The sequence below is a fragment of the Oncorhynchus mykiss genome, chromosome 22, assembly GCF_057628025.1.
Source record: "Oncorhynchus mykiss isolate SJ-2025 chromosome 22, ASM5762802v1, whole genome shotgun sequence".
In the NCBI taxonomy this organism is placed as follows: Eukaryota; Metazoa; Chordata; class Actinopteri; order Salmoniformes; family Salmonidae; genus Oncorhynchus; species Oncorhynchus mykiss.
In genome coordinates, this window is record NC_143043.1 from 45,793,050 (window position 1) to 45,865,138 (window position 72,089).

Here is a 72,089-nt window from a genome sequence, read left to right on the forward strand (position 1 = left end):
AATTAACCCAAAATATTGTATTTTCCACTGTTTGAAGCTGGTGTAAAAATCTAAAGTAAAAGAGCAAAAACAAAACGTAATAATGGGAAACATAGAAGTAGCGCACCTAGAACAGATCTAACAATTCATAGACTTGTTTTCAATGAGAACGACAGATCTATAACTCACAATTCTATATACACTTGGTCGGGTCACCCAAAAAGTTACATATTGCATCTTTAAAAGTGGATAAACTCGGCCCATCCCCCGCCTGCAGCACCTCTCTTCCTCCTCTCGAGCATTACTAGCTCCGGATAATAAAGTCTCTTAAAAAATTACTTTTCTGATGCTTCCCTCACTCGGGAACAGACCGTGTCTGGATCCAAACTGGTCTATACTGAACGGGTCTAGTTGTCTTCAGGTTCGTTCAGAACCGGCCTCTATATTTATTATTTTTTTTTTATACATATCGGTCCAGGTGGGTAAGCCCCAGATCCATTTCGTAACTGGTCCAACTTTTTGGGACCCGTGAAGACCTCTAGAGCAGCGAGGAGGGAGCGAGAGACAAGAGACAACTACCGACCAAGCTGACTCGCGCAATTGTAGAATAATAGCTGCCATAGCTAGGTTATTCATCATAGAATATGACTACGCAGTACCTGTCTTGACTGGATCAAACTTGGAGTAGCTAGCTAACGTTAGTTACAAACAACAACTCCATTCAGAATATTAAGTAGTAGCCTACCTGTTCGCACTTGGTTATTGTGGCCTATCCTTTTCTTTAACTACACAGTATTTCTGATCAATTTGATGTTATTTTAATGGACCAAAAAAATAGCTTTTCTTTCAAAAACAAGGACATTTCTAAGTGATCCCAAAATTTTGAACGGTAGTATATATTTCAGGATGCTGTGTGTCCCTGGAAATTATCAGAATCGTGTTAAGATTACATTTTTGAAAACATAGCTTCTCCAAATAAAGTGGTCTCTTGTCACAACCTACCTGAGTGTGCTACTGAGTGGCGCAGTGGTCTAAGGCATTTCAGTGCAAGAGCTACCACTACAGTCCCTGGTTCAAATCCAGGCTGAATCACATCCGGCTGTGATTGGGAGTCCCATAGGGGGTTGCTCAGTTGGCCAAGCGTTGCTGGGGTAGGCCGTCATTGTAAATACGATTTTTTTCTTAAGTGACTTGCCTAGTTAAACAGATTACCGACCATTTCAAATCCTACATACCTTCTCCGCTATGCAATCTGGTTTCAGAGATGGTCATGGGTGCACCTCAGCCACGCTCAAGGTCCTAAACGATGTCATAACTGCCATCGAAATGAGACATTACTGTGCAGACGTATTCATCGACCTGGCCAAGGCTTTTGACTTTGTCAATCACCACATTCTTATCGGCAGACTCAACCGCCTTGGTTGGAGTTCAGTGTGTCAAATCGGAGGGCCTGTTGTCCGGACCTCTGGCAGTCTCTATGGGGGTGCCACAGGGTTCAATTCTCAGGCCGACTCTCTTCTCTGTATACATCAATGATGTCGCTCTTGCTGCTGGTGATTCTCTGATCCACCTCTACGCAGACGACACCATTCTTCTCCAGTCTCTGATAGGTGAGGCGCCGCCTTATCGCAGCTCACTGGTCACCATAGCAGCACCCACCCGTAGCACGCGCTCCAGCAGGTATATCTCTCTAGTCACCTCCAAAGCCAATTCCTTCTTTGGCCACCTTTCCTTCCAGTTCTCTGCTGCCAATGACTGGAATGAATTGCAGAAATCACTGAAGCTGGAGACTCTTACCTCCCTCACTAGCTTTAAGCACCAGCTGTCTGATAGCTTTAAGCACCACCTGTACATAGCTCATCTGTAAATAGCCCATCCAACTACCTCATCCCCATACTGTATTTATTTATTTATCTTGCTCCTTTGCACCCCTGTATCTCTACTTGCACATTCATCTTCTGCACATCAATCACTCTAGTGTCTATATGGTATATTGTAATTACTTCGCCACCATGGCCTATTTATAGCCTTACCTCCCTTTTCTTACCTCATTTGCACACACTGTATATAGATTTTCTTCAACTGTATGTTTTGTTTATTCCATGTGTAACTCTGTGTTGTATGTGTCGAATTGCTACGCTTTATCTTGGACAAGACGCAGTTGTAAATGAAAACTTCTAACTTGCCTACCTGGCTAAATAAAGGTGAAATAAATACATTTTAAAAAACCTGGAAGGTAGAGCATATGGTATGTATGAGGATCAGCAGGCTTTGGACTAGAGTGACAGTTCATTACCTTGGCTTTCGGTTAGTCGTTACCAGAGTCATATATATATATATATATATATATATATATACAGTTGAAGTCGAAAGTTTACATACACTTTAGCCAAATACATTTAAATTCCGTTTATCACAATTCCTGAAATGTAATCCTGTCTTAGGCCAGTTAGGATCTTCACTTTATTGTAAGAATGTGAAAAGTCAGAATAGTAGAGAGAATTATTTATTTCAGCTTTTATTTCTTTCATCACATTCCTAGGGGGTCAGAAGTTTACATACACTGAATGAGTATTTGGTAGCATTACCTTTAAAATGTTTAACTTGGGTCAAACAAGGGTAGCCTTCCACAAGCTTCCCACAATAAGTTGGGTGAATTTTGGTCCATTCCTCCTGAAAGAACTGGTGTAACTAAGTCAGGTGTGTAGGCCTCCTTGCTCGCAGATGCTTTTTCAGTTCTGGCCACAAACTTTCTATAGGATTGAGGTCATGGCTTTGCGATGGCCACTCCAGTACCTTGACTTTTTTGTTCTTAAGCCATTTTGCCACAACTTTGGAAGTATTCTTGGGATCATTGTCCATTTGGAAGACCCATTTGCGACCAAGCTTTAACTTCCTGACTGATGTCTTGACATGTTGCTTCAATATATCCACATAATTTTCCTACCTCATGATGCCATCTATTTTGTGAAGTGCACCAGTCCCTCCTGCATTAATGCACCCCCACATCATGATGCTGCAACATCATGATGCTGCCACCCCCATGCTTCACGGTTGGGATAGTGTTCTTTGGCTTGCAAGTCTCCCCCCTTTTCCTCCAAACATAACGGTCGTCATTATGGCCAAACAGTTATAATTTTGCCTCATCAGACCAGAGGACATTTCTCTAAAAAGTACGACCTTTGTCCCCATGTGCCGTTGCAAACCGTAGTCTGTTTTTTTTTATGGCGGTTTTGGAGCAGTGGCTTCTTCCTTGCTGAGCAGCCTTTCAGGTTATGTCGATATAGGACTTGTTTTACTGTGGATATTGTCACGTTCTGACCTTTATTTCCTTTGTTTTGTCTTTATTTAGGATGGTCAGTGCGTAAGTTGGGGTGGGCAGTCTTTGTGTGTTTTTCTATGTTTTTCCATTTCTACGTTTGGCCTGATATGGTTCTCAATCAGAGGCAGCTGTTTATCGTTGTCCCTGATTGAGAACCATATTTAGGTAGCCTGGGTTTCAATGTTGGTTTGTGGGTGTTTGTTTCTGTGTCTGTCACCACACGGGACTGTTTCGGTTTGGTTTTCGTTCATGTTCACATTTATTGTTTTGTAGTTCTTAGTGTTCAGTTTATGTTTTATAATAAACGATATGGACATTTACCACGCTGCGTTTTGGTCCGATCCCTGCTACAGTATCTATATCTGTAGCGGCAGATTTCCTCCTCTTCGTCTGAAGATACTTTTGTACCTGTTTCCTCCAGCATCTTCACAGGGTCCTTCTGGGGTTGATTGTTCTGGGATTGATTTGCACTTTTCGCACCACAGTATGTTAATCTCTAGGAGACGGAACGCGTCTCCTTCCTGAGCAGTATGATGGCTGCGTGGTCCCATGGTGTTGATACTTGTGTGCTATTGTTTGTACAGATAAACGTGGTATCTTCAGGGATTTGGAAATTGCTCCCAATGATGAACCAGACTTGTGGAGGTCTACAATTTCTTTCAGAGGTCTTGGCTGATTTATTTTGATTGTCCCATAATGTCAAGCAAAGAGGCACTGGGTTTAAAGGTAGGCCTTGAAATACATCCACAGGTACACCTCCAATAGAACTGTTTGGCCATAATGATCATCGTTATATTTGGAGGAAAAAGGGGGAGGCTTGCAAGCCGAAAAACACCATCCCAACCGTGAAGCACAGGGGTGGCAGCATCATGTTGTGGGTGTGCTTTGCTGCAGGAGGGACTGGTGCACTTCAGATCCTAACTGACCTAAGACCTGGAATTTTTGCTAGGATTAAATGTCAGGAATTGTGAATAACTGAGTTTAAATGTATTTGGCTAAGGTGTATGTAAACTTCCGACTTCAACTATATATATATATATATACACAGTGGGGAGAACAAGTATTTGATACACTGCTGATTTTGCAGGTTTTCCTACTTACAAAGCATGTAGAGGTCTGTAATTGTTTATCATAGGTACACTTCAATTGTGAGAGACGGAATCTAAAACAAAAATCTAGAAAATCACATTGTATGATTTTTAAGTAATTCATTTGCATTTTATTGCATGACATAAGAATTTGATCACCTACCAACAAGTACGAATTCCGGCTCTCACAGACCTGTTAGCTTTTATTTAAGAAGCCCTCCTGTTCTCCACTCATTACCTGTATTATCTGCACCTGTTTGAACTCGTTACCTGTATACAAGACACCTGTCCACACACTCAATCAAACAGACTCCAACCTCTCCACAATGGCCAAGACCAGAGAGCTGTGTAAGGACATCAGGGATAAAAGTGTAGACCTGCACAAGGCTGGGATGGGCTACAGGACAATAGGCAAGCAGCTTGGTGAGAAGGCAACAACTGTTGGCGCAATTATTAGAAAATGGAAAAAGTTCAAGATGACGGTCAATCACCCTCGGTCTGGGGCTCCATGCAAGATCTCACCTCGTGGGGCATCAATGATCATGAGGAAGGTGAGGGATCAGCCCAGAACTACACGGAAGGACTTGGTCAATGACCTGAAGAGAGCTGGGACCACAGTCTCAAAGAAAACCATTAGAAACACCACACCATCATGGATTAAAATCCTGCAGCGCACGCAAGGTCTCCCTGCTCAAGCCAGCGCATGTCCAGGCCCTTCTGAAGTTTGCCAATGACCATCTGGATGATCCAGAGGAGGAATGGGAGAAGGTCATGTGGTCTGATGAGACAAAAATAGAGCTTTTTGGTCTAAACTCCACTCGCAGTGTTTGGAGGAAGAAGAAGGATGAGTACAACCCCAAGAACACCATCCCAACCGTGAAGCATGGAGGTGGAAACATCATTCTTTGGGGATGCTTTTCTGCAAAGGGGACAGGACGACTGCACCGTATTGAGGGGAGGATGGATGGGCCCTTGTATCGCGAGATATTGGCCAACAACCTCCTTCCCTCAGTAAGAGCATTGAAGATGGGTCGTGGCTGGGTCTTCCAGCATGACAACGACCCGAAACACACAGCCAGGGCAACTAAGGAGTGGCTCCGTAAGAAGCATCTCAAGGTCCTGGAGTGGCCTAGCCAGTCTCCAAGACCTGAACCCAATAGAAAATCTTTGGAGGGAGCTGAAAGTTCGTATTGCCCAACAACAGCCCCGAAACCTGAAGGATCTGGAGAAGGTCTGTATGGAAGAGTGGGCCAAAATCCCTGCTGCAGTGTGTGCAAACCTGGTCAAGAACTACAGGAAACGTATGATCTCTGTAATTGCAAACAAAGGTTTCTGTACCAAATATTAAGGTCTGCTTTTCTGATGTATCAAATATTCTGTCATGCAATAAAATGCTAATTAATTACTTAAAAATCATACAATGTGATTTTATGAATTTTTGTTTTAGATTCTGTCTCTCACAGTTGAAGTGTACCTATGATAGAAATTGCAGACCTCTACATGCTTTGTACGTAGGAAAACCTGCAAAATCAGCAGTGTATCAAATACTTGTTCTCCGCACTGTATATATATCACATTGTATATTAGAATTAAAGTGGTCTGTTGTTTGGGCATGTGCATGTCTTGGAGCATGAGTCCTCAAGGTTCTGAGCGCTGACTGTGAGTGGAAGGAATGTCTGACTTGAGTCATCTGTGCTGCTGTGGAAGTGAGGTGTGTACTGTATCCCAGCTGTGGCCTTCAGATTCCTCCACTCTGAGCTGTACTGGTTAGTAAGTATCAGTGCTGGAGTCCGTATATGTCCTTAACATTGGAATGTAGACCATATGGTTATGTTTATACCCCTGCACATCAACTCGGTACTGGTACCCCGTGTATAAAGCCAAGTTATCGTTACTCATTGTGTATTTATTCCTTGTGTCATTATTTTTCTATTTTTCTCTCTGCATTGTTGGGAAAGGCACTTAATAAGTTAAGCATTTCACTATTAGTGTACACATTGTATACGAAGCCTGTGACAAATAACATTTGATTGATTGATTGGTAGGATGAGGATTAGCAGGCTTTGGGCTGGAGGGACAGTTCATTAACTTGGCTTTCAGTTATAAAAATAATAATAATCATTTGGTGGGTGCTTATATTTGTTCTATTTCACAATTGGAATTATTTGTTGTTGTTGCATATCCCAACTCCCCCGAGACACCTTAGTTAGTTGGGGCGGCAGGTAGCCTAGTGGTTTGAGCGTTTGGCCAGTAACAGGAAGGTTGCTGGATCGAATCCCCAAACTGACAAGGTAAAAGTCTGTTGTTCTGCCCCTGAGCAAGGTAGTTAACCCACTGTTCCCTGGGTGCTGTGGATGTCGATTAAGGCAGCGTCCTGCACGTCTCTGATTCAGAGGGGCTGAATGTGGAAGACACATATTAGTTGAATACATTCAGTTGAACAACTGAACAAGAATCCCCCTTAGTTGCTACCTTCACTGTGTTTTGGACACTGATGACCAGCCTGTGATGCGTTTTTACTGATGACCAGCCTTCTGTGTTTTTACTAGTGACCAGCCTTCTGTGATTTTACTGGTGACCAGCCTTCTGTGTTTTTACTAGTGACCAGCCATCTGTGTTTTTACTGGTGACCAGCCTTAAATGTAATTTTACTGGTGACCAGCCTTCTGTGTTTTTACTGGTGACCAGCCTTCTGTGTTTTTACTAGTGACCAGCCATCTGTGTTTTTACTAGTGACCAGCCTTAAATGTGATTTTACTGGTGACCAGCCTTCTGTGTTTTTACTGGTGACCAGCCTTCTGTGTTTTTACTAGTGACCAGCCATCTGTGTTTTTACTAGTGACCAGCCTTCTGTGTTTTTACTAGTGACCAGCCTTCAATGTGATTTTACTGGTGACCAGCCTTCTGTGTTTTTACTGGTGACTAGCCTTCTGTGTTTTTACTGGTGACCAGCCTTCTGTGTTTTTACTAGTGACCAGCCTTCTGTGTTTTTACTAGTGACCAGCCTTCTGTGTTTTTACTGGTGACTAGCCTTCTGTGTTTTTACTGGTGACCAGCCTTCTGTGTTTTTACTAGTGACCAGCCTTCTGTGTTTTTACTAGTGACCAGCCTTCAATGTGATTTTACTGGTGACCAGCCTTCTGTGTTTTTAATATAGGCATAAGCCTATAGAAACCTATCAGGTGTTTTAACGTAGTTCATAAGGCTAGTTAGATGTACACTACCGTTCAAAAGTTTAGGGTCACTTAGAAATGTTCTTGTTTTGGAAAGAAAAGCACAGAAAAGCATCCCAGAGTAGCCTCTTCACTGTTGACGTTGAGACTGGTGTTTTGTGGTTACTATTTAACGAAGCTGCCAGTTGAGGACTTGTGAGGCGTCTATTTCTCAAACTAGACACTCTAATGTACTTCTCCTCTTGCTCAGTTGTGCACCGGGGCCTCCCACTCCTCTTTCTATTCTGGTTAGAGACAGTTTGCCCTCTTCTGTGAAGGGAGTAGTACACAGCGTTATACGAGATCTTCAGTTTCTTGGCAATTTCTCGCATGGAATAGCCTTCATTTCTCAGAACAAGAATAGACTGACAAGTTTCAGAAGAAAGTCTTTGTTTCTGGCCATTTTGAGCCTGTAGTCGAACCCACAAATGTTGATGCTCCAGACACTCAGCTAGTCTAAAGAAGGCCACGCTTCTTTAATCAGGTCAACAGTTTTCAGCTATGCTAACATAATTGCAAAAGGGTTTTCTAATTATCAATTAGCCTTTTAAAATGATAAACTTGGATTAGCTACCACAACGTGCCATTGGAACACAGGAGGGATGGTTGCTGACGACGGGTCTCTGTACGCCTATGTAGATATTTCATAAAAAATCTGCCGTTTCCAGCTACATTAGTAATTTACAACATTAACAATGTCTACACTGTATTTCTGATCAATTTGATGTTATTTTAATGGACAACAAAATGTGCTTTTCTTTCTAAAACAAGGACATTTCTAAGTGACACCAAACTTTTGAATGGTAGTGTAGTTCACAAGGCTAGTTAGACGTATTTCACACTACCCAACAAAATACTCACAAGAGATGTCGTCACACGTCCAACAAAAAGTGAGAGGCCTATCCTAGTTTTTTATTCATTGTTTATTTTGAAGGTATTAAACGTTTCGATGACGCATACACCAGCACCTAGACCTAGTGCTGTTCATGTTTGTGTGTATTTGGTTCGCTAAATGTCAGCAGAAAGAAACCGTCACTTTTGTGCCCCTCCTAACAAGTCCTGGATCAAAGACATTCCCAGAAACCATCACTTTAGTGCCCCTCCTAACAACTCCTGGATCAAAGACGTTCCCAGAGTTATTATAAACCTGGCCCAACAGCGTAAGTGTCGGCATCTGCAACGCAGCTTGCTTTTTATGGAAGTCGTGCAGCGGGCTGGAGAGAGGATGGGTGCAATACTGCATTCCTTACTGTCAACTGAGCCCCCAAAACCAATGTAGCCCTGTAGAATAGCTGTCCCCATGCTGTACAGCTGCTATAAGCCTTGGCTAACATGGTGAGGCATTTCAAAGGATAGGGTTAATAGCAACAAGTTTTGGTAAAATGGCTTTTGTTATATATACAGTATATATATATATTTTTTTTAAATATATTTTTTATATTGTTTTATATATACTGTGTATATATATACTGTATATGTGTGTGTGTGTTTTCTGGTTTTAACTGTACCCGAAATGAAAACAAAACCAGGCCCTATTTCTGTGGTAGAGCTGTGACATGAGTGCTGTGGCATGCTCTGTGCCCTGCATGAATTCCCCCAGATCCATTTTGCTCCGCTCCCTTCCAATAGCAGTTAGCACCAGTCTACACCCTCACTGTTCAGACATACTTATCATCTGTTCCAATGGTTAGAGTAGTGACGATAGTGGGATCCCAACACACAACACTGACAGTCATTCTTTGACAACCATACAACAAACCCTATACAGGTCTACTGATGTGAGCCAGGCAATGCAATCCGTAACTCCCTGTGAGTCTGGAAAACATGTTCTGCATTGGATTTTAAGGCTGAGAAAGCTGTCTCTTTAGCAGGGGAGAGCTGGCTGGTTGAAAACCAGCGATGACTCCTATGACAAGCTCACCACACACACAAGGACCCACCTAGTGTCAGATTCACCCACACGCCAGCCGTCTCCAGACATAGAAAAATGCTCACATCCCTGGAAGAACAACTCATCTGGACCACGTTAGTTACTGTACCTGGAAGAGGTTCAGACTGGCAGCATAGGGAATATCCTAATCCCCACAAATACTTAGAATGTTCCACACTCACGTTCTACCAGTGTATTTACTGAAGAGAAGAACAGCTGCTTCTTTGGAGGGGATAACATGTTTTGATCATTTTCTTCCTAATTCACAAATCTACAATGAGTTGCTACAGTAACATATGGCAGCCTAATCGGTCACAAGGGATTTTCTAATATTTTGTAATCACCGATTTGCCCATACTATGTGTGAGCAACCTGACTCAAGCTTGTAGGAAAGCAACCTGACTTGTTGGAAAGTCCGGGACTAAAAACACACCTTTCCCCAATCTCTTGTAGTAGGGAACTTTCCCTTTGCCAGAAGTCTGAAAAACACACTAGTGATAGGTTGGCCTGTGAGTTACTGACAGAGTTGTAGAGTTTATTCAAGTTTAATTGAGGGACTCTTGCCAAGGTTTTCTGGTAAAGAGATTGAAGCGATTGAGCAATATCCTGTTTTCTGGGCGATGGCTTGATTTCATAACCTCAGGTCAACACACTGAAATATAGCTCTACGTAGGAAAACAGTCCACTCTGTAGAATTTAACCAAGTATCAAGGGGGAATTATTTGTTTTTTCTTCTGTGTATTGAGGTAGATTTGTGCTGAGACATACAGTGTGCGGTCACATGTTTAATGAAATACTGTTCTTATTAAAAATATGAATGGATTCTGGAGTGTGAGGGATCATGTACACATAACAGTCATCTTTACAGATAGCTGGTACTAAATAGCTGGTACTATTTATGACCAGAGGCTGGTACTATACACATAACGTTACACTCATTTACTCAACTTCCAATCCACTGTACAGTCCTGTCGACATGTCTGTATGACGCTTTTATATGACATCACTTCCACCAATCATTAACGTTAGCCAGTTGATGTTTAGTTTGCTGGATATTTAAGATTCACATCACCATACCAACTTATGTAAGAGATTTATCTACATGGACACGAGACTCTTCAACCTCAGGGCGTTTTCCCAGTAAATGCTATTGCCTCGGTCCCCGTGAGTCATTTACATTGAGTTTAATGTGTTAAAAATAGATTTGCAGAGGTTACTACATCCCTCTACGGCGCTCAAGGCCCTATTCTGTGCTACGGTGGGTCTTGTTTGATGATCCAATCCCTTAACAGTGAATTAAGAGCAGAATGTCACTGATGCCTAACATACCTGCTGCATGTTGGAACAGCCTGGTCCCACATATGTTTGTGCTGTCTTTGCCAACTCCTATTGTCAAGCTATGTCACAATGACCATAGGAGTTGGCAAGATGACACAAACAGATCTGGGACAAGGCTGGTGTTGGAATGCCATGATTCCACAATGATTCTGTAATGCCCCTCCCATGGTAATCATGTTGTGGGCTAATGGGTATTAAAGTCCCTCTGTCTCCCTAGAGGGACACAGGCAGTGGCTTTCCAAGCTGTCTGAGTGCCTGGGAGATTCAGGACTCACTTGGAGATTCTTCTCTCATCCCAGCGATGATTTCAACCTATTACAGCCATTCATATTACTCTCTCAGGACCTGCTTTAACCACCATTTGAATAAAGGTGGGCTAGAATTAGGTAAATGGAAGGAGAACGTTTTTAAAATATTATATTAAAATGGAGAAACTATTGAAACTAAGTCAAACGGAACTCTTACAAAAGGAGCAAGATCTGTCTTAACCTCCCCCTTTCCTTCCTTTCCTCTTCATCACAGTGCCTACCATGATATAGACAAGGTCCCGATGGCGATGCACATACTATGATACAGAGAGGAGGGGTCAAAAGCTAAACGTGAGCATTATGGATGCGTTGAGGGGGCATATCAATCACTGAAATACACAGGGCCTGTCGTTGCGCCGTAGCGAGGGCCCAGACTGGCAGAGCTGAGGTCATGTGTTATTTCATGTGTGTGAGGTGGTCCCGTCCCATTGGAGGGCTCATGTTTCAATAGTGAAATGACAGCTTGATTTATGCCTCACTTCCTGTTGCCAGGGGTGATCACGAACCGTTCCATGGGACATGTTAATGTGGCACGCTGAACCTATTGCTCTTGCTGAATTTTGATACTAATCTAAGGCTGGTTGATACCTAGATTATGAGTATCAATTCAATGTCTCCAAGACATAGTTCTGAACTGAATGTGAAATTCCAGCAATTTCTTAAATGCTTAAATCAAAACATTGTAACTAAAACTCTGACAAGAACTGACTCATGTCAACCTCTAATTTTCCTACTGTACTAGAGACACCGCCTCTTTGTCAATACCAGTGAGCCCATGCCAACCTACTGGATAATGAAGTTGAATACCAACCATGGTCAACCATGTTGACACTTATGGATGGTTCACAGTTCCTAATTACCATGGGAACACAACAGATAATTACTGTTAATGATACTCTTAGCTAGCGGGGTTGAGAAAACGAAAGACACAAAACACTGTCATTACCTAGTTTCTTTTGCAGTAGCTGACAGAGGAGATAACTACCCTGTTGTGCAGGAGGCTGTTGATGATGATGATGATGATGCAGGCAGCCATATGAACTGTAGTAACCACTGGTCTGTTAGCACTCCCATTATCCCTGATCTGACGGTTGAAAAGAGATAGAACATGCTGCATTATACTGTATATACATAACAATGGACATATACTGCGTTATACCTACAGTAGAGAATCATAACATGTTTAGTTGAACGATTCGGATGGCGGACTAGATCTTTAAGTGATGACATCTGGTCATGTAAATATTGAATTCTACGCATCTGTTTGAATTGATGAGAGTGGTATGCTCATGAAGCACACAGTTTATATTGATCTGCAGCGCCATGGGTTTGTGTGCTCTGTTCTGCTCTGTTTCTGTGGTAGACTGGTGTAGTTGGGCAGTCAGCAGAGGGCTCAATGCGAGGGTTCAGAAGTCAAAGGTCAGGCTGCCGCAGGAGATGACTTTCTCTGGGCTAGACGATGGGGACTTTGAACTTAATGTACAATCTTGTGATTTTTATATAATTATCATATAAAATCGTATTAAATTGTCAATCGTATTCAAACAAATGAACGCCAACTGAAATGTAAAGCTCATGATGTTCTTCCCAATGATTTTAGTGCTCCTCACACAATCCTCTGAGAAAAGGGAGAGAGTGACTCTTCAGCTAGACCTGAGTCACGATAAAGGAAGATGGTCCTCGAGTCCATTACAACTCTGAAAAGAGCAGCTGCAATCAAAGAAGGCTCAGTGGGTAATGGGATGGCTGTGGGCCTGGGTCTCTCTGGAAAATGTTGTCTCATGACAGACTGGGCAATCTTCCCTGTAGCAGAGATCCAATTAGGACTGAGCCCGACGCACCTGGCCCCTCATCATGAGGGAAGTCATTAGCAAACCAATCCTATTCACTGTATCCCTTTAACATGGTAGATGGCACTACACGACGCTATACTCTCACTAAAAGCATGAACAGATGGAGAGAGAGATTGTATTTTTTTTTTTACAGTGTTATGTAAAGTGGGGAGAAGATGGTAATTGTGGGGCTAGCAGACATAACCCACTGGGCACAGACTTCAGTTCAATGTCTAGTTTTGATTTAAATTTGAAATCAACAAAAAGTGTCACCATGACGTTGGATTTAGGTCAAAAGTTAGTTGAAAAACAGACGAAACGCCCTTATGCTGATGACTTTATGCAAATCCAATCAGTTTTCCACGTTGTTCCAACATCATCACATAGATGTTTTTTGTGGTTGCAATTAAGTGGAAACAATGTTGATTTAACCAGTTTTTGACCCGTGGGAATATGGCTTTTAATATACTTTTCACCGTCTTAAAAGAAAGTTTAATCTGTGGAAGAAACCATTTCTGATATAACTTCGGCTGAAACTTTCCAGCTAATGAAGGTGGTTTTATTAAACGTAGCTCCACTCACTAGCTCTATGTCAGCGGGTGTATAAGAGGTGAAGTCAGATGCAGGAGAGTAGAGTGGGGTAAACACGTGCACTTTTTATTTTAGTTCCAAAACGAGAGCACTACATAAATGAAATGTTCTCAAAACACGGAACATAACAAAAGTAAAGCGCATAATAAAACACCACAATAACATGAAACAATTACACACAAAACATGATGTGAAACAGAAGGTTAAATACAAGTAGATTGATTGGGGAAATGAAAACCAGGTAGTGTATGGAAACAAGACAAAACAAATGGATATACGAAAAATGGAGCGGCGATGGCTAGAAAGCCGGTGACGACGATCGCCGAACGCCGCCCGAACAAGGAGAGGAGCCAACCTCAGCGGAGATCGTGAACCTCTATTACAAAAGCCAATAGACTCACTTCCTAGAGTCTTTATTCTTAAGCCAAATGACTTATCAAAGAAATTGTAGAGTGCCGTCGGAAAGTATTCAGACCCCTTTACTTTTTTAAACATTTTGTTACGTTACAGCTTTATTCTGAAACTGATTAAATAGTTCCCCCCCTTATCAATCTACACACAATACCCCATAATACCCCAAAAACAGGTTTTTGCTCATTTATAATTAAAAATAACTGATATCACATTCACATCAGTATTCAGACTCTTTACTCAGTACTTTGTTGAAGCACATTTGGCAGCAATTACAGCATTGAGTCTTCTTGGGTATGAAGCTACAAGCTTGGCACATCTGTATTTAAAGAGTTTCTCCCATTCCGCTGTGCAGATCCTCTCAAGCTCTGTCAGTTTGGATGAGGAGGGTCGCAGCACAACTATTGTCAGGTCTCTCCAGAGATGTTCGATCGGGTTCAAGTCCGTGCTCTGGCTAGGCCACTCTAGGACATTCAGAGACTTGTCCCAAAGCCACTCTTGCGTTGTCTTGGCTATGTGCTTAGGGTCATTGTCTTGTTGGAAGGTGAACCTTTTCCCCAGTCTGAGGTCCTGAGTGCTCTGGAGATCAAGGATCTCTCTGTACTTTGCTCTGTTCATCTATCCCTCGATCCTGACTAGTCTCCCAGTCCCTGCCGCTGAAAAACACCCCCACAGCATGATGCTGCCACCACCATGCTTCACCGTAGGGATGGTGCCAGGTTTCCTCCAGACGTGATGCCTGGCATTCAGGCCAAAGCCTTCAATCTTGGTTACATCAGACCAGAGAATCTTGTTTCTCATGGTCAGAGATTTTAGGTGCCTTTTGGCAAACTCCAAGCGGGCTGTCGTGCCTTTTACTGAGGAGTGGCTTCCGTCTGGCCACTCTACCATGAAGGTGGTTCTCCTTCTGGAAGGTTCTCCCATCTCCACAGAGGAACTCTGGAGCTCATTCAGAGTGACCATCGGGTTCTTGGTCACCTCTCCGATCAAGGGCCTTCTCCCCTGTTTGCTCAGTTTAAGAAGGATGGAGGCCACTGTGTTCTTGTGGACCTTCAATGCTCCAGACATTTTTTGGAACCCTTCCCCAGATCTGTGCCTCAACACAATCCTGTCTCGGAGCTCTACGGACAATTCCTTTGACCTCATGGCTTGATTTTGCTCGGACATGCACTGTCAACTGTGGGACCTTACAGTATATAGACAGGTGTGTGCCTTTCCAAATCATGTCCAATCAATTGAATTTACCACAGGTGGACTCTAATCAAGTTGTAGAAACATCTCAAGGATGATCAATGGAAACAGGATGCACCTGAGCTCAATTTAGAGTCTCATAGCAAAGGGTCTGAATACTTATGTAAATGAGGTATATTTGTTTTTCTAAAATTTCTAAAAACCTGTTTTCACTTTTTCATTATGGGGTATTGTGATGTCATTATGGGGTATTGTGATGTCATTATGGGGTATTGTGATGTCATTATGGGGTATTGTGATGTCATTATGGGGTATTGTGATGTCATTATGGGGTATTGTGTGTAGATTGATGAGGAACATTTTGTTTTATCCATTTTATAATAAGGCTGTAACGTAACAAAATGTAGAAAAAGTCAAGGGGTCTGAATACTTTCCGAATGCGCTGTACAGTTGTGGTCAAAAGATTTGAAAATTACACAAATATACATTTTCACAAAGTCTGCTGCCTCAGTTTGTATGATGGCAATTTTCCTATACTCCAGAATGTTATGAAGAGTGATCAGATGAATTGCAATTAATTGCAAAGTCCCTCTTTGCCATGCAAATGAACTGAATCCCCAAAAAACATTTACACTGCATTTCAGCCCAGCCACAAAAGGACCAGCTGACATCATGTCAGTGATTCTCTCGTTAACACGTGTGAGTGTTGACGAGGACAAGGCTGGAGATCACTCTGTCATGTTGAATAACAGACTGGAAGCTTCAAAAGGAAGGTGGTGCTTGGAATCATTGTTCTTCCTTTGTAAATCATAGGCACCTGCAAGGAAACATGTGCCGTCATCATTGCTTTGCACAAAAAGAGCTTCACAGGCAAGGATATTGCTGCCAGTAAAACTGCACCTAAATCAACCATTTATCGGATCATCAAGAACTTTAAGGAGAGCGGTTCAATTGTTGTAAAGAAGGCTTCAGGGCGCCAAAGAAAATCCAGCAAGCGCCAGGACTGTCTCCTAAAGTTGATTCAGCTGCTGGACAGAGCAGGAATGGCAGCAGGCAGGTGTGAGTGCATTAGCATGCACAGTGAGGCAAAGACTTTTGGAGGATGGCGTGGTGTCAAGAAGGGCAGCAAAGAAGCCACTTCTCTCCAAGAAAAACATCAGGGCCAGACTGATATTCTGCAAAAGGTACAGGAATTGGACTGCTGAGGACTGGGGTAAAGCCATTTTCTCTGATGAATCCCCTTTCAGATTGTTTGGGGCATCCGGAAAAAGCTTGTCCGGAGAAGACAAGGTGAGTGCTACCATCAGTCCTGTGTCATGCCAACAGTAAAGCATCCTGAGACCATTCATGTGTGGGGTTGCTTCTCAGCCAAGGGAGTGGGCTCACTCACTATTTTGCCTAAGAACACAGCCATGAATAAAGAATGGTACCAACACATCCTCCGAGAGCAACTTCTCCCAACCATCCAGTAACAGTTTAGTGATGAACAATGCCTTTTCCAGCATGATGGAGCACCTTACCATAGGCAAAAGGGATAACTAAGTGGCTCGGGGAACAAAACATCAATATTTTGGGTCCATGGCCAGGAAACTACCTAGACCTTAATCCTATTGAGAACTTGTGGTCAATCCTCAAGAGGCAGGTGGACAAACAAAACCCCACAAATTCTGACAAACTCCAAGCATTGATTATGCAAGAATGGGCTGCCATCAGTCAGGATGTGGCCCAGAAGTTACTTGACAGCATGCCAGGGCGGATTGCAGAGATCTTGAAAAAGAAGGGTCAACACTGTAAGTATTGACTCTTTGCATCAACTTCATGTAATTGTCAATAAAAGCCTTTGACACTTATGAAATGCTTGTAATTATACTTCAGTATTTCATAGTAACATCTGACAAAATTATCTAAAAACACTAACACAGCAAACTTTGTGGAAATAAATATTTGTGTCATTCTCAAAACTTTTGGCCACGACTGTATGTGTGCCGTACGAACGCTGTAGGTTACATAATTGTGTGGCTGGTAGTGTTTACTTCTGTATGGATCATGTAACTTTCCAAGATGAAGCCCTGTAACCCGAAGGTCCTGCCACAGTCAGTCTCCAAATCTAAGGATTAGTGAGGTCTGTAACAGAGAACCAGTTAGGCGAGGTAGGGGCATGGGGTTAAGGGGAAAAACATTTATTTATCCTCTGTTCTGTCACCCATTTTAAGATAATCCTATATTCTCATTATTTCACCTCAAAACAAAGCCCTGCTACACAAACTCACTTGCTTCCAGAAAAATCTGTCGAAACAGGTTAAATCCTTGCGTGAATCCTGTCTGTATCCATTTGTCCCTTCTTGCTCTATAAAAGTAAACATAACTGTAGGCAAATGCCCTAACTCTAGCTTGGAGAACAAATGAGAAAATGTGAGGCCTTATCCCAGACAATGCATCTCTCTGACTCAATGAGCTCTGACATTACCACTGTGTTGGGTGGAGACAAAGCTGACATTACCACTGTGTTGGGTGGAGACAAAACTGACATTACCACTGTGTTGGGTGGAGACAAAGCTGACATTACCACTGTGTTGGGTGGAGACAAAGCTGACATTACCACTGTGTTGGGTGGAGACAAAGCTGACATTACCACTGTGTTGGGTGGAGACAAAATTCTCTGGGGATATATACCAGGACCTCACAGCAGCTGAGCAGGTCTGAGTAGACCGTCCATGCGATTCACTGATATGACAGGAGAATGTTAAAATAAATGTTTGTAAAGCAGGATAAATTATGTTGATGCTTAATACTACCTGGTGTCATTACGCATGAGATGATATTGTCATTACAGTAGTAGCTGCCATACAATGTTACATTCTCTATAATTATTTAGCAGAATTTGAAGTGTCTCATCACTCTGAATAATAGTGTGACTACTTGTCTTAGCCTACTAAACCTGCTATTTCAGAATGTAATTTAATATCTTTGCTCTCGCATTGTGTTATATTTGAGTTTCTCATATAATATATTCATGGCTCATTTTCAAACTACACTACATGACCAAAAGTATGTGGACACCTGCTCGTTGAACATCTCATTCTAAAAAAATGGGCATTAATATGGAGGTCATCCTCCCCCTGGGCTGCTGTAACAGCCTCCACTCTTCTGGGAAACCTTTCCACTAGATGTTGGAACATTGCTGCGGGGAATTGTTTCCATTCTGTCATAAGAGCATTAGTGAGGTCGGGCACTGATGTTGGGCGATTAGGCCTGGCTCAGAGTCAACGTCAGGGCTCTGTGCAGGCCAGTCAAGTTCTTCCACACCGATCTCAACAAACCATTGCTGTATGGGCCTCGCTTTGTGCAAAAGTGGAATTGTTATACTGAAACTGTAAAGAGCTTTCCCCAAACTGTTGCCACAAAATTGGAAGCACAGAATCGTCTAGAATGTCATTGTTTGCTGTAGCGTTAAGATTTTCCTTTACTGGAACTAAGGGGCGTGGCCCGAACCATGAAAAACAGCCCCAGACCATTATTCCTCTACCAAACCCACATTCGTCCATCGGACTGCCAGATAGTGAAGTGTAAATCATCACATCGGATTACTCCAGAGTCCAATGGCGGTGAACTTTACATCACTCCAGCCGACGCTTGGCATTGCGCATGGTGATCTTAGGCTTGTGTGTGGCTGCTCGGCCATGGAAACCCATTTCATGAAGCTCCCGGCGAACAGTTCTTGTGCTGACGTTGTTTCCAGAGGCAGTTTGAACTTGGTAGTGAGTGTTGCAACCAAGGACAGATCCTTTTTACGTTACACGCTTCAGCACTCGGCTGTCCCGATCTGTGAGCTTGTGTGGCCTACCACTTCGCGGCTGAGCCGTTGTTGCTCCTAGAAGTTTCCACTTCACAATAACAGCACTTACAGTTGACCGGGGCAGCTCTAGTTGGGCAGAAATTTGACAAACTGACTTATTGGAAAGGTGTCAGCTTCCTTTCTGAGCTTATTTCATGTCTACAAAAATAAATTAAAATGGCTGCCATCAGATATATTCACCTGAGAGTTTTCTGTCTCGACTCATTCCTCCATGATGACCACTACAAAACCCTGTGACCCTCCATACCTGACTATTCCAGGTATGAACAACAACATTACTATTCTCACTTGGTGCAACTTTGTTGAGCAATGATGAGATGGTGGTGAGTTTCATGCGTGAAGAAAAGTGTAGGGAAGACCTAGGAAAACATTGGGGGGGTAATTGTTGCCTTGGGAATCTCCAGCTGTAATCCACATGTTGTTAGAGGAACATCAGCATGCATATAGTGATTATCTTGACATTCTGCTATACAACATACGGTTACAATACCAGAACAGCCAGAATACGGAATATATTCATACTTACCACCCTCCCTTCTCCCACGTGGATTACTTTGTAATACCAGGGATTTGCTTTCTACACCACCGATAGAATGAATCAAACCTGGCATTAAATTGCATATCTCTTTTCTTACCTTTCTTTTGCATAATTTGCTGTGTTTTTTGTATTCATGCCCACGGCTGGTTGAATATCATAATACAGGAGTGAAATACAGTAGGGTATGTAAGAAGAACTGATCTGGTGATGTCAACATTTGTTCTTGCATCTTTCATTCCATTCTCTGAAATCAGAATCTTTGTGACATTTCACAACACCTCTCCTCTCTCAAACAGGTGAATAGTACACAATAACAAGTTCCATTACAGACCCCAGTGCCTTTGCCAAGTTATACCAGTGAGACAGGCAGGTACCTTGGATATAGTGACAGCGATCACTACAGACATGGATGAATCAGACTCTACTGTACAGTTGGCCTACTGTATGTCTTCAAGCCAAAACATATCCCATCATTAGCCACTTCAAAACCACAAATCATGACTTCTTTGTTTCTCTAACAGAACAGATTAAAGGTTTGAGGGAACCAAAGATTAGTCTCCTCTTGTATACTGAACAAAAATATAAACGCAACATGGAACAATTTCAGATTTTACTGAGTTACAGGTCATATAAATTGAAATTAATTAATTAGGCCCTAATCTATGGATTTCACATGACTGGCAATACAGATATCCATCTGTTGGTCACAGACGCCTTAAAAAAAATAGGTAGGGGCATGGATCAGAAAACCAGTCAGTATCTGGTGTGACCACCATTTGCCTCAGGCACCGCGACACATCTCCTTCGCACAGAGATGATCAGGCTGTTGATTGTGGCCTGTGGAGTGTTGTCCCACTCCTCTTCAATGGCTGTGTGATGATTAGTCTCCTCTTGTAGGTGCAACTTTCTAGTGAGGCACGGAGAATGTCAGTTTCCAATGTCATTATTGACAGATTACTGCATTGCAGCTTTGCAGTTTTTTTTAAACATTATTTAAATGAGTTTACGGCATTACAAAAGCACAGGTACCAGAGACTAGAACGCTGTTCCATTTTCTCCTTCCTCTCTTATAATTTTAAGGAGGTTGTTCATTTCTTCCGCAGATGAATAAAGAGGGCAATTATGACTTCGGGTCTGCTCTGATGCATACAAGAGCTTATTTGCCTTAGTTAAGGACTGCACGCATGCACACCTACAGGTCTCCTTAAAAGGGAGGCTGAACAAATGCGACCTTCAAGTAAACATCTGTGCTGGGATTTGATCTCTGAAAGATGGAAACCTACCTCCTTGTCCAACTCCTGCCATGTTAAATAATAAATACATACAGAACAGTGACAATGAGATCAGCGGATCCCTTTTTACATTCAGACAAGTAGGCATTTTAGATGCTTTGTCATTTGACCGTATCTGGGTTGACCTTTAAGATTAATCTAGCCGGTGTTTTTCAGTACACCAGTTTGTATGTGGCCTACTTATGAACACTCCCCGATGAAATCATTTGTCATTTTGACCAAATGAAGTAAACAAAAACAAAACATTTAGATATTACAGAAAGGCAATCTGAGATGCACCAAACCATATAACAAGCTAAGGCTGTCTATGAGTCTGGCCAATTTACTGAGGATAGAGAGGAGTTATTGTTCTATATATTGAATTTAGACCAGGGTTGCACGTCTGGTAATCAGACCTAAATGTTTTGTTGTGATATGCTGTATTGGGTGCCTCTGGCTAAAGGGTAGAAGCTATTGTTAATGGATTTCCCTCTAACCTTAAATCCTATCTTTCTGTATTTTGTATTGAGGACCTACCAACCAGTGGTGGACCCTTACTGTATTTGATCGTCCCTATGGCTCACGGGACTCCTGCAGTCAGTCATTGGTAGCTTTGCTTTAAGACTGGGTGGTAGGGTCTATAGCACATTCACAATCCTCTCCTCAACGAACCTCCTCCATCTACTGTGCGCCGGCCTCAGACTGTAGAACGTGGGTGTTTACAGACAGCGGAACATGTGGAGTGTGATTGATTTTGAGAGAAGAGTAACTCTTGCTTGAGATGACAGTTCATAATTGAGGCGTTTCATCAAAATTATGTACACAGAACATTTGACTGAGCGAGAAGTGCTTTAAAACTTGAATACTGTATATTGTGCTTGAACAAGTAGCTAGTTGTCTTTTATTTTCCCATATCGTCCAATTCTCCCTGTGTTACAAAACAGACATGGGCATGTTTTTTCAGTCCAAGTCACAGCAGGGTCACATGAGGTCACATTGAGCTTCCAGATAAAAATGAGGTGCCAATCTGCATCATACTCCTCCTCGGCTGTTAAAACATATATTTTGTCCAGGAAATGAACGACTGATAAATTGGATATATCTCTTCTCTTGGCAGGCCCATGCACCCGTCCTTCACTGTTGGGAGCAGATGCATTTTCAAGACCGCAGTTGAGGATTTGGGAGAAAGGGACGGGCAGTGATTGTGATTCCCCCTATTGCCACCCCTATCCATCTGGCTTCACAGGTTTCTGGTGATATAACTGTATGTCATGACAGTGGTCATGGCAGCACCTTCCTGAAATCAGCTAAAAGAGAGATGTTTTGTTTTAAGAGTCTTTGGGTCAATGAAAAGCTCTATATAAAATCCATGTATTGATTTCTCGATTTTCTTAAATCCTCTATGTGCTATTTTCACACTTTAACTAAGCTAGAGTAGACATGGTTGTTAATGGTTGAGAGATGGGGTGACCTAGGAATAATGATATGAGGGTGTGATGGGGAGAGGGAACAGTCAGGTGAAAAGGTTTAGTCCACAAAGCCCACTAGGCATTCATCTGTGGGTAACGTTATTCAATGCTACGAGGAAGTCAGAATACAGACAATGTTATGGAAGGCCACGCAACAACGGGGAAAATGGTCAGTGATCATCACTCGTGTCATTTTTCTTCCCTCTTTAGTATAATCTGGTTGATGTATACATGTCAGTGTTATTCCAATGGTTATTAGGCTTATCACAGGGTTATTACAACTGGTCCGATGAATAAATCCTTGTTGTAACGTTTTCCTCTGCTGACACACTGACTAAAGTCTAGACTGACCATTAGCTACACACACATCTGAGGAGAGGTGGCCAGACCGGCTGGCGGTACATATTTGGCACAGTTGGGCTAATCATACGTGGTATAAATCACTAATTTTGGTGTATTTATTTAACCTTTATTTAACTAGGCACTCATAAGGCTGTGTGAGTAGGATGTCAAGGCGTATGACCTTGCCTCCACACAGCTCAGGCTCTGACGGGCTTGACTTTATCACTCCAGAAATCCCATAGATTTTTCCAACCTCGTTAAATTTTAATGTCTGAAAATATTGAGTGAAAGTCCTTTGAAAATAGCACTGCTAATCCATATATCAGAATGGATTAATTACTTTTCATTTTACCTTAATGAAAAAGTGAGGATTTATGTCATCAACCTCCACTCCCATAGCCTCACCCTATTAAATACCCAACCAAACTATCCCATAAATATCAAACCTATCCCAAAAATCACCATTTTGATTTTCCATCGCAGAAAAAACATCATAATAACCAATAACCTTGGTAACTTCCAGGCACATCATGTTGTACAGCAGGTGACTCCTTATCAACAGTCACTATGCCTTGTACATAGGGTTCAACTTTAGTCTACTTCACCCCTCTGTCACTAGGGCTACATAAAACAGACATGGCTGTTTATGACATCTGCCATGTCATTATCATGATAGTTTTACATAGCTCAAGTTGTGTTACCCAACAAGACTAGGCTGACATGATCACATGAGGCCCAGATGTCAGACCGCACAACATACTCTTCTGTTCTGCCTTTATGGAGTTACCTTCAGCAGAGCACTGGGGAAATCTAGCACTAATTCTGCCTCAATTTAGCACTAGGGCTTTGAAGTGAGGTGGGTTACAGAGAGAGAACAGGAAGGAAAATAATATTCCAGAACAGCAAGAGCTTCTTTAGAAAAATGGAAAGGAAACAACAGTTGAGTTTTCCATTGCTCACCTCTCCCAGAGCAGAGCTCTAGAACATGAGACCAACAGACATTGCTGTGGTTACTACTGAGTACAGGACATTCCCCATCTAATTTGTACCTGTACTGTAGGTAGGGGTGAAATGACTATGTATAGGTAATAAACAGCGAGTAGCAGCAGTGTACAAAACAAATGGAGTTGGGGGGGGGGTCAATGTAATAGTCCGGTGGCCATTTGAGTAAGTCCTATGGCTTGGGGGTAGAAGCTGTTAAGGAGCCTTTTGGTCCTAGACTTGGAGCTCCGGTACCGCTTGCCATTTGGTAGCAGAGAAAACAGTCTATGACTTGGAGGACTGGAGTCTGACAATTTTATGGGCTTTCCTCTGACACCGCCTATTATATAGGTCCTGGATGGCAGGAAGCTTGGCCCCAGTGATGTACTGAAAAGATTTGGCATGGGTCCCAAGATCCTCAAAAAGTTCTACAGTTGCACCATCGAGAGCATCCTGACCTGTTGCATCACTGCCTGGTATGGCAACTGCTCGGCATCAGCACTACAGAGGGTAGTGCGTATGGCCCAGTACATCACTGGGGCCAAGCTTCCTGCCATCCAGGACCTATATAATAGGTGGTGTCAGAGGAAAGCCCATACAATTGTCAGAGACTCCAGCCACCCAAGTCATAGACTGTTTTCTCTGCTACCACACGGCAAGCGGTACCGGAGAGCCAAGTCCAGGACCAAAAGGCTCCTTAAACAGCTTCTACCCCCAAGCCATAAGACTGCTGAACAATGAATCAAATGGCCACTGGACTATATTTGTTTTGTACACTGCTGCTACTCACTGTTTATTATCTATGCACAGTCACTACCTACATGTTCAAATTACCTCTAACCTGCACACTGACACAGTACCAGTACCCCCTGTATATAGCCTCCACACTGACACGGTACCAGTACCCCTGTATATAGCCTCCACACTGACACGGTACCAGTACCCCCTGTATATAGCCTCCACACTGACACGGTACCAGTACCCCCTGTATATAGCCTCCACACTGACACAGTACCAGTACCCCTGTATATAGCCTCCACACTGACACGGTACCAGTACCCCTGTATATAGCCTCCACACTGACACGGTACCAGTACCCCCTGGATATAGCCTCGCTATTGTTACTTTATTGTGTTCGTTTTAATTTTGTTTATTTGGTAAATATTTTCTTAACTCTTCTTGAACTGCACTGTTGGTTAAGGGCTTGTATAAGTAAGCATTTCACGGCATATGCTCGGTCTGTACACACCATGCCTATTTTACTTGGTTTTTCAAAAACCTGTTATGCAGTCCTGTGCATGCAGTTCAAAGGTACTTCAGGCTCCGCCACTGATCATGTCATGCTGTTAGTAATTCAAAGAACTCAAGCAAACACACCCTAATAAGTCAAATCACAGCGTCATTGTAGATATTGGGCAATTCTATAGAGGAGTTTCCTACCCTGCTACGCCTGTTAGACCTAATGGCCACGCATGCCAGAAAGAGTGAGTCAGAGCGGGGCGACACATAAGGAGGAATTACACAGGAATTACCTCACCAAATAGATCCACCCCAGGATGACAGACTGCTGTTAAACAAAGAAACCCATATTGTGTGTGTGTGCGTCTGTGTGTGTTTTGTCTGTGTTTGTGTGTTTTGTCTGTGTTTGTGTGTGTGTGTTTTGTCTTTGTGTGTGTCTTAGTTCGTACGTGCATTGCTAACATGCATCTGACAGGACAGGCCTACTGGACTTCACAGCCTGGGTGACCAATCAAATACACACTCCCTCACACACTACACTGACACTAAACCCACACACATTCACATACAGCGTATACGTACACACACACGCATACCGACACAGCACAAACACACATACACACACAGTTTTATTTACACTCGTCATATGCTGCTGTCCTCCTGCCCCACTTCATCTCTTCTTCCCTTTTCCCTTGTCGGCTTTGTTTGTCTGTATCCTCTCTTTCTCCCTCTTCTTACCACTCCTTCCTCTCCCACACCATCTCAGAGGAGTCTCTATTTCTCTTTCTTGCTCTCTCTCTCTCTCCCTCTGTGTGTGTTTGCACACTCACACAGTGCCTGCAGACACCCAGATTCTAATCTGCGGTCACTTGATCCATGGCTGTGACAGCCCCACCAGGACCCTAGGCTAGTTTGTAGCCCACCAGTGGGTCTCTGTGAAGGCTGACCAGCAGCTGACTAGTGTCTCACTAGCAGCCAGACACGAGTAGACCCTGCGGCTGCAGCCATTTAAGCTAGCTCCAACACATGGAGTGTAATTGAGAAAGCATATGAGGTGTGAAAATAACAGGCTAACAAGTTAATGTGGTTTAACAACACAACTATTGATCTGGTTTACGGTAATATAGGTTTTTTTTTTTTTCTTCTCCTCAACACTGAGACAAAGCGGAACCGATGATGACAGCATCTGTCTGTCACACCTTGTCCATGTGATGCCTGTTTCTAGCGGGTGGATGCCATTGTAACGGATGTGAAACGGCTAGCTTAGTTAGCGGTGCGCGCTAAATAGCGTTTCAATCGGTGACGTCACTTGCTCTGAGACCTTGAAGTAGTAGTTCCCCTTGCTCTGCAAGGGCCGCGGCTTTTGTGGAGCGATGGGTAACGATGCTTCGTGGGTGACTATTGTTGATGTGTGCAGAGGGTCCCTGGTTCGCGCCCGGGTATGGGCGAGGGGACGGTCTAAAGTTATATGCTTACACCATTGCACATTGCCAGGACCCAATACATATAACTGTGAACTGTTGTGAGCTGTTGTGAGCTGTTATCTGCAGTGGCGACCCATCATTCAGGGCAGATGGGACAGAGCCCCACCTGTTTTGAGCCCCACATTTTTTTGTTAACAAAATAACAGGCTTACCTGTTTTGCATGTTGTTTTGGCATTAATACATGTCACATATCAGTTTGCAAACAATGTAAAAAAAAAAAAAAAAAATCTTTGAGTTAATACAGCTGCATAAAAACATGGTCTCTTCTTTACTTTCCTGAGTAAAGCAGCTCCAAATACAGGTGTTTCAGCCTAGCTCAGTGCTTTCTGTGGTGGTGGGACAGCCAGCGGAAAATACGTGTTCTCGCCATGATTAGCTGTGTTCTGTCACTCGTGGGACAGTACGTCACCGCCAAGTCTAAGGTTAGACCTCGAAAATCCAAGCCCCTTAGGAGCTGCCATAGATGTTGCAATATAGGTGCCCATCCAAGAAGTCTCAAGGTCATTGGCCACAGATAAAATGACGTCAAATCCCGTTATAGCTACAGTAGCTTTGATTGGACTGTCAACATGTTGACATCTTACTTTCAAAATCTTAGCTAGCAGTCATCATCATGAATCAAGTCGACAATCTACTGGCAAATCCTTCTTAATCCTTGTCAAATGAAGAGAAATAATGAAGAGAAATTATAGATGAAACATATCGGTGCTCATCGGCCATAAACATTACACAAGTTGGAAATCTCAAAATCAACAATGAGTGGTTTGTAAGGAATCAGTGACAGTGGCTAACTGCAAGAATTGCAGGCAATCACAAGCCAGTGGAGTGGCTGTGTGGTCCCAAATCTGGGATTAAGTGTCTCTTTTCCAAGTTTAAAATGATAAACATTCAACATTCAACTGTTAACTCGGAACTGCAAAAACTTGACTTGAGTTCAAGACAATTGGGAATTCCGCAAAAAAAATGTGCTCTGATTGGGGAAATACATTTTGAACGGACATCCAACCCGGAATTGTAAGTCTGGAACTCGGGCCTCTTTCTAGAGCTACGACCTGAAGATCAATGACATTATCATGATTAATCATCTGCGCAATCCACAAGGGCACAAAAGCCAAAAAAAACCACACAGCACAGGTACTCACACGCACCAACGGACATTGTAACAATAATCGACCAAGACAAATGGAACAGTGGGCACATATATACAAATAGAATCAGTTGGAATAGGGGCCAGGTGTGCGCAATGAAAGTTCCAGCGGGATCCGTAACACGTCCGTCCTAGCTCGCTCATTAATGTCTTAATCACAATTGCGGATCGCCTCTTATCCTCTTGTCGTCCCCTTATGCCATAGTTTGTACATCTCAATTGTCATTATAAACCACATTTGTTTAAGCAAGTCAGCCGTATCAGCTACATTTCTTGACCAATATACCACGGCTAAGGGTTGTTCAAAAGCACGACACAACGCGGAATGCCTGCACACAGCCCTTAGCCGTGGTATATTGGCCATATACCACAAACCCATGAGGTGCTTATTGCTATTACAAACTGGTTACCAATGTAATTAGAGCAGTAAAAATACATGTTTTTTCATACGTGCTATATGGTCTGATATACCACGGCAGTCAGCCAATCAGCATTCAGGGCTCGAACCACCCAGTTTATAATTCAGATTGACTTGTATTGCTTCCCACCGATGGAAATCAATAGCATCAAACTATGAGGTGCATTGCAGTAAAACGTATCATAATTCTCCTTTTCTCACTGTTTTGTTTTTGCACAGTAGTTTCATCAGTTGTACAACTGAATGCATTCAACTGAAATGTGTCTTCCGCATTTATCCCAACCCTTCTGAATCAGAGAGGTGAGGGGGGCTGCCATAATCCACATCCACGTCTTCGGTGCCCAGGGAACAGTGGGTTAACTGCCTTGCTCAGGGGCAGAACGACAGATTTTGTAACCTTGTCAGCTCGGGGATTCGATCCAGCAACCTTTCGGTAACTGGCCCAACGCTCTAACCACGGTGGTGGTGGTAAATATTCCCAGCTCTCAGCATCTAATCACACACACTAATATTTCTTCATATTTATATCCTCCGTTTACAATGATTAGCTTATTCAGGAAATGACAGCATGTGAGACCGCATGGTGAACATCATTAGCAGTAGTCGACACCATTAGTGGCTAATTTTAATGAAGAGGAGGGGAGGCCCCGGGGCAATGCTGCAGAATGAAGTGCTTTCCTTAACCCAAAGCAGAATCCTCTCCCTTATTTAGAGCCTCATTGTGTGTTTACTATGACGAACAGCTGCAGGGCAAAGTCAAGGGAACTCATCATATCTCACAATAAGTGCTGCTCAGAGAGAGTGTGTGTGTGTGAGAGACGTCGTTTCCTCCATCGTGCTACAGAAAAACACACTGACTGATGGTGAGATAGGTGAGAGACAGCAGATGTTGCCTATGGGCTCTGTCATCATTCATATTCATCTCCTCTATGCACAAGAACACACAGTCCCAGGAAAGGACCTTTAAAAGAGTAGACCTTTAAAAGAGTAGAACTTTATAAGAGTAGACCTGTTGTGGTTGTTTACATTTTACATTTACATGTTAGTCATTTAGCAGACACTCTTATCCAGTGCGACTTACTTAGTGCATTCATCTTAAATTAGCTAGATGGGGCAACCTGTGAAATAAAGATCCCTGCACATTTTTCTCATGTTATTTATTAATGTGTCCTTTCATTCATTCATACACTGCATTCAAAGTATGTTCCATTCACGAATTACATTCATCACCCATCTCATCCCTGATGGGCCTACTTAACCCAAAACAAATGTAATTTCCCTCCCTCTTAATCTTGAACCACTCCAGTGTCCTTCATCTCAAAGTGAATTGAATTAATCTCACTGCTTTCCCTTGCCCGAACCCAAGGGAGGGAAAACACAGGTTTAGCCTGTTGCTACCAGACGCAGAAGCAGACCTACCAGAAGTGAAGAAAAGTCTCTCCATACATATGCCTGTTTCGCCCTGGGGGCAGCCACATGTTCTAAACACGAGTTATGTGTGCATTAGTTCACCAGATGTTGAACAGACACCTTGTTCCAGCCTTCCAGGTATTTCTGCTGAATTACATAATGGACCGTTTAGTTAATTAACTTTATTAATACCTTCATCTTGAGGTGTCCCACTTATTCAGCCACAGTGATAATGACTCCTTTCTTTTACTATCAGGGAAATAAACTTGCTGGCTTCTTTTCATCTCTGAACATGTCTCTATGTTCTGCTCCTCTGAGATCCTGAAATACCAAGAAATAGAGGGCGCTGTCCTCGTGGTAATGTTGATTGCCTCCACGAGGGAGAAAGGGGCGGACTACTGCTTCACAAAATTACCGGGGAAAGCGATTGGTTCACCGGCGGCCCATATATACACCCCCGTACGCATCGCTGGGCATTAGCCACAGTAGTTTTTCGGTGCAACGAGGACGCGTGTGATTTAAAGGCTGAACAATATCACAGCACAGGAGCAATTGTTATGGGGGATCTGATTTCTATGCGGAGTTTTTCTCTTTGAAGTCGGCAATCTACATACATTTTAAAAAGTCAATGAAGGATACAGGATCCAGTCAAAAGCTTTCACCGAAATCCGGGATGGATCCTAACCAGAGCGTGAAGCGTAAAATCGTGGTCGTTGGGGACAGTCAGTGTGGAAAAACTGCTCTTCTTCACGTCTTTGCGAAAGATTGCTTTCCAGAGGTATGTTGTTGGATGTCGTTTGGGTAAATGCAAATAAACGTGCGGGTTTGTAAGGCGTTACCTGGGGAAGTGTTGGAAAAGAATATCGAACTTTCGTGTGCGCTTTAGTACATGCCAAGTCTTCCATTATTCAAATGATATGCTTGCAGCGTTATGGATCAAATTGTGATGGAAAATGTTTTTGTGGGTACAATTCATTTTAACATTGTTGGACAATTGTGTGTGTGTGTGAGATCGACAATAATGCGTTGTAAATTCTTTATAGAATTATGTCCCAACGGTGTTCGAGAACTACACAGCCAGTTTCGAAATCGACACGCAAAGAATAGAACTCAGTCTCTGGGACACTTCAGGTGAGTAACTTTGCGTTACAATGTTTTATTTAATCTCTATAGAATTTCTTAAATATGACAGTGTCACAGGGAACGAGTCCGACTGGAATTAGGATTGGAACAGTGAGCCTTCGAATTAGTCAACATTTCTTAACATTTGAATTTGTGGGGAATTAGACTGCGCTCTGCCTGAAATCTTAATTTGACGGGTCATTAATATATTAAACAACCCCAGTGAGTGGAGACTCTACAGAGATTGAACTCGGTGACGCATCTCTAGCACGTTGGGATGGACCGCTGTAGCGCGAGGATTTGTCTTCAATGTGCAGTGTTTACATCCACACCTCTCGGTGCATCTTGGTCCAGAGCTGAGTAAAAACAGATGAAGCCATTTGGCACTCAGTTGCGGTACCAGCTAAGAAAACACAATACATTTGCAAATGAATTGTTTATATTGTGAGTTTTAAATAGCATAACATTTAGAAAAGCCCTGATAGGGGACAGCAACAGGCTAACTGAACTTAAAATCACTCGGCTGCCATTTGGAATAGTTTTTGACTCAATAAATGCTGACACATTCCTTACACATGTTCTTGCTACAAACATTTCCCACATAGAGGTCCCGGGAGATCTAAACCTAAAGGCGTTCGCATCGTAGGTTCAGTTTGCTCCTAACAGAACTCGGTCAGGCGAAGTGAACGTATGTGCCTCGCATACTCTTAAAATATATTTGCTTGAAAAACGAGAGAAGCGGCATTAGTACTGTCTGTTCGTCTTGATACACCGTAGCTATTTAATTAAGTGTAAATTGATATAAGAACTTAAGTTTATTACAGGTTTCTTGAGTTACCGAGGAGGTCTCCGTCTTCAATTTGACATGAACTAAGATGTTTGGTCCGTTATTTCTCAAGTGAAATCATTTGCATGACAACGAGTAGTCTCGTTGATGACTAACTCACTGTAGAATTTGGCTTCCGAATTTAGGCTTGCCTCAAGAAAAAAATGGGTGCATGAACAGCCGAAAACCCTTGTCAAAGATCATCATGTTTCGGATGGGAAGCATGTGGACACCCCTAAGGCGTCAGTATGCTTCAGTTCGGCTGCACTCAGCCGCACTCATCTAGGCGAACTGAACGAGTGTGCTCGCATGCTCTCTTTAAAAACAACAACTTTCGTTTGAAAAACGACAAAAGCGGCAATAGTACTATTTGTCCATTTTGACTTGCCATAGCCAGTATACGCTTCCTCGAAATGGTCAGAATTAACATGGCACAATAAATCTGTCATTCATTTTCTAGTTTTTGAAGACTAGATCTAAATAGCGCAATTTACATCAAACGAAGGACTTGGTGCAGTATTTGTAAAATGTTAATGAAAACAAGTCATATCATTGAAAGACAATACTTTAATTGAAGAATCCCTACTGTTGCCCAATAACGGGCGTAGACTACCGATGTCTGTTTGCCTCGAGTCGAAAATAAAACCTTACCGAAGTCCAAAACGAACGAAAACGTAACAATGTCATAAAGTATACATGCCGTCTTCCGAACTGTTTCGGCTGGGAAGCATGCGGACGCCTTTAACCCAGCCCCAGGTGGTAATAATTTCCTATCTACAGTCTCTGAATCAGCCTGGACTGGCTGGGGGATTGGGCTGCTCAACTCCCACGGCTGGCTGCTGTAGGGGGAGGAAGAGCTGTGGGCTGCTTCTCCAGCTGGGGGGGATAAGAGCGCTCTGGGCACCTCCCCTCCTATGTCCACCAGCTGATTGTAGCTTCCCATGTGTCTGTCCAGGACATTACTCCGTGACTACACCACAGCTTCAGGAAAAGCTCAGCTCACCACACCAGGCCTGATATGGGTCATGTTGGGGACTGCCTTAGCTACACTGGGCAATATTATTTTACAAATGTAATCTTATAGCAGAAGCTGTCCATGAGGGATATTTCTGTCCAGCACTACGAGAAGCCTGATGTTTTAGTGTCTTGTGCTAATGTTAAAGCAGTTTTTTTGTTTGGAAGCATCACTATATACTGTATGTTACTGGATCTCGGGTCTAGCCATTAGAGCAGATGGTTGCAGGTACCTGGCACACAGCAAGTGTAGGTTTCTCAGTTGTCTCACCTCTTAGCCTCAGGCTCACCACTACACTGTTACTATCTGTGCATAATAAACAAGGTCATGTTTGTTATTGAACCCATCGTTATTACCCAGTGTAATGAATGGGGTAGTTTTTTAAAGAGACACTGACTTGTAATCAGGTACAGGAAGAAAGCGGGGCACCGCCCACCCTCTATTGCTGACTGGGTCCATCTTTATTGTCTTTATGCAGTGGTGTTTTGATTAGAGGCTTATTTCAAACTGGATGTCCATGTTGGGGCGGCAGGGTAGCCTAGTGGTTAGAGCGTTGGACTAGTAACCGGAAGGTTGCAAGTTCAAATCCCTGTTCTGCCCCTGAACAGGCAGTTAAACCACTAGGCTGTCATTGAAAATAAGAATTTGTTCTTAACTGACTTGCCCAGTTAAATAAAGGTAAAATAAAATGTATTTATTTACATTAGAACTCCCACTGACATCCACCCATGTTTCATGTAGATGCCCCGAAGGCTGGTCATTCACCTCTTGGAGGAGCAGGTCAGAGAAGGAGTGCCCGGGGGGCACTGGTGTAGCTCTGGTGTTTAGGTAGGGTGTAGTAATCAAGCACACACAGCATTTGCTCATTGCTGTCACTTGTTTGCAGCTTCTTGATGTCTTTAGTCTAATGAGACAAAGGACAGCATGTTTATAAGGCCTACCTGGCTTTTTAAGGATTTCATGATTTTGTAGTTCAGCCCTTGCCTGATATGGCTGGGTTGCCCTCTAATATGGTAGCACTGGCATAGCTCTTGACTCTGGGTTGAGTGAGTTTGAGCTGCATGCCATTCACAAGAGGCTGGATCTATTCACAAAGACCTCATTGTTTGCATCGCTTTATTTTATTTATTAAGCTCGTTTTCAAAACTCTGCCTTTATTGTGAGCAAAACATTCTCACCTTTTATATCTGAAGTACAATGCCTTCGGAAACTATTCAGACCCCTCAACTTTTCCCACATTTTGTTACATTTTAAAAAACAAAAAAACCAAGCCATGAGGTCGCAGGAGTTGCCTGTAGAGCTCTGGGACAGGATTGTGTCGAGTCATAGGTGTGGGGGGGAGAATGTCTGCAGCATTGACGGTCCCCAAGAACATAGTGGCCTCATCATTCTTAAATGGTTTGGAGCCACCAAGACTCTTCCTAGAGCTGGCCGCCCTTGGTCAGGGAGGTCCCCGGTCAGGGATAGTCACCTCAGTGTTTTTAGAGGTCCCCGGAGACCCTTCTGTGTAGAAACATGTCCTCCATCATACAGGGGTGGCTAAGGAGGAGATGGGTACATGGCTGCCGGAATCAGGAGACTGAACAAGCCTCAGGGCTGCACTGAAATGGGGCTAATGAGCTGTCTGTCAGCAGTGCCATCGACCATCCTCACCTTTTTCCTGTGCTCCTGTATTCAGTGTCCCTATTTGAATTGTATTTAACTAGGCAAGTCAGTTAACATTCTTATTTATCCTCAGTGACTACTGTTTCTCTATAGTACATTTAACAATCCATCTCCATGAGCAATGTATACTTTTGCTGAATCTATTCAATGCCGTTAAACACTCCTATCTTCATTCTTTAGCTGATCGATGAGTAGTCCCGTTGTTCAGAAGGGTAAAGTCCAGGGAAGGGTCACGTGTCATCGCTGAGTTATCAGGTTAGACAAACCAACCAGGGTGGTCCCCCTAACAGACCAGTTAGGGGGTTGATTGTATGCTGGGGGGCACGCGCAACTCTTCTGTTTGGCGCTCTCAAAGGATCTCCCAGACATGCTTGTAATCTCACTAAACAAATATTCCTAGTATTCTTGGCATAGCATTCCACATCTGTAAGCTCAATGTTCCACTGCTAGTCATCAGACTGTACACGTATTGTTGGGCTTTAATGAAGTAGTCACTATACACTGTCCTATTCCAAATTCAGTTTGTGGAATCTCAGGTGTCTTGCTTTTTACATGTGGCATGCCACCTCTACTGGATAATAAGTAAAACGATTTGTCTTCAATTTGCCTTGTTTTTACCTGACTTTGTTGGTGACTCCTCCGGGCATTATTATATTAGTGTGCAGTGGAATTGTGGAAATTAAAATGCATGTGGAAAGATGCCTCAAAGAAATGCAAAAGAAAAATGATCATGCCATATTTAGGTTCCAATCTAGCCTGCTCCTAATCAGTTGCCCAGTCCCCCTTTTTTTATGTTGAAACACTCTGGGGGGGATAACTGGTGGGATCTCATGTACTAACTATACAGCAGTGACCAGGGACGGGAGTGTATAATTTTGGTCCTTTAGATGAAGCTTTGAATAGCTAGCCTAATCAGTGAAACACTCCCTTACCTGCTCCATTTGGAAGAGGTCTCCTGTCCTAATTCTGACTGAGGGCTCTGGGCTGGGTATGAATGGACGCCAGAGCTCCGAGCAAGGAGCGCGCGTGTGGGAGAGCTCTACGAGCAAATTTAAATGATTACACAAGTTGTTACTATGGATGTCCCTAGGTGTTGACTCGCACAGTGACATGGTGTCAGGGAGTAAGTTTGCTATCCCTGGGTCATTCTAACACATGCACTGTGTAAAATCTATGTCTGTAACTGATGAAATGTTAGTTTTAGCACAGTTACAGCACAGAGCTGAGGAGATGTGATGGTGTATTAATTTGACCTTGTTTGCATATTTTGACCTTGATCTTATGCTTGTCTTTGCAGGTTCACCATACTATGACAACGTGCGACCTCTCTCCTACCCGGACTCTGATGCAGTCCTCATCTGCTTTGACATCAGCAGACCAGAGACCCTGGACAGTGTACTGAAGAAGGTGCGTTTCAGGGCTTGTATGTCCTGTATGTTGTAAGCTACCTCTGCTTTGCCCCTGAATTATAGTAGGAAGTGGCCTGTCCCACTAGAATTTTCAATCAGCCCCCTTGACCCTCTCTAAAAGTCTTCTTTGTTACTGGGTCAAGTGGCTTTTCAGAAACCCCAGCGCTCCAAATTACTTTACCGGGCTGTAGCAATGAGGGGACTAGAACTAGGGTTGTACCATTTGAGAGGAATGTGAAAACAAACTCACGTGAGGCTCAGCAGTAGTCCAACCGGTCTTGTTCACACATGGTCTCCCAGATCCCAGACACGGCTATTGTGGGTCTCGGTGCCCTTTGACCTGTAACGTCACCAACGCTCAGTATTGCACCAGCTGAGAGGCGTGTGGTCCTGTGTGTTGAACAACTCCGAGGGGAAACATGATGTTCAAGGCTCTGAATAAGCCTGGAAAAGTGGAAGAGGGTGTTTTCCATTACTTAAGTTGCGCGACACAGAGCTAGCACTGTCAGAGCGACTTTTTTTTTTCTCTTTCTTTTCAACGATGGCATGATAGAAAGACAACGAGAGGGTGTGTGGGTGGTTGAGATGCTCCAGTGTCCATCAATACAGCCCTTTATGCACATGTTTTACTCACAGAAGCCCAAATCTTAACTTGATCTGTGCGCATAACAAAAAGTCACGTTATTCACTTAAAACTCATGTTGGGTTGTCTGACGCTGAATATAAACCAATCCTGTAAAACTACAACTTTTTTTTTTTTTGTACTAGAAGTGTTGCTGATCTCTCCCGTTCTCTTTTCTCCTTATAGTGGAGAGGAGAGATCCAGGAGTTCTGTCCCAACACCAAGATCCTGCTGGTGGGATGCAAGTCAGATCTCCGCACAGACCTCACCACACTGGTGGAACTATCCAATCACAGACAGACACCCGTGTCATATGATCAGGTAGGCGCTACATGCATTTTGCTCGTACTTTGACACTCACTTACTAAGATGCAGTTCATAGTTGTTATTGGACTTGTACTGTATGTCTTTCACTTGGCACTATTAATGAATAAATGTGGCATCTGTTTACAGCTAAAAATAATAATAATAGTCTGCTAAATTGCATAGATTTTCAATTCTGAAATATGCTTTAGTTCCAGACTCTTTGTTCATCTCTCCCCCTGATTCTCTGTCTCAGGGCTCTAACATGGCCAAGCAGATCAGTGCTCCGTACATCGAGTGTTCGTCTCTGCAGTCTGAGAACAGCGTCAGGGACCTCTTCCACGTGGCCACGCTGGCCTGCGTCAACAAGGGCAACAAGAACGTCAAACGCAACAAGTCCTCCAGGAGCACCAAGAGGATCTCACACATGCCCACTAGGCCCGAACTAACCGCTGTCACGTCAGACCTTCGCAAAGACAAGGCCAAGAGCTGTACAGTCATGTGATTGCCTTAGACTAGGGCGACTGACTGTTATGGACTGGCAGGAGCAGGTGGGTGGTGAGGACTGTGCATAGAGCCCCTCCCCTCCTTCTAGACATGCATGCAAAGCAGTGAGAAGGCGGGTTATCGCCGCACATTAAATCAGCCCCCCCCCAAAAAACTGTACCAACCTATATCTAGCTGCCCTACTCTGTCATAGGAGAAGTGCACCGGAGAGACTGAAAAAAAGGTCTTCAGTTAATTTATTTTTAAAGGTCAATAAAATAATCCACAAAGAGGTGTGGACTTCTTGTCGACATTTCTTCACCCGCGGAAATGACGTGCACTTTTTTTTGGTCCGGGACCTGGACAGTAAATGCGCTAATCTGGTTTCAGGTTTTGACTTTTGTCCTCAAAGAGAAAAGTGTACTGTGGATTCACCACTGAGTGAGAAGATCCTTGTTCAGATGCGAGAGACCGCTACTGTGTTCTGCTCAGTAAAATGGTTTACGAAGAGAAATGGAGCTCTTGCGCTGGCCCCCAGGTCTCGCACTTACAGCCAGAAGTTCAAAGCACTGCCTGTTGGAGTTTTGTTTTGTTACTGCCTTGAGTTTGTCAAATGGAAATGGGATGTTTGTGTTATAAACTGTTGCACACTGTTACGACAGAGCTGAAAGCCTTTTTAATGTGTTTTAGTACATTGCATATTGTTCTAGCTCTGTTTCCGATCAGCATTGCCTGCTTCCCCCTTGTTTTGCTGTCTTTATAAGTTTACAACCAAAGAAAAGCTTGACAGTGGCGATATCGCTCAGAGTAACAGTTGCCGACTACTGTTGTGACTGGCTGCATAACGATCATAGCCAATGATTTGAAAGGATGTGCTACATCTCTTTGAGGACGTATCCTACACCCTGGCTCCTCTGTCACTGGGTAGATTTCAGCGGTGGTGTCTAGCCCCTCTGTAACTGTAGGGGTGAACACCCACGCCAAGTTTTACATGCAGGATGGGGTTAACGATGCCAGTACTGAGAAGGTCACTGAGCTCAAATCCATTATTGCACAGATTATTTTTAAGGATGTCCTCAGCTATGCAATGCACAGATTCTGATGACCAGTGTCTAGTTTTCAATGTTAGCTGGTTGAAGGACTGTACAGTGCTGTTTGCTTTGTGTGGTGCTCTAGTGCAGGCTACACACTACTCAGTCGATCTCTGGTGCAAGTGCACCAAAATCCATAGCCTACTTTAATTCAAACGCATATCTCATAGCTAGTATCATTGTTTGGTCCTAGGCTTTGACTAGTTCATTGGGTCAGTAGGCTAAGTCAAGTAGCGAAGTAGAACTAGCCTGCAGACGCTGTAGCTATAGATCCCTCCGCCCTCTCCAAGCAGCTGCAGGTGTAAGTAGTTCTAAATCTAACAGCTGAAATTTTATTTTCTGTTCTGTCATCATAGTACTTTGGTGTTTTCCAATTTCTCATAACTGGAGAAGTCTGAACTGCTTTGAGAAGTATTATCAGCCAGCGGGTGTTGCCTCTGTATGAAAATGGTTTAAATTAACCACAGTGTTAGCTGTAGAACATCAACCTCTTTTTGAAATGTAAGTCCATTTGTGCGTCTGTATGATTGTTACCACAGTATTTATTGAAGTTATATATTTTCCATTTGACAATAAAGTTCAGTGTACAGTACAAGGTCCATTTCTGTCTTGACTAAGACCTTATTTTTGTCAAACTGTCTGGAATACCACAGATTCTGCCTGGATATTTTATCAGAACACATTTCAGCCATTTTGTTTTTCTTGCTGCATCCTCAGTCTGCAAGTCTCCTTGCAGTAAAATAATTGCTTCGCTTGGGATAATTAAAACATTGATTAATAGTCAATTAAATATTTCATCCTTCTGGCACATTAATAGTCTGAGAACATCATGGACATGGTAACCACAGTCTTTTCAGAAATAGAAATACTGTTTGATGAAATTGTTCTCATCTACTTGGCCAGCTTGCACTTTCTCACCAGGTTCAAACGACTGCCTCTTAAGATGGCAATTAGGTTTGACTCCCGTAGATATGCTTTCACTCGCAAATTAACAGAATTAAGGCAAATGTATGCAGTTTAGTCAGATACTCCATGATAGGTTAGTCAGTTTCTAGCTTGAGTTTCACATTCTGTATAACATCTTGACTTATTTCAAGACTGGCTGTAAGCCTACAGTGTTACTTTGAGTGTCTAGGTAACCACGATTACCCTGGAAATTCATCTGACAACCTTCCCTGAGATGCAATAAGTAGCTATGTTTCGTTACATTTTTTTGCTAAAACTAAATGTGGTTGGAGTTACTGTTACTCAACACATTAAATTGGTGACCCCCCCCCCCCCCCCCACCCCCTCTCCGCTACATGTAGACCGCGAAAGCCCGGATGGATAGAATGCAATAACTAAGACTTGCCATTCTAATAAATTGGCTGCCTAGGCTAGTCTGTGCCATGGTGGAACATGTACTCCTGTAGCTCTGAAACAATTGGCTGGTGAAAGTTGCCAGCCAACCAGAAAAGCAAGGTGAAGCATTCTTGAAAGTCAGGCAGATCCTTGTCCTGCAAAGAAACAATTTTTTTAGAATTAGAATTAAATGGAGTGAATCTTAGATATCACGTGGCCTGCATACCTTAACTTTAAGGTAGTCAGCAATCATTTATTTGTCAAATCGTTTCAATTTTTCGCAATTAAGTTCGACAAAATAAATCTACCCCGTCTAACGAATGATCTTCAGAAAATGTTTATCTGCCATTTCCATTACATGTGGCAATGATTATTATTATTTTTTTTAGCCATTGCTTTTGTGGAAACCTGCCTACTGAATGTGATTCAGACATTTTACAGAACCATGCAGGACAGAACGGTGGCTGTTATGCTCATCAGATCACAGAGATGGAAGCGTTGATCCAGTGGGTGTACATCAGTCTTCTCTGGTGAAAGAAGTTGGACCTGTTCCAAAAAGGATCGGGGATTTCCTCCCTGGACCCTACCTGAATAAATTGTTTAAGGGAAATGTAAAAAAATAATTTTAAAAAATCAGCTTCTTCCTCTCCAGCACCACATGTGAAAATGGCACGTTTTATAGTAAAAGATGGGAGAGAAGTGTTTCCAATGTCATCAACCAATTAATTGGCAATACCTAGTCAAAATCACGATGCACACCGATGTCATTGGAAACACATCTTCTGCCATCTTTTGTACTAAACATAAATGTGTAATTTTCACATTTGTTGATGTTTGGGTGGTGCTCGAGATAATGAATATGAAGTAGATTTTAAAAATATTTTTTCACATTTCCCTTGAAATATGGAGACCCGGTTTGAACGAACCCGAGAACAACCAGACCCGGCACCGTAAAGACCCGGTGTGATCCAATCCGAGTCAGGGAAGCAACTGAAGATGTATCATTTTTTTTAGATGTTATTAATTAAAACTGTTAATGCCCGCATCGAGAGAAAGAGGAACAGACTTGGCAGCAGGCCCACGTTTGTGAAAAGAAGCAGCAGCATAAATTAGTTATCTTTCCACTGCAGCAGTCAGGTTCAGGTCTGTACAGGTCCTTACCGGCAAATCAGTTCTAATTACACACACCCAAGAACCGTGACAATCAAATCTGTTCCAACCCGGATCCGATGGGCAACTACAGAATTTCGAACCCGGTCGGGTCTCGGGTCGACCCTGGGTAATCGGGTTCGGGTGGACCCATGAAGAGCTCTACTGTGCATGTCTCTGTGTGGAATGCACAGCATCATCCAGCATCATGATGGATTACGTGCTGATATCGCAGTTGTTTGCCAAGCTGAATTTCTTTCCGACCCCCCCTCCCTTCCTTTCCTCCCCAGTGAGCAGTTGTTCAGGCAGAACCTGAAGGTAAATTTGTGACACACAAGTATAACACATACATTTGTCATCAGCAGCAAGGCATGTTGATTGCAGACAATTTGCCACGTGCATTGTGAATGCATAGTAATTATATCTGTAGGGGTCTTGTCACATGCACTAACTCCGTGAATGTCCCCCTAACCATGTAATGCTTTAGATTGTTTAAAAAAATAATAATCTTATTTATCACCTGCTGGTCAATCAAGGTTACAGCTCAGATGACCCCTCTTTCCCTACAGCCCCAGTAGTCCCTAAAGAACCTGTGTCCTTGAACCCTAGAACATCTGCTGTACAGTCATTGGCCTATCCCGTGATATTCCACGAGGTATAGGGAGCGTGATGCATGACAGTTCCTCAAGTAGTATGAACTACACTACAACAATCTTAATGTGTTGTGAAAAGTGTTATTAAATGTAATGTCATGTAATATTTGAAATTGTATATAACTGCCTTAATTTTGCCGGACCCCAGGAAGAGTAGCTGCTACCCTGGAAGCGGCTAATGGGGATCCTTAATGAATACAAAATACAAATAAATACAAATCTCCCTTTGACCTCCACCTGATGACCTTTTGGCAGTTCAACATAATACTGTTTTTCAGCTTGTGTGTAAACTGTTTGGGAATAAAGAGTGTGTATTTCGGTTTAGTGTATGCATGGTACTTGGTTTAGTAATAAACAAAGCAAATATGTATGCCCTGCTTTTCCTCCAGCTGCGCATGGCACCTAATGAAAGAAAACTTGTGCATCAGTAGTTATGTCCCAGGAATCCAATAGAGACAATGAATTTCTATTATCTTTTGATGTGTGTGTGTCTGTGACAAGCTTGTGACAAAGTGGCCCCTGCTTGACTATAGAGAGAGAGGTGGAGGAGGGAAATAGAGGATAGGCTTTAGGGAACATTCTAATCCCCAGAAACAATTGGCCAGATTGTGAAGACGGCTACACACCAGCTCAAGCAAAGAATATTAACAGACTTCTAAAGTGCTTTAGAAAGAGACAGTGAATTCAAAACAGTGTATTCCTCCCTTGTTCTATATTCAGCTTGATGGCAATTTCATGATTTTTTTTATTTCAGGGTTCAAAGCGTTGACATATCAGTGTTTCTGCACATCAGCTTTGATCATTTAGTACACAAACACAGGTTGGTGGCACCTTAATTGGGGAGAACTTGCTTGTGGTAATTGCTGGAGCAGAATAAGTGGAAAATCATCATTCCACTTCCTTCGCTCCAGACATTATTATGAGCCGCTCTCCGCTCAGCAGACTCCTGTGTCGCAAAGATACAAAAAAAGGTATGCAAAGTTGAATCGCAGACTTTCTAAACCCAGAGACGCAACATCACGAGACTTCCGGAAACAGAACAGGCGACCAAGTAAAACAAATATTCCTTAGTTGTTCTCTATAGTCTGGTTGACACCAGCTCTCGAAGTCTTCTCGCTGTCTGGTCACGGGTCAGACAGGCTACATTTTTCTCGAAATACAACCTAGGCTACGTTTCAAACTCAAAGTAGACAGCCCTCGGCCCTAAACCCTCAGCCCTTGAATGACATTTTACATTGTCACATCCTTAAATGTCCCTTGCCCAAGCGAGGGAAAGTGATGATCGAAGAGGCAACGTCCTTGGTGAAAATCTTCAAATTGAGCTTAAAAACAACCAACCTAAAGCTATTAATGTACCTAGTAAACTAACATATCTAGCTAGCACTCATGTCAGGTAGCTAGCTACAGTTACCCATAGCTGGCTAGCTAGTTTTATATTTTGGTAATTTATTCCAATACATTTCAGAATTGCAAAAACATGTTTATGAATCTAGCAACATTTTATAGGCTCCTCACTACGAGACTAAGCCAATTTGCCAACGCTAAAATCAATGTATATATATTTTAGCTGAAAATGCAGCCTTGTTGATTATATTTGACACTTCACGGCCATCAGAGTTTGATATGTGACTACCGTTTGAATTGTGGGTCATATCCGGTGGTGATTTTAGCATGTAAATCTTGGTGGGTCAAAAAAAATGGTGGTATACATGCCAGCAAAGTCACACTAAACAATACATTAATTGCACTATTAACGGTGCCCACCAACTGTTCGGGTCTACATAAAGCTGTCCCAACACCTTACCTAACACTGCTATACCTGGCTTTCAGTGTAGCCTTGTCTAGCAGCTAAACAGTTCATTCAGCATCATTTACTGCCTTTTAAAATGCTTTTTTTTTTTGCTAATATGGTTGACTTGTTTAAACAAATGTGGTTTCTACTGACAATTGAGATGTGCAAACTATGGCATAAGGGGATGACAAGAGGATAAGAGGCAATCCGTAATTTCGATGAAGACATTAATGAGCGAGCGACGACGGACGTAGTCAATACAACTATTTGTTTAGCACTTTTGAAATGTACAGCGACAAAATTCAGAACATGGGCCGTTCTTACAGTGTATTACTCTCAGCAGGACTGTCAAAGCTATACACAAAAAGTTTGCAAACAAGCACACACCTGCAACGAACGATATTTGGTGAAAATAGACCAAATGATTAGGCACATGGGCTACGTAACAGCACAACATACACTTAGTATTACTTTCTTAGCTACAGTATATATATATATCTCTCTGGCATTCTACGTAATTTATGAAGCAGCAAAACACATTTTTGGACTCACGTTGTTGTGATGTGCTTGAACAGGAAAGTGGCGCGATGGTCCTTTGTGGGCACATTTTGTCATCAAAGAGAAATATGTCGGATTTACAATTCCGAGTTGAATGACCATTCAAAACGTATTATTCCCGACTTCCCAGTTGCAATGCTTGCAGTTAGCCACTGTCACCAATTCTTTTACAACCCACTCATTGTTGAATTTGTGATCTACAAATTGTTGTGTAATGTTTATGTCCAATGGCCCATGAGCACCAATGCCTGTTAACTATATTTTCTCTTCATTATTTCTCTTAATATGACAGGGATTAAAAAGGATTTGCCAGTAGACTTGATTCATGATGATGACTGCTAACTAAAATTGTGAAAGTAAAATGTTGACATGATCAGTCCAATCACAGTTATATATAATGTGATTTGACGTCATTTATGTGGCCAAAGACCTTGAGTCTTCTTGGAAGGGCACTTCTATTGTAACTCTGTGGCAGCACCCAAAAGGCTCACATTCTTGATGTCTACCCTTACTAAAGGCGAGTGGCAGTGTCCCCATGAGTGACAGAACACTGAGCCAATAATGGTGCAATGGTGAGCCAATCATGATGCAATGCTCTTATTTTCTGCTGGCCTGCCCTACCTCCACAGAAAGCACTGAGCTAGGCTGAAACACCTGCATCTTGGAGCTGCCTGTTTGTATGCAGCTTTATTAACTCACTGATATATATATATATATATATATTTTTTTTTTTGTTTGCAAACTGATATGTGATACATATTAATGCCAAAATAACATGCAAAACAGGCTACCCCACCCCCAAAAAAATATTTCAAAAATCATATATATATATATATATATATATATATATATATATACACATGTATTTTATTTTTTGCCAAAAATATGGGGCTCAAAACAGGTGGGGCTCTGCAGGCCAAATTGAGGGCCGAGGGGGCAACGTTAGTGAATTGGACCTCCACTTAAGATTTCAATCAAACTACATCCGGTTTCGATGGGGATTCCCCCGAGGGAAAGTGGATAGCACCAGGGCTAAGGGGGTAAAAATAAGGTGTTTGGACTGCAGCCCTAGATTCGAACCAATGTCTTATGCCGCGTTCAAGTGCTAGTCGGAACAGGGAAACTTGCATTAGCAAGTCAGACATTTCAGAGTTTCCTAATGCAGCATTAAGTAATTGAATATGTTATTTCTTGTGAAAGTGACAAACTGACATCTATACATTTTCGTCAAAATCAACTTTATATCGAACAAGTGCTTTTGATTTGACGGCCTGCACATCCACAGTCTGGCTCGAGATGACTGTTAGACCCAGTGACGTGTTTCTCTGAACATGAGCTACAAGCATGATCAGGGCACATCCACAGTCTGGCTCGAGATGACTGTTAGACCCAGTGACGTGTTTCTCTGAACATGAGCTACAAGCATGATCAGGGCACATCCACAGTCTGGCTCGAGATGACTGTTAGACCCAGTGACATGTTTCTCTGAACATCAGCTTAGCTACAAGCATGATTAGCGATTTCCATGTTTTGGTTAATGTTATACTTCATCTTATGTCTTTTCAGGATCTTTGTGAAGGAGTGTGAGCTTGAGGGGCAACTGTCACCTGCATGGGTGAAAAAGAAGTGGAGGAACCTTAGGCTTAAACAAAAATAAACTGCATCTTTGGGCTTGAATGAGATAGACAACGAACCAATTTCAATGTCGCCAACCCACGTTAGCTGAAGAGGCTAGCTTCCAAGAGTTCCCCACAGAGCCTACGCAAAGTGACATACTGGCTGCCATAATATCACTAAGCAAGAAGGTGGACACAAGGTTGGCTGATATCTCAAAGAATATTGGGACTTTGGCTGAAACTGTGAAGGCAACTCAGAGAAGGGTGCATGAGGTTGAGCAGACGACAGTCGATCACGGGCTACAGCACATAGATAAACAGTGACAACAAAACCCTGAAAGGCCGACTGGAAATGCTCGAGTCGCATTCAAGACGCCAGAACATCCGAATATGTGGCATCCAGGAGGACACTGAGAAAGGGAAACTCACTGAATTTGTCTCGGCGATGATACCGGCTCTGCTGGGGAGTGAACACTTCAAAACGGCCATCCTGATCGACCGCGCACACAGATCTCAGGCAACGAAGCCGGCCAAGGGCGAGCCACCAAGGCCATTCATTGTACGGATGCACTATCCCCAGACCAGGGATCTCATCATCAAGCTGGCTAGTCAAAAGTTCCCCCTTAACTTCAACGGAGCCAGGGTGTCTTTCTACCCAGATCTTACCTTGGAGGTGAGGAACCAACGGAAAGAGTATGATGAGGTACGCAACAAATGCAGGGCTGCCAACATCCGATATGGATTCCTCTTCCCAGCCCGGTTTAAGGTGACAGTCGAAGGATCAACACGTCCGTTTGACAACCCAAAAGAGGCCGATCTGTTCTTGACAAGCAAGCTCCCTGGCTGAGGATACAGAACGGCTGTGTCAGCCGGCTAAATGACCAAATACAGGCCAGGAATGTGTTTGGATTTCCGGACTATGTCTTTTTCGATTAGAAGATCAGAATTTGGGACTTATGATTGGTGAGATGTTGTGGCTAATATAGCATTGTTTGGCACATCATGTTTTAGCGCCACTCACCCCCTAACGTGAGAGTTAAGTGTTAAGTGTTATTTACTATTAGCGTATATGCAGAGCATCTATAGACGACGAGTTAGTTCAAGCTGTATGTTCACGTTTATTATTAGTACAGGTGGCATGACAAGCTCCCGCACGGCGGGACGTTTTTCTTCTGAGTTTTGTATGACAGCAACAATTTGCTCTAAAATAAGAAATGCCACATAGTGACGGAGCACAGAGTAGACCAGGCGGTATAAAGATAGTGAGCTGGAACTGTAATGGCTTAGGGCATGTGGTGAAACGAGCTAAGGTTTTCTCTCATCTTAAATCACTGGGTGCTGACATAGTGCTTCTTCAAGAAACTCATATTAAACGCTCCGCTCAGGCCAAGCTACTAGTCGGCTGGATCGGTCAGATATACCAGTCTAACTTTGATGCAAAAGCGAGAGGGGTAGCAATCCTGATAAGGAAAAACATTCCGTTTGTTTACTCATCCTCGATTTCAGATCCTAATGGTCGGTATATTATTGTGGCTGGTACACTGAATTCAAAACCAGTAACCTTATTCAATTTATATGGACCCAACTTCGATGATCCATTATTTTTTCAAAGGGTGTTTAAGGACATACCAAATATCTCGGATACAAGTGTTATTGTTGGAGGGGACTTTAACTGTACGTTAGATCCTCTTTTAGATAAACAGCTATCAAGGTCACTTCAACAATCAAATGCCAGTGTCTGTCTAAATACATTGATGACAAACCTTAACATTGTCGATATTTGGAGACTGACGCACCCAACAGACAGGGATTACTCTTTCTTTTCATCAGTTCATAAATCATATTCCAGAATTGACTATTTTTTGTTGGACTCCAAACTAATTTCAGCAGCTGAGTCGGTTACCTATCACCCTATTCTAATTACGGACCACTCTCCTGTGTCCATGGTGCTGAAACGTGACAATATGTCGACAGGTCGGCGACCGTGGCGCTTAGACGCATACCTGCTGAAAGATGAGGCTTTTTGTCAGTATTTGAAGGAGCAGATTGCATTTTTCCTCGGAACTAACGACACGGGGGATGTTGACGACTCCACCCTTTGGGAATCTCTAAAGGCTGTGATAGAGGTTACATTATTTATTGTACATCAGAGAGGAAGAAACGCGCCAATACTAGGCTGAGAGAAATTGAAAGAGAGTTAGGGGAACGAGAACGTTTTTAGGACGAATTCCTCGTATACAGTCCTTGAGAAGATCACAAAGTTAAAATATGAATACAATACCATCCTTTCGAAACGGGTGGGCTCTTTACTTGCTAGAACGCAACAAAGTTATTTTGAACTGGGTGACAAACCAAATAAATTATTAGCAAGACAGCTAAGGCATGTACAGGCATCTAGAGCTATTCACAAAATAAAAGACAAGAAGGATAAAATAGTAACAGATCCGATGCTTTGCGCAGTTTTACTCAGAGCTATACCAATCAAAATGCGATGCTACTGATCCACAAACTATGGAACGCTTTCTCGCTGAATGTGAACTTCCTAAACTAGACAGGGGGGCATCTGCTGCACTCGATGCAGGGATAACTTCAGAGGAAATTAACACAGCGATAGCACAATTTCCAAACAGCAAGGCCCCTGGGCCCGATGGATATGTAATAGAATTCTATAAGAAGTACTGCGCCAGTCTATCTCCACTTATGGAGATGTTTAAACACTCCAAAGAAAATGCCAAACTCCCGCAAACACTGTATGAGGCTACAATAGCACTGATCTTGAAAAAAGATAGAGATTCCATGGAGATGTCGTCTTATCGCCCCGTGTCGTTACTCCCCATAGAAAACAAGGTGGTGACAAAGATATTGGCAAACCGATTGAAAACATATATTTCTGACATCATACACCCTGACCAGATAGGTTTTATCCCGGGCCGACATATACACTACAATTTGAGACGTAATTTTCAACGTAATGTATCACGATCATAAGGTTGATGCAGTGGTAATAGCTCTTGATGCAGAGAAGGCGTTTGATCAGATTGAGTGGAAGTATATGATGTCGGTTCTGGAGCACTTCGGGTTCGGAAAGGAATTTATAATTGGATAAGAATTATTTATGCACACCCAATGGCGTCTGTGGTAACCAATCAAGAAATGTCGCAGTCATTCCGCTTGTTCAAGGGGTGCCGACAGGGGTGCCCTATTTCGCCTGCTCTCTTCGCTATAGCCATGGAACCCCTTGCTACTCGCATTCGGGCATGTGCCGATATAGCTTCTGTTAAAATAAAGGACACACAGCACAAAATGTCCCTATATGCAGACAATGTTCTTTTGTTTTTGTCCAAGCCTAAAACTTCTGTTCCACCCTTACTTAACTTGATAAACACATTTGGCTCCTTCTCTGGCAAAAAAAGTGCCATTAATACAAAAGTGCCAGATAAACTGGCAAAAAAGTGAGTTGATGCCAATATCACGGCCTGAGGATATGCAATTTCTGCAATCTACCCCGTTTAGAACAGTGATGGACAAGTTCACAAGCCTTGGCATTGTAGTGACAAGAGACCTTGATCAGCTATTGAAAGTGAATTGGGACATGAAAATATATCAGCTTAAACAAAATATCGATTTTTGGAAAACTCTGCCTATCTCCTTGGTTGGTCGTATAAACGCTATTAAAATGGTTGTCCTACCCAGGTTTCTTTACCTCTTCCAATGTCTATCCAATTTCATACCACAAAGCTATTTTAAGAAGCTGGATTCAATAGTAACTCCATTTTTATGGGACAACAAGGCAGCCAGAATTTCAAAGAAGCATTTATGCAAGTACAAGATAGAGGGGGGCTTTGGCCTTCCTCACTTTAAACTGTATTATTGGGCTGCTAATCTGAACATTGTGTCTTTCTGGAGGGAAAGCTTACCTGCGATGAGACAGAAGGATTTGCCTGCATGGCTTTTGATTGAGCAGGCCTCCTGTCAACGTTCCTCACTCCCTGCACTTGTTAATAGCCCATCATATGTGAAAAAATCCACTTATGACTCTAACCCAGTAATTTGTCATACGCTTAGGATCTGGAAACAGATTAGGTATTTTCTTAACATACCCACTGTATACATTGACAGCCCGATTTGCCTGAATCGTGCTTTCCACCCCGCATTGGATGATGTGGTGTTTTCACAGTGGAGGGAGAAGGGGCTCACAACAATTGGTAATCTATACATAGATGGTCAGTTAGCTTCATTTCAACAATTACAGGGAAAGTTCAACATGCCAACAACACATTTTTTCAGATACCTCCAAATCAGGAATTTCGTAAGGACACATATCCCACAGTATGGCATGAAGCCAAATAGTCCTACATTAGATAGCTTGATCCTTGTCAAACCCCATTCAAAAGGGTCAGTATGTGGACTGTATGATGTGCTACAGGCCCACATAGAGGTATCCACAGACACCATTAAAAGGGTTTGGGAACAAGAACGGGTCAGAAATCTCAGATGAGGACTGGGTAGAAGCTCTCAGGAATATAAACCACAGTTCAGTGAATGCCAGACACAACCTTGTACAGTTTAAGGTGATACACAGGTTACATTACTCAAAAGTAAAACTGCATAAAATATTCCCGGACACCTCACCACTGTGTGAGAGGTGCAAGCAGGATGAGGGGACGTTGACCCACTTATTCTGGACATGTCCTAAGTTACATGTTTACTGGGCTCTCATTTTTGATTACTTATCTAGAGCCTTTGATAGAGTTCTAGCCCCAGACCCATTGACCGCTCTGTTTGGTACAGTTGATGGGAATAACCACGAAGGGAAAGCTGTCTCTCTTTGTACTCTATTAGCCAAAAGGCTCATATTGCAATTTTGGAAACTGGAGACTGTACCTACCTTTGAAATGTGGTTACGGGATTTAGGGAATGTAATACATATGGAAAAGATTCGATACAACACCTCCAATAGAAGTCCAATGTTTTACAAAATATGGCAGCCGATACTGGATAAATGGTCTAGTCCCGCTTCATAACTGGGTTGACGATCTGCTGCTACTCTGTGCTGTACTCCACTCAATATTTATTTTTGGCTTAACTACACTGCTTGTAATGTCTATATGCTGTCTTCTTATACATGTACCACCTAATAGGATTTAGTTTTATTTTGTGTATGTGTGAGTTAAGTTTTGTTTTGTCCTCTAAATTGGTCATCCCATTCAACAGTACAATGAATGTCATTGTTAGTATTGCTGTCTTTTTTATTTGATTTTTTTTTATTGTAAAATAATAAACATATTATAAAAAAATATATATTAAAAAGGAGGGAAAAGCAAAGGGTTTCTTCAAAATGTCCCTCTTTTGTCCTATCTGTTGTTTAAACCAATGTGTTTTCCTCAAATACAACATGCAAGTTAATTATAGTGATTCAGTATGTTGCTATCTGTCCAGTGTTTTAGACCATGTGGTAAAGTGGTAGCATACCAAATCACCAAAAAATGGGTAGGCTACAAAACGTTCTCTCCACAGTTGTAACTCACATGCCACTTTCCACATACTCAGTGCTGTAATCAGTAACCATGGTATATATAGGACTTCCTAGCAACAAAGGCCTTGAGGCTTCAAAAACAGTGACCATAATATCCTCTATGATTAAAGCAGTAATGTGAGAAAAGCTAAATCTTATTTGAACTGTATTCGGCACTGATGCAGCAATTTTCCACCCATCACATATTTCCACTTCACTGTACCCCTCTAGACCTCTTCTCTTCCCTACTGCTCTGCTTTGGTGAAATCTCCCAGGATCCTCCACTGTGTGGCTAAATTGCACTGCAGGCTCCTGTTCCTCTTGTTGGGAGACTGGAGTTTAATCAGACTGCACCATTAAAGAGAGGCTATAGATCTACTGTACACATACAGACAACACACACACACAAAAACACACACACACACACACACACACACACAAAAGCACACACATAAACTAACCCTTGTTCTATCGAAACAATCACATTTCTTTTCACATAGTCACATACACTCTGAGGCAAATTCCTGACTGGAGTAGCCGTCCCTCCCCGCAGTCTGTTTCATATAGGATTGATGTCATAAAACAAAGGTCTGTTAGTGATTATATGTCAGCATCTCTCTGTAGGGAATCCTCCTCATCTCTGTTGGAATCAACAGCAACACTACAGAAGAATAGAATCTCTCTGCAGCCATCTGCAGACAACACTGTCTCCTTATACCACCAACAGATATTACACCGGGCTGAAGTAATAATAAAAGAAACTCCAGCTCATAAGAGTATGATCGATATAGAGATGTATCTCTTTGTGACAGGGGATTCAACCGCAAGTGGCTGTGCCACTGAAATACAAGGCAATGGAATATGATATGAGTGCTGCTGGCAATACTGACGTTATTCACTTTGTCATTGAGATTGTGCTCGGATCAAATCAAATTGTATTAGTCACATGCGCCGAATACAACAGTGAAATGCTTACTTACAAGCCCCTAACCAACAATTCAGGGTAAAAAATATGAATAAGAATAAGAAATAAAAGGAACAAATAATGAAAGAGCAGCAGTAAAATAAATAGCGAGACTATATACAGGGGGTACCGGTACAGAGTCAATGTGCGGGGGTACCGGTTAGTCGAGGTAATTGAGGTAATGGAAAATAAGTATTTGGTCACCTACAAACAAGCAAGATTTCTGGCTCTCACAGACCTGTAACTTCTTCTTTAAGAGGCTCCTCTGTCCTCCACTCGTTACCTGTATTAATGGCACCTGTTTGAACTTGTTATCAGTATAAAAGACACCTGTCCACACCTCAAACAGTCACACTCCAAACTCCACTATAGCCAAGACCAAAGAGCTGTCAAAGGACACCAGAAACAAAATTGTAGACCTGCACCAGGCTGGGAAGAATGAATTTGCAATAGGTAAGCAGCTTGGTTTGAATAAATCAACTGTGGGAGCAATTAATAGGAAATGGAAGACATACAAGACCACTGATAATCTCCCTCGATCTGGGGCTCCACGCAAGATCTCACCCCATGGGGTCAAAATGATCACAAGAACGGTGAGCAAAAATCCCAGAACCACACCTAGTGAATGACCTGCAGAGAGCTGGGACCAAAGTAACAAAGCCTACCATCAGTAACACACTACGCCGCCAGGGACTCAAATCCTGCAGTGCCAGACGTGTCCCCCTGATTAAGCCAGTACATGTTCAGGCCCGTCTGAAGTTTGCTAGAGAGCATTTGGATGATCCAGAAGAAGATTGGGAGAATGTCATATGGTCAGATGAAACCAAAATATAACTTTTTGGTAAAAACTCAACTCGTAGTGTTTGGAGGACAAAGAATGCTGAGTTGCATCCAAGGAACACCATACCTACTGTGAAGCATGGGGGTGGAAACATGGGGGTGAAAACATCATGCTTTGGGGCTGTTTTTCTGCAAAGGGACCAGGACGACTGATCCGTGTAAAGGAAAGAATGAATGGGGCCATGTATCGTGAGATTTTGAGTGAAAACCTCCTTCCATCAGCAAGGGCATTGAAGATGAAACGTGACTGGGTCTTTCAGCATGACAATGAATTCAAACACACCGCCCGGGCAACGAAGGAGTGGCTTCGTAAGAAGCATTTCAAGGTCCTGGAGTGGCCTAGCCAGTCTCCAGATCTCAACCCCATAGAAAATCTTTGGAGGGAGTTGAAAGTCCGTGTTGCCCAGCAACAGCCCCAAAACATCATTGCTCTAGAGGAGCTCTGCATGGAGGAATGGGCCAAAATACCAGCAACAGTGTGTGAAAACCTTGTGAAGACTTACAGAAAATGTTTGACCTCTGTCATTGCCAACAACGGGTATATAACAAAGTATTGAGATAAACTTTTGTTATTGACCAAATACTTATTTTCCACCATAATTTGCAAATAAATAAATTAAATATCCTACAAAGTGATTTTCTGGATTTTTTTTCTAATTTTGTCTGTCATAGTTGAAGTGTACCTATGATGAAAATTACAGGCCTCTCTCATCTTTTTCAGAGGGAGAACTTGCACAATTGGTGGCTGACTAAATACTTTTTTGCCCCACTGTATGTACTGTACATGTAGGTAGAGATATTAAAGTGACTATGCATAGATAATAACAAAGAGTAGCAGTGACATAAAAGAGGGGGTGGGGGGGGGCAATGCAAATAGTCTGGGTAACCATTTGATTAAATGTTCAGGAGTCTTATTGCTTGGGGGTAGAAGCTGTTTAGAAGACTCTTAGACATAGACTTGGTGCTCCGGTACCTCTTGCTGTGCGGTAGCAGAGAGAACAGTCTATGACGAGGGTGGCTGGAGTCTTTGACAATTTTTAGGGCCTTCCTCTGACACCACCTGGTATAGAGGTCCTGGATGGCAGGAAGCTTGGCCCTAGTGATGTACTAAGCCGTATGCACTACCCTCTGTAGTGCCTTGCCTTCAGAGGCCGAGCAGTTGCTATACCAGGCAGTGATGCAACCCGTCAGGATGCTCTCGATGGTGCAACTGTAGAACCTTTTGAGGATCTGAGGACCCATGCCAAATCTTTTCAGTCTCCTGAGGGGGAATAGGTTTTGTCGTGCCCTCTTCACGACTGTCTTGGTGTGCTTGGACCATGCTAGTTTGTTGGTGATGTGGACACCAAAGAACTTGATGCTATCAACCTGCTCCACTGCAGCCCCATCGATGAGAATAGGGGCGTGCTCGATTCTCCTTTTCCTGTAGTCCACAATCATCTCCTTTGTCTTGATCACATTGAGTGAGAGGTTGTTGCCCTGGCACCACACGTCCGGGTCTCTGACCTCCTCCCTATAGGCTGTCTCGTCATTGTCGGTGATCAGGCCTACTACTGTTGTGTCATCATTAAACTTAGTGATGGTGTTTGAGTCGTGCCTGGCCGTGCAGTCATGATTGAACAGGGAGTACAGGAGGGGACTGAGCACGCACCCCTGAGGGGCCCCCGTGTTGAGGATCAGCGTGGCGGATGTGTTGTTACCTACCCTTACCACCTGGGGGTGGCCCTTCAGGAAGTCCTGGGTCCAGTTGCAGAGGGAGGTGTTTAGTCCCAGTGTCCTTAGCTTATTGATGAGCTTTGAGGGCACTATGGTGTTCAACACTGAACAGTAGTCAATGAACAGCATTCTCACATAAGTGTTACTTTTGTCCAGGTTGGAAACGGCAGTGTGGAGTGCAATAGAGATTGCATCATCTGTGGATCTGTTGGGGCGGTATGCAAATTTGAGTGGGTCTAGGCTTTCTGGGATAATGGTGTTAAGGAGAGCCATGACCAGCCTTTCAAAGCACTTAATTGCTACAGACGTGAGTGTTACGGTTTGGTAGTCATTTAGGCAGGTTACCTTAGTGTTCTTGGGCACAGGGACTATGGTGGTCTGCTTAAAACATGCTGTTATTACAGACTCGGACAGGAAGAGTTTGAAAATGTCAGCGATGACACTTGCCAGTTGGTCAGCGCATGCTTGCAGTACACATCCTGGTAATCCATCTGGCCCTGTGGCCTTGTGAATGTTGACCTGTTTAAAGGTCTTACTCACATCAGCTGCGGAGAGAGTCGTCCGGGAACAGATGGTGCTTACATACATGTTTCAGTGTTATTTGCCTCGAGGCGAGCATAGAAGTAGTTTAGCTCGTCTGGTAGGCTCGTGTCACTGGGCAGCTCTCAGCTGTGCTTCCCTTTGTAGTCTGTAATGGTTTGCAGGCCCTGCCACATCCGACGAGCGTCAGAGCCGGTGTGGTACGATTCGATCTTAGCCCTGTATTGACACTTTGCCTGTTTGATGGTTCATCGGAGTGCATAGCGGGATTTCTTATAAGCGTCTGGGTTAGAGTCCCACTCCTTGAAAACGGCAGCTCTAGCCTTTAGCTCAGTGCAGATGTTGCCTGTAATACATGGCTTCTGGTTGGGGTACGTAGGTACGGTCACTGTGGGGACGAAGTCATTGATGCACTTATTTATGAAGGCAATAACTGAGGTTGTGTACTCCTCAATGCCATCGGAAGAATCCCGGAACATGTTCCAGTCTGTGATAGCAAAACAGTCCTGTAGTTTAGGGTCTGCTTCATCTGACGACTTTTTTATTGACCGAGTCACTGGTGCACTGGATGAGAAAGCTTGTGAGTTATGGGTTCGAGAAAACATGCTCATGTTCGTTCATGTTGTTTGCCTTTTTTTTCTTCTTTTAATTCACCTTTATTTAACCAGGTAGGCTAGTTGAGAACAAGTTCTCTCGTTTGACTTGATTAGAAGGAGATAATATATTACCACTGAAGTTTAATATACAATCTGCAGGTATCGTAATGTTTAATGTCAGAGGTTGGAGCCAGTGGAAATATAAGGTGGGATGTTTCTTATGGTTATCCAATGAATACATTTTTCACAACCAGTTCTATTGGAAGCGAGCCGTCTTGTAGAGATGGAGACAGATTGTTGAAGATGTATGTATTCAAACTGAACCGATACAAAATATAGAGAACGTAGCAGCAACCCCTGGACCAAATATGGTAATTTACATACCATTATACTACCCTCTCCCCCACACAAGAAATTAGCTGGAAGATCAAACCCGTTTTCAAGGAGAATTAGCCTTTTATTAATATTGTAGGCAGCACGAGCACTTGAGGAATGCCCATCCCGAACCATGTTTGTGACACAAATGGCACCCTATGCCCTATATAGTGCACTACAATAGACCAAGGCCCATCGGGCTCTGGTTCAAAATAGTGCACTATTTAGGGAATAGGGTACTATTTGGGATGCACCCTGTGTTAGATCTCAATGTACAGTACTCTCTGTTCCAGACCAAGCTGAGCTGTGCTGACGGAGCTGTGGACCATCAAACTCACTCTGTCTGGCAGAGAGAGGATCTCTAGATCTGGAGCTGAAGCTCAGTCAAAATCATGTCCTGTAATGTCCTGCATTAGACAGACAAAGGCCCTGTGTCCCAAATTCCCCTTATAGTGCGCTTCTTTTTACCAGAGCATTATGGGACCTGGTGACAGGTAGTGCACTATCAAGGGAATAGGGAGCCATTTGGTACGCACTCAGTCTGAGCAGGCCTGGAAGTGAGATCATCAACACGGACAGTGTAGCTGTGGATCAACCAGTATCGATATCACCCCAGGGCAGGGACTAACAGGAGAGGCTCTAGCACAGGACCGAACTGTACACATTAGAGATATACTGAGTAGACATTATCCGTCAAGCCTGGACCCAGAGGGCAGGGTTATTGAACTCCGTTCAGAGTATTTGGAGAACGGAGAAAAAGATTGAACAGCCAACAGGCTGTGGTAAACGGTCCATGTTGAACCGGTCCATGTTGAACCGAAACATGTTGTTGTTGCCTACTGCTCTGTGTGTCAGTGTTTTCGTCTGACGAGCACTGCCTGGGGTGACTGACTCAGCGGGGGGGAATGTCAGATTGTGAGGTCAACATTAGTCTCGTAACACACCCTGTCTTTCTAGTCTTGACTGCCTTGTTTAGACAGAGCCTCCTGTTAGTGCAGAGTTGGCCTGTCCTCCAGCGGACTCTTCAGCTATGTCCTCCAGCGGACTCTTCAGCTATGTCATCCAGCGGACTCTTCAGCTATGTCCTCCAGCGGACTCTTCAGCTATGTCCTCCAGCGGACTCTTCAGCTATGTCCTCCAGCGGACTCTTCAGCTATGTCCTCCAGCGGACTCTTCAGCGTTTTCCTGGAATCCCCACAAATTCACCCCTGTTTCACTCACACACCACTCCACGACCCTCCACCCCGACCTCCCCACCTCCTTCCACTTGAATTAGCATTACATATAACCTGTGTCATTTGTCATGATGAACCACCAGACTACTTTGTCATCCCTGAGTGGGGAGTTGATTGAAATGCTGTCCTCATCCCTTGGTGTCAGAGGGGTCACGGTGTTATGGAGTAATGGTGATTATCAGGGGACACTGAGGAGAGAGGAGAGAGAAAGAATGAGAGAGAGAGAGAGAGAGACAGAGAGAGAGAGAGAGAGTGAGAGGGAGAGAGAGCAAAAGGGAGAGGTAGGGAGAGAGAGAGAGGGGGGGGTCTGTCATCAAGAGGTAGGGAGAGAGAGAGAGAGCAAAAGGGAGAGAGAGTGAGGGGGTCAGTCAGTGAGAGGTATGGAGAGAGAGAGAGAGAGAGAGAGAGAGAGAGAGACAGAGAGAGAGAGAGAGAGAGAGACAGAGAGAGAGAGAGAGACAGAGAGAGAGAGAGAGGTATGGAGAGAGAGAGAGAGAGAGAGTGAGGGGGTCAGTCAGTGAGAGGTATGGAGAGAGAGAGAGAGAAAGAGAGAGAGAGAGAGGGTCACAAAGAGATAGAGCGTGGTAAACAAAGTGTTACTGTCCAGATTAACCTCCCGGTCTTGACGCTGGCCCTCCTCCACAACAGGGGGCGTTGTATTTAAATTCACACTTCATGTTGGGTCAGTGCTCTCTTTCATCTCAGAGCGTCCCTATGGACAATTAACCTGACAGGGTGTCACTCTGAGGAGCGTCAGACATCTCTGTGGACACATCAGACTCTCTGTGAGAGATGGCATTTCCTGTCCACTCCTGACCAGTGACCCATAGGTCCTTATAGGAGCTCATCTAACTCTAATAACCAAGTCCGGATTTAGAAATCACAGGCACCGGGGCTTTGTTTGTTTTTTTAAATATCAAATTGGGAGTTGTTGAGAAAATAGTTTTTCTGTTGGTTCTACAGACAGACTAGTCTTCTCTCATCAGCACTAGGCATTCTCTTTCCAAAATGTGCGTTTTTCCCGCGATTGTATTTAGAAATCTGCAAACGGCAAATTGACAGCCACAACCAACCATCGAAATTATAATCCATAGATGGTAGTTCCCATTCAAGCCGTATGAATGGCATTGTTTGCTAGTGTCCCCATGAGTTTAACAGTCAAATTGCCAGGGTAAGAGGTTACAGAACCTCTCTATAGATTATATGTCTATGGCCACAACACAAAAGCTGTAGCCTGTATTTGGAGCTCATGCTGCCCAAATTGAGGCTTTCCTGTGACTGCAGGCATACCGTAGCTGCCAAAATAAAGTAAACACTTCAGTAAATGTTCTTGGCATGGTTTATTAGGTCCACTTGTAGAATCTATGCCAAAGTGCATTTAAGCTGTTCTGGCAGCTCCTGGTGGCACAGCATCATTTTAAGACACTTTAGGTTGGTGTTTCCTTCATTTTGGCAGATACCTCTATGTCCTTGTGATAAAACTTCATCCACAGTTATTATTAATTAACTATTTATCCTCTGCGGCTAAATTATACCCTTCTGATGTATTTCAAATCAAATCAAATCTAATTTTATTTGTCACATACACATGGTTAGCAGATGTTAATGCGAGTGTAGCGAAATGCTTGTGCTTCTAGTTCCGACAATGCAGTAATAACCAACAAGTAATCTAACTAACAATTCCAAAACTACTGTCTTGTACACAGTGTGAGGGGATAAAGAATATGTACATAAGGATATATGAATGAGTGATGGTACAGAGCAGCATAGGCAAGATACAGTAGATGGTATCGAGTACAGTATATACATATGAGATGAGTATGTAAACAAAGTGGCATAGTATAAAGTGGCTAGTGATACATGTATTACATGAGGATACCGTCGATGATATAGAGTACAATATATACGTATGCATATGAGATGAATAATGTAGGGTAAGTAACATTATATAAGGTAGCATTGTTTAAAGTGGCTAGTGATATATTTACATATTTTGAACATTGAAAGCGAGCTCCTGTGGTTGGATAATATATATATTATATTATTACGTACTTTAATTACATTTTTGCCCGACTCACATAATTAACCAGTCACATGTATGTGTTATGCTGTTCATTTTTTATTTATTTTATTAATCAGTTACCCAATGAAGGCAGGGCCCCCCAGTTACCCAATCTAGGCAGGGCCCCCCAATTCTTACTGGTTGGTAGGTGATCAAATACTTATGTCATACAATAAAATGGAAATTAATTACTTAAAAATCATACAATGTGATTTTCTGGATTTTTGTTCTAGATTCCGTCTCTCACATTCGAAGTGTACCTATGATAAAATTTACAGACTTCTACATGACGCTTTGTAAGATGGAAAACCTGCAAAATCGGCAGTGTATCAAATACTAGTTCTCCCCCACTGTATATATTTCCTTCATATTTATTTTTTTGTTACTATTTTGTTGTTGCTGCCTCATAGGCCCCCCATGGGGACTGGGCACAGTGGCTTTCAGCCCTGGTAAACCCCTGCATTAATCTGGCCCTGCTAATGACTGAAGGGGAGAAGGGGAGGATGTCCTTGTAGTAATGGGAGACCAAAGGTCAGGTCTTCTTGAATGGAAAAGAAAACACTGTCTTACGTCCCACCCTTCCACCTTTTAACCTCCTGTAACAGACACACATTAATCGGTTTGACGTAGGCTACTAACTGTTCTATAATTAAGAAATAAGGCCCAAGGGGGTGAGGTATATGGCCAATATACCACGGTTAAGGGCTGTTCAAAAGCACAACGCAACATGGAGTGCCTGGATTACAGCCCTTAGCCGTGGTATATTGGCCATATACCACAAACCCCTGAGGTGCCTTATTGCTATTATAAACTGGTTACCAACGTAATTAGAGCAGTAAAAATAAATGTTACACGGTCTAATATACCACGGCTGTCAGCCAATCAGCATTCAGGGCTCAAACCACCCAGTGTATAATAGAGTCTAGAATCGACTGAGAAAGGAGTCCAGTGGAGTGAAGGAAAGTTTGACTGGATTATTATCAATGTGTTGAGCTCCCCCCTAGTTATGAGCATTTAGATGGAGTCAGATCCTTCATTTCTTCCGTGGTGGGTGTCCTTATCTCATTTGCTCTCTGCTGGAGTCTTGTCTCTGGCATGTACACCTCCATTATTCATCTCCCCGACACAGCTGGGGGGGGGGGGACCCATGAGGCAGGAACGTTGGTTTCTGGTTCCCTCTAACAACACACACACACAGACACATATGGATAATGTTGCCATGACAACGGGTACAACAGGCACTCTTTACATTTGCAGGAGAATGAATGTGAATTGTGAGTCCCCCCCCCCTCTTCCGCTTTTACCTCAGTTCAAATGGGTTTGTTGATGGAGGATAGTGAATGAATTACACACTTAGGAAGATGAAAGCTTTTTGGTCCTGTTTCCCTGTGTTACCCCCCTGTGTTGTCTGTGCTTTTCCTCACAATATTTATGGTACTACCTCTTCAAGGCCTCCAAAATGTTTATGGCCCAGTGTGTATTCATTTTTAGAGCAAAGAGCTGTGCTGTTGCCACAGTTACTGTGTGAGCACTCTGAATACAGTATTAGTCCTATAATGAGTGACTGGGGGGTGGGGGGGGGGTATCTTCATGATCAACTATTGTACTTGTTCGGTGTCTGGGAACAAAGAAGAGATGCTCTTGAGTATGTGTCTGCTACTGAGAGTCCCTCCTCTATGGACTAACTACAGTCTCTGGTTGCTGCTGGGAGGAACAACCATCCTCCCCAAGCTCCTTATAGGAACACATTTAATACGGTATGTGATATTAGGCCATATCCCATTAGCGACATGAATGATTTTTAATACATTTGATACGCGTAACAGAACACACAGAACACAGTACTTCAATATGTTTGATACGCGTAACAGAACACACAGAACACAGTACTTCAGTATGTTTGATACGCGTAACAGAACACACAGAACACAGTACTTCAGTATGTTTGATACGCGTAACAGAACACACAGAACACAGTACTTCAGTATGTTTGATACGCGTAACAGAACACACAGAACACAGTACTTCAATATGTTTGATACACGTAACAGAACACACAGAACACAGTACTTCAATATGTTTGATACGCGTAACAGAACACACAGAACACAGTACTTCAGTATGTTTGATACGCGTAACAGAACACACAGAACACAGTACTTCAGTATGTTTGGCAAAATAGAATCAACATGACAGTTTTCATGGAAGACTGTTGTATATATTTTTTTTCATTGAAGATAAGATTTTACCCAAGGCGCAGATTTATCCCACCAACGGTGTTCAAATTAAGTTAGGATACAGTACATGATAATGTCGTATGACAAATGTTTGTGAATGATATTACGGACGCCTACCATCATTTTTTATTATGTTAGCCTTAACATGTGGCTGAAATTAGTCTTCACACCTGTGTGTAACTAAATCCCATCTCATTCAAATGTATTACATCTAAGGAAATACGTGAATGAGGGCTTTAATGTTCTCAAATGTTTTGGGGGAAAGACCAGGTGTGTAAAATCAGCACAAATCTACAGCAGCCTTGAGCCAAAAGGATATTACATAGCAGCCCTCCAAACACAGGAAGCTGGCTGTGTGAGTATAATCTATTATAGTCCGTTTTCGGCAGTCTATATGGGTTTGGGTTATATTTAGTTTGGACTAATTCAATCCGCGGGTCTCTGGTTCTGCTCCACCTGTTGAGTGACTCACAGAGGTTCTGAACCTGAGAGGAAATGACATCATTCACCTACGTTCACTCACCATTGCTCTCCTAGCGAGTCAACACAGTGCAGGTTACGTTCACAGTGTGTAGACATGATTATTTTACTGCACTCTACATTGAATATACTCCCGATGTTGTAATGAGTCATTTCCGTAACATAGTCACAATCACAATCTTGTGTCCGTCACATGTTTAATTTGACATGTGATTAGCCATTAGTGAGCTGATTGTATTCTGTGTCCTTCTGGTGTAATATGAACCTGTGCAAACAGATAAGACCGACTTAGAGTGAAAACGCCGGAGATGATAACAAGCAGGAATCAAGAGAATTAAACTGTGTAAAATATCACTGATAGCATCCCCACATTATCATGCATCAGTTAAGACCAAAGCCAGAGTCTAATGTTGAGTTCTATTGTCTCTGCTGCTACAGATATTCTCTGGGATTACTGAATCAATAGTCTGGTTCAGGGTTTTAATTTGTGGCTTGATGAACCCATTATCCAAAGGGTGCCTTAATCAGATTTACAGTAGTTGTTGACCTTCGAAACGATGCTGAAAGTAATTAAGCCAACACATTGGTCTGATTTCTCATGGGAGGTGGGAGGGAGGTAGGAAGGGGGGAGGGAGGTAGGTAGGAAGGGAGAGAGAGAGGAAGGGAGAGAGAGAGAGAGAGAGAGAGAGAGAGGAAGGAAGGGAGTGAGAGAGGGGAAGGGAGAGAGAGAAAGCATGCTGGGGTGGATGACATACCATATGGTACGGTATATTGGAAATTGAAAAATTGAGATTCTGTCAGCGTTAAATTGATTGGGCATGATGGGGAGTTTAATTGCGTTACAGGACTAACCTTGTCATGCAGTACACCACTGTTACTTTACATTCATTTAAGATGGTACATGTAGCACTAGGCACTATTTGTAGCTGATGTACTGCATTCTGTAACTGCATGTCACACTTGAAGTGAACTTGAGTGGTGCATGAATGACATGATTCTCTTTACAGCTATACTGCTCTGTCAATGTAATTGTTTTCACCAGTACATGGTTTGAAAATTAACCGCCCATTTCCCCATTTATAGACATGGTCCAATAGAACCATACAAACCTTCCTGCTGCTGTTGAATACCTGCTTCTTTCTGTCTTATTGCTCATTCATAGAAGCTATGTTTATACCTGGTTCTAACATGTGTCCTTTGTCTTGATCTTGTCAACATTCTGACTATGCCCTGATTATGCATTTACACATGGTATTAAAATGTGACTCTTATCCATCTACTGTGTCCGCATTGTGACCAGATGTAATGGTCCCTTCCTGTATTTGCATGTGTAGGCGCATATTATTGCGTCATGACTGCAAGATGTCCCGAAATCTTTTCCAACTGTCCCGATATCTATTTAAATTCTCCCTTTATCTGGTTTTAATGTCCAATCTAAAATGCCCTTCCAGCCAATCAGAAACTAATATTCAACAATGCTGTGGTATAATTTAATATAATATTTATTTATTTTAAGACACAATTTGATGCCGTAAATCAATGGTGCCACCTGTAAATGATTTTAGATGGTGGGATAAGGATTATTTAAAGGGTTTCACTGTCCAGAGCCTGACTACCTCCAGTTGAGGTCAGGAAGATCTGACCACATTTAGATCACACCTGTCCAACGGTTTGGGCACCATAAGGATGTGGACAAAATCAGGACAAAGGATACATGTTAGAACCAGGTATTAACAGGGCTAGTGTATCATGTATAAATTGTTTTTTAGTTTTTTTTAAACCTTGAGACACAGGAGCACTGTGGGCTTTCTCAGTACCCTATGTGTGATGGATGTGTGAGAAATGAGTGGGACTAGATTGTGAATCTACCTCTAATTGGTTTCCATGTTAAAACGTTCCTCTGGAGCTGGAGTCACTGTTCAGAGTGATGTTCAGTTTGTGGACATGCCTTTTGCCTTTTGTCATTTTTAAATATAATTAACAGTTATTTGAAAAGAAGTAAACCTTAATTATAGAGGAATTGGCTCTGAATATATATTTTTTTGTTGTTGTTTTTTTTTTTACATCTAAAGAGTAAACAAATAATTGTTCTTAATTGACCATGACATACATATACATAAAGTTCAACATTTGTAGTAAAGAAAGCTGAGTAGCTAAGGTAATGTTGAACAGATGTGTTTAGTCTGACCTGCCTAAATGTTTTGGGACCAGCATTACTTACACACACAGTCAGACCAGTGGTTTCCAACTCCAGTCCTCGTGTGGAATCAGTTTTTTTTTTTGTCTGCGGCTACAACACAAATGTGTGTGGTTCAGGTACTCGAGGACTGGAGTTAAGAACCACTGCTTTAGACACCCACACACAGACAGGGCCCAAGCCCACCTCCTCCTCCTTGTTGTTGAAACATGACAATTAATGACATTTGGCTTGTGGACCAGCCAGCTACCCAGCCACCCCGAGCTGACCTCCATGGTACCAATGACCAATGGCTGGTCTTTACTTTCTACTTCCTGTGCCGACCCATACTTCCTGTTCTGACCCAATGGGGGCAAAGGTCATATCTCTGGAGGTCTGGAGGGGTGTGCTGTCCCTCGCTACCTAAGCCAAATATAATTTCCTGATTTCCTGATCTCACACAGTGTAACTGTGTGAGATCATCTCTTTCTGCTCCCAGCCCTGGGCCGTTGTCCTCTCTGTGTGGAGTCTGTCTCTTTCAGATACTCCGTTGGTAAATAAAGATGGCAAATTGAAACCACAGATGTATGATAAGTCTCTAAGGATGAAAGAAATATGGACACCAGAACACTGTTGAATGCTCCCACAGTTTTATTGAGTGCAATGTTTCAAGCCAAAAGTCTTCATCAGGCCACTAAGGATGCGCTGGGGAAGACCAGTCTCAACAGTTGTCTCAGCCTCCACCTCTAACTAGTGTCCACATCTCCAGGCTCTGTGTGTGTTGCTTGGCTCTCTCTATATGCTGGGTCCTCAGGCTGTGCTGTGCTCAGACCAGGCTCTGTGTGTGTTGCTTGGCTCTGGCCCTCTTCTCTCCTCTCTAGTCTCCTCTCTCTATATGCTGGGTCCTCAGGCTGTGCTGTGCTCAGACCAGGCTCTGTGTGTGTTGCTTGGCTCTGGCCCTCTTCTCTCCTCTCTAGTCTCCTCTCTCTATATGCTGGGTCCTCAGGCTGTGCTGTGCTCAGACCAGGCTCTGTCTTCTATCTCTGGACCCATCTGGTCCCCTACTTTTTGTTTTCTTTCTCTCGCTTTCTCGGAGGAGCTCCGGTTCCTAGTAGTAGAAACCACAGGAAAGTAGAAACCACAGGAAGCCCACAGGCCTCAACTCGCCTGTGTCTGTTAATGTGTCTGTACATAACCATCCCTACACATCACAAAGACATCAGTGTGTATGTTGTCACTGTGCTCATTTCGCAGGCTCCCACCCACCCTTGTGCACCAACTGGGCTTGAGTCTTAGCGTGAGACTGTGAGCTATCCCTCTCTCAGTGTGTTGTTATTCAACAAATCCCCTCGGCCAGACGGAGTAAGAGTGAAAAAATTGCGTCACCTCTCTGTAATGGCCCCAGCAACAGTCTATAGAAGGGCTATATCTCTGTCTCATCTGTTTCTATAAAAACACACCCCTACTGTGAGTCTTTCCTTGCAGACTGTAATTTATTTAGATTTATTTGCAGGACAAACAGCCAGCCAGCGCCCAGACCCTCACAGTCACTAAAAGGCGGATAGCTGGGATGGGGGGAGTGAGGGGTGCGGTGGGGAGGGGAGAGAGATACTTCTATAGCGATTAGACCTCTGTGGGGGGAGGCACAGCTGGGGTAGAGAGGTGTGTGGGAGGGGTGCGGGTGCTGCATGTGACGATTGTCCAGCGGCAATCCGATTATGCAGAATTGAAGGGCGATATCGTCTCTGACATCGCTCCACATATGAAGCCTCAGCATCCACATGCATCTCTATGCCTCCACCGGTATAATTACACTTCCCAACCAGCTATCTGTGTTTTAATAAGCAATTACAGCTGGGCTAGTACAGTGCAAATTGTCCATTTGTCTGGTGTGATTAAAAGAGCCAGTCTCTATGTTGTGGCTGTGTAGGATCCTGCAATGCTACAATACTGTTTGGGCCCCATTATCTGTGACCTTTTAGGAAATTGAAAACGATGTGCCCCGATGTTCAGGGACCGGGAGTGTAGAGAGGCCTTTTGTTTGTTATTCAACTACATTAAAACAAAGATAATACATAAAAGATGAGCAAATCTACATGGGTGATTTCTGCGGTGGAAATAATGAAGAGTTTAATGAGCACTTCTACATCATTATAATGGCTATTGATGAGAAATATAACCTTCATTTAGCTGTTGGAAAATGTAACAGACTGACCCCATCACTCAATCCCAGGCCAAACACCTGAATTGATCCTGAGGTTGAATGAATTGCGTGTGATTGTTGTGGTCAGTGTCTTCGTATGGATCAGTTGGGACTTGACCTTTTCCCTAAGGAGATAGGGGCAATTTACAAAGACAATCAATCCCCATTAACTCTGTTCTACTGAGATGCATTCACCACTTGATTCCACATCCCTGGAAAAAGTAATGCAGTAGGCAAGACATCCACCAACAGCTGTGATAGCATCAAATGCAATTGACATGATCGACAGTTAGAACACTGTTCATGATAGCCTGGATTCAGATCGGTTTGTGTTGTATTGACAACTGATATGACAGTGACCGCAGGGGATGGCAAGACTAGGGGTTACATTTACATTTCAATAGTTGTGCATACATATATATATATTTTTTTAATTAAACATTTATTTCACTATTATTTAGTCCGAGGTGTCCTCGGATGGAGCCACAGTGTCTCCTGACCCCTCCTGTCTCAGCCTCCAGTATTTATGCTGCAGTAGTTTATGTGTCGGGGGGCTAGGGTCAGTTTGTTATATCTGGAGTACTTCTCCTGTCCTATTCGGTGTCCTGTGTGAATCTAAGTATGCTCTCTCTAATTCTCTCTTTCTCTCTTTCTTTCTCTCTCTCTCGGAGGAGGACCTGAGCCCTAGGACCATGTCTCAGGACTACCTGACATGATGACTCCTTGCTGTCCCCAGTCCACCTGGCCGTGCTGCTGCTCCAGTTTCAACTGTTCTGCCTGTGATTATTATTATTTGACCATGCTGGTCATTTATGAACATTTGAACATCTTGGCCATGTTCTGTTACAATCTCCACCCGGCACAGCCAGAAGAGGACTGGCCACCCCACATAGCCTGGTTCCTCTCTAGGTTTCTTCCTAGGTTTTGACCTTTCTAGGGAGTTTTTCCTAGCCACCGTGCTTCTACACCTGCATTGCTTGCTGTTTGGGGTTTTAGGCTGGGTTTCTGTACAGCACTTTGAGATATCAGCTGATGTACGAAGGGCTATATAAATACATTTGATTTGATTTGATTTGATTTAACAAGATGGCTAGTTGAGAACAAGTTCTCATTTACAACTGCGACCTGACCAAGATAAAGCAAAGCAGTGCGACACAAACAATAACACAGATTTACACATGGAATAAACAAACATACAATCAATACTACAATAGAAACATCTATATACAGTGTGTGCAAATGCGGTAAGATAAGGGAGGTAAGGCAATAAATAGGCCATAGAGGTGAAATTACAATTTAGCAATTAAACACTGGAGTGATTGATGTGCAGAATATGAATGTTCAAGTAGAGATACTGGGGTGCAAAGGAGCAAAATAAATCAAATAAATAACAATATGGCAATGAGGTAGTTGGATGGGCTATTTACAGATGGACTATGTACAGTACAGGTGCAATGATCTGTGAGCTGCTCTGACAGCTGGTGCTTGAAGTTAGTGAGGGAGATATGGGTCTCCAGCTTCAGTGATTTTTGCAATTCGTTTCAGTCATTGGCAGCAGAGAACTGGAAGGAAAGGTGGCCAAATAGGAATTGGATTTGGGGGTGACCAGTGAAATATACCTGCTGGAGCGCATGCTATGGGTGGGTGCTGCTATGGTGACCAGTGAGCTGAGATAAGGCGGGGCTTTGCCTAGCAAAGACTTATAGATGACCTTGAAACAGTGGGTTTGGCAACAAAAATGAAGCGAGGGCCAGCCAACAAGAGCATACAGGTCGCAGTGATGGGTAGTATATGGGGCTTTGGTGACGAAATGGATGGCACTGTGATAGACTGCATCCAATTTGCTGAGTAGATTGTTGGACGCTATTATATAAATGACATCGCCAAAGTCAAGGATCGGTAGGATAGTCAGTTTTACGAGGCTATGTTTGGCAGCATGAGTGAAGGATGCTTTGTTGTGAAGTAGGAAGCCGACTCTAGATTTAATTTTGGATTGGAGATGCTTAATGTGACTCTGGAAGGAGAGTTTACAGTCTAACCAGACACCTAGGTATTTGTCGTTGTCCACATATTCTAAGTCAGAATCGTCCAGAGTAGTGATGCTGGACGGGCGGGCAGGTGCGGGCAGCGATCGGTTGAAGAACATGCATTTAGTTTTACTTGCATTTTAGAGCAGTTGGAGGCCACGGAAGGGGAGTTGTATGGCATTGAAGCTCGACTGGAGGTTAGTTAAGACAGTGTCCACAGAAGGGCCAGAAGTATACAGAATGATATCGTCTGCGTAGAGGTTGATCAGAGAATCACCAGCAGCAAGAGCGACATCATTGAACAGAGAATTGAACCCTCATAGAGACTGCCAGAGGTCCGGACAACAGACCCTCCGATTTGACACACTGAACTCTGTCTGAGGAGTAGTTGGTGAACCAGGCGAGCCAGTCATTTGAGAAACCAAGGCTGTTGAGTCTGCCGATACAAATGTGGTGATTGACGGAGTCGAAAGCCAAGGCCAGGTCGATCGTTGGCGGTTATGATATTGTTTAGGACCTTGAGCGTGGCTGAGGTGCACCCATGACCAGCTCGGAAACCAGATTGCATAGCGGAGAAGGTACGTTGGGATTCGAAATGGTCGGCAATCTGTTTGTTAACTTGGCTTTCGAAGACCTTAGAAAGGCAGGGCAGGATGGATATAGGTCTGTAGCAGTTTGGGTCTAGCGTGTCTCCCCCTTTGAAGAGGGGGATGACCGTGGCAGCTTTCCAATCTTTGGGGATCTCAGACGATACGAAAGAGAGGTTGAACAGGCTAGTAATTGGGGTTGCAACAATTTAGGTGGATAAATTTAGAAAGAGAGGGTCCAGATTGTCTAGCCCGGCTGATTTGTAGGTGTTCAGATTTTGCAGTTCTTTCAGAACATCAGCTATCTGGATTTGGGTGAAGGAGAAATGGGGGAAGCTTGGGCAAGTTGCTGTGGGGGGTGCAGGGCTGTTGACCGGGGTCGGGGTAGCCAGGAGGAAAGCATGGCCAGCCGTAGAAAAATGCTTATTGAAATTCTCCATTATCGTGGATTTATCGGTGGTGACAGTGTTTCCTAGCCTCAGAGCAGTGGGCAGCTGGGAGGAGGTGCTTTTATTCTCCATGGACTTAAAAGAGTCCCAGAAATGTTTGGAGTTTGTGCTACAGGATGTAAATGTCCTACTTTTAGTTTTTCTCCTCTGTACTGGTCCCCCCCCGTGGGAATCGAACCGACAACCCTGGCGTTGCAAGTGTCATGCTCTACCAACTGACGGGTTGCATGTCATTCAGTGGCAAAGCATCTGGTTGTGTTTTCAGTGTAGACATGTTTAACCATGTGCTCTACCCACAATGTCAACAGTAGAAACCACTGAATGTTGTGAGAGCCACCAAACACCCCTTAATTAAACAAATACATCAATCACGTCTGGTCAACACTGTCTAGTTGTCTTCATTGTGGTGAGTTGCAATGCACTTTTGTGGTGAAGAAAAACAAAATAAATGTATAATGAATTCAACGTTGCCCAGATACATTGTTTACCTAAACAACGTCATATTAAGTGTTATGGTTGACACCGTGTTGGGTACTACTGTTCAACTATTCTACGGTATCTCATTCACGTTTACATATCTGGCATTACTCATCTCATATGTATATACTGTATTCTATACTATTCTACTGTATCTTAGTCCGTTCCGCTCTGACATCACTCGCCCACATGTATATAGTCTTAATTCATTTCTGCTTAGATTTGTGTGTATTGGGTATATGTTGTGTCATTTGTTAGATATTACTTGTTAGATATTACTGCACTGTCGGAGCTAGAATCACAAGCATTTTGCTACACCCGCAATAACATCTGCTGATCACGTGTATGTGACTAATATAATTTGATTTGATTTGAACAGGGTTCTTCAAGGTTGTTTTTCCGTTCATACTGTATCAACTATTGACAGTCTTTATTGTTTATCCTCTAAAGAAAATCTGTTTGACTGATTGTCAAGGGCTTGTCTTCCACTTCAACATACCTTTGCTCTGTTAGTGCCCTGACGCCATTTTGTCCTCTCCTCCATTAAGGGCCAGTGAACAAATCTGCTCTCTGAGGAAATATGTCTTTCCATTCCTATTTACCACAGGATTCCTCTATGTCTCCTTCTGTTTCTGAGACCTATCTAACGTCTCCCATCCCTGGTGAGCTCAGCGAGAGCGGAAGAATATGCAAACCTGTCCCTAGGCATTGAATTCCATTACCAAGAAGCCCCTTGTTAATCATTGTAATCAACGGTACTAGATTTAATGGGCACATAGCCTAGCCCATAGCTACAAGGGCTCTCTCACTCTGACAACGACCACAACAACAGCAGAAACCCTGTGACAGCCATGTTGTCACGAATGGAGTGTGTTCACTGTTGTTCATGGCAACAGTGGCCTTAGGTTATGTGGCGATGTTCTTACTGCAGCTCTTTGACTTGCTGTTTGGAATCCATTTTGTGGTAAATGCATTTAGGTGACTGCAGGTATGAGATGCTCTTATCAACATTATTTTCAGCTTCACCAGGCCTTGCGCCTAAGGACAAAAGGTCCATTCTGACAACATTTGACTAGTCAAGTGAATTTCTCTGTTTCAGCGTGGTGGTTGTGTGCTGTGGATATGTCCCGCCACCCAATGTTTGTTGTCATTCATTGCAGACGTAGGCTTGGATTCAATGTGATAGCCGACACCTGCATAGCTGATGTTTGGCAGTGTCAGAGGTTTGTAGCTGTCAAACCAGTGAGCAGCTGCTCTTCTGATCATTGTCACAAAGCCACACCCCTCCCACTCAGGTTAGAAGTTCAGAACTAGAAAGTGTAGGCTGTATAGAAGTAATGACACTCTAATTGAAAATCACTAAACAAAATGATGATTTCTATCAGCCGAATCGAGGTGTAGATTACATCTCACGTTCCAGTCTACAAACTTGCAAACACCGCTGCATGGGATTTCTCTTAATGCAACTCAGTGCAGCCAAAGACAATGTCCACTGGTGGATCTGACAGCTCAAACACAGTTCCACCTCCTACACCACCAAAACAACCGCTTTGCGGATGTCGGCTAAAGTTGATCTGATCGAATAGAGCCCTTTCGCTTGATCCCAGAACAAATTGAATTACTTAATATTTGAAATTGCTCCGTTTTTAAAGCAACAAACGATACATCATCTTGACATTTTGTCAAATTTATTTATTTACACAATTAAGATAAAAGCGTTTACTCTGTGAAATCAGAGGAAGTGATGAAAAGCCATAATTTAGCAGACAGCTCATTAAATTGACAGCGAGAGCTCATATTTCAAACAGCACAGTAACGAGGACTTGATCATTTTAACAATGATGGGAATGTGTATGAATAGTAATGATTGGAATGTCTCCGTGTTATTCTAAAATACATGAGTGAAATGCATAGAGAAGGGGCCTCACATTTACTGTCTGAAAATGGTCTTATTGAAACATCATCCAGTTGCTATGGAAGTATCCCGCGCTTGTTCAATTATATTCTAGTCCTCCCCACATGAAGAAATACTATAGTTTCCATAGAATACTACACTACCTATTCTAGAATTCTGTAGTAAACTGTAGTATACTGTAGAATACTACACTACCTATTCTAGAATTCTGTAGTAAACTGTAGTATACTGTAGAATACTACACTACCTATTCTAGAATTCTGTAGTAAACTGTAGTATACTGTAGAATACTACACTACCTATTCTAGAATTCTGTAGTAAACTGTAGTATACTGTAGAATACTACACTACCTATTCTAGAATTCTGTAGTAAACTGTAGTATACTGTAGAATACTACACTACCTATTCTAGAATTCTGTAGTAAACTGTAGTATACTGTAGAATACTACACTACCTATTCTAGAATTCTGTAGTAAACTGTAGTATACTGTAGAATACTATACTACCTATTCTAGAATTCTGTAGTAAACTGTAGTATACTGTAGAATACTACACTACCTATTCTAGAATTCTGTAGTAAACTGTAGTATACTGTAGAATACTACACTACCTATTCTAGAATTCTGTAGTAAACTGTAGTATACTGTAGAATACTACACTACCTATTCTAGAATTCTGTAGTAAACTG

The 72,089-nt window shown here is 42.9% G+C and overlaps 1 protein-coding gene across 1 annotated transcript; it reads left to right on the forward strand.

The window, feature by feature from the left end:
- The first annotated feature begins 29,581 nt into the window (after positions 1-29,581).
- On the forward strand, positions 29,582-38,496 carry LOC110501874 (rho-related GTP-binding protein RhoE). The gene is made up of 5 exons (XM_021579725.3): positions 29,582-30,136; positions 30,402-30,489; positions 35,284-35,393; positions 36,204-36,338; positions 36,577-38,496. Exons 1-5 carry the CDS (start codon positions 29,987-29,989, stop codon positions 36,823-36,825), a joined length of 732 nt encoding a protein of 243 aa, XP_021435400.1. The 5' UTR covers positions 29,582-29,986; the 3' UTR covers positions 36,826-38,496.
- The last annotated feature ends 33,593 nt before the right edge of the window (positions 38,497-72,089 follow it).

Bases quoted from the DNA above. Each gene is read 5' to 3' on its own strand.
- LOC110501874 (XM_021579725.3), top strand. From the start codon at position 29,987: ATGAAGGATACAGGATCCAGTCAAAAGCTTTCACCGAAATCCGGGATG. The intron at 30,137-30,401 runs GTATGTTGTTGG...AATTCTTTATAG, and splicing joins CGAAAGATTGCTTTCCAGAG to AATTATGTCCCAACGGTGTT. The intron at 30,490-35,283 runs GTGAGTAACTTT...TTGTCTTTGCAG, and splicing joins CAGTCTCTGGGACACTTCAG to GTTCACCATACTATGACAAC.